At 47.3% G+C, this 71,252-nt stretch overlaps 1 protein-coding gene across 1 annotated transcript; it reads left to right on the top strand.

The window, feature by feature from the left end:
• Positions 1-16,499: 16,499 nt before the first annotated feature.
• GMNC (geminin coiled-coil domain containing) lies at positions 16,500-55,729 on the top strand. Its single transcript, XM_058189171.1, has 6 exons — positions 16,500-16,643; positions 42,921-43,118; positions 43,434-43,596; positions 50,495-50,580; positions 51,428-51,544; positions 55,163-55,729. The coding sequence occupies exons 1-6, from the start codon at positions 16,500-16,502 to the stop codon at positions 55,727-55,729; spliced, it is 1,275 nt and encodes a 424-aa protein (XP_058045154.1).
• Positions 55,730-71,252: the final 15,523 nt, after the last annotated feature.

Below are 71,252 nucleotides of genomic sequence, written 5' to 3'. Positions count from 1 at the left end.
TGGGGTCTAAATTGAAGGAGATAGGGGTCCCTTGTACTTGCCTAAACGGTCCTCGAATACGTCTGCGAATTCCTCCAGTAGGGCGTTTTGCAAGTTGCATCCGCCCGGTGGACGCCAGTCACCCCATTCCCAACGCCTGAACCAGTCTAGCCCCAGCAAGCTTGGCAAGGTTCCCTCGACTAACGTGATGGGCAGGGTCTTTTCGTATGTCCCGTACTTGACCTCGACGGTCGTTGTCCCTCGAACAGGGATGCGGTTGCCCTGGTAATCCTGCACCCGGAGCCGTTGTTTCTGTAGCTTGCGCTTTGCGATGTGCGGCAAGGCTTTCACAAAAGTGTCCCAGGACATGATTGTGATAGCTGATCCTGTGTCTACTTCCAGTCGGCACGGTACGCCTTCAATTGTCGGGTTTGTGAAGATCTTTTCTTCGATGCGGGTAGCTGCGTGGTCTATGGTAACAGTCATTCGGTTTGACTTCGCACTCTTTCTTTCCTGGCCAATCGCGGGTCGCCTCGCCGATCTCGCGCTCTGATTGGCTGGTTTGAAATTTCGGTGGGAATGTGGGGTTTGCATCTCTGACTCAGAGCCGCTCTGATTGGCCGATTTGAATTTTCGGCGGGAAGGTTGGGGTGCTCGGCAGACTTGAGCCAGGTGCCCCTTCCTTTCACACCGCCGGCAAATGGCGTCCCTGAACTTACATCTTTGGCGCTGATGTCGCCCCCCGCAACTTCCGCATTCCTCCGGGTCTTCCTTTGTCGATTTTCCGGTGTAGTGGACTTCTTCCTCCTCTTCGCTGGTTGACTCACGATAGGTTTCTTCGTGGTGGACTGCGCTCGGCTTTGCGCCCGCCATCGGCGTGAGTCGCTTTTGTAAGGTGTCTGCTGCATGGTTGGACATCTCATGGGCTCTGGCTTCGTCCAGAGCGTTTGCCAATGTCAGGTTGCTCTTGGCTAGCAACCGTCTCCTCAAACGGATGTCTCTGACCCCCGTATAAGTTGTTCCAGCAGCTCTTCGTCCAGATCGCGGTACTGCAATGCTTGGAGGCTTGTCTCAGGGCTGCCATGTAGTCGCTGATAGACTCGCCTTCTTGTTGCCTGCGCCCCCAAACTCGCACCGTCGAACGTATTTGGACGGGCTGGTGCGAGTGATTCTTCAGGAGGGTCTGAAGGGTCTGCCACGACACGGAGTGTAGCGGTGTTGGCTCCGCTAGGCTTCTGACGGCGATGACTGCTGACCCACAGTGGCTTATGAAGTAAGCCCGTTTGCGGTTGTCGGAGACTCCCTGTAGCTCGTTTGCCTCCAGGAAACTTTCGAAACGGGTCATATATATTCCCCATGTCTCCTGGGCAGGGTCAAACGGAGTGGGTGGCGTGTAGCCGGTCATCGCTGCAATGGCCGTCACCTTGCTGGGTTTGATTCTCGTAGTGAGTTCAGCTCTGTTCTGGTGCTCTGCCTCAAGATCCCACCCTCGTCGCCAATGTTAAGTTTGGGTATTGATGAGGCAGGAGACCAGGTTAGTGACAACAGCTCTTTAATATAGTGTGACCCAGCAAAACTCTGGAGAAAAACCTCTCCTTATATACACTTCAGCCTGAGGCTGCATCCAATCAGAACCGAGATATTTCCCGCCTAAAACTCCCGCCAAAACTTACAGTAATACATTACAAACCTATTCTCCAGGGCACCTGAAGATGCAGGACAAGGAACAATGGGTGGAAACTGATCAAGGAGAGATTCAACCCGGAAATAAGGAGAAATTTCTGATAGTGAGAGCAATGAACCAATGGAATGGAAGTTTCTTCCAGAAGTTCTGGGTCCTCCAACACTGGAAACTTTTAAGAAGAGATTGGACAACCATTTGTCTGGAATAGATCTTCTGTCTGCAACTGGACCCCAAGCATGGTGCAACCAGGACCCAGGACAATAAAATGCCTCTGGTGGCTCAGCAGACTAAGTAAGTCTGTTATTAACACAGCTGCCTGCAATTACTGCAAGTTCAAGTCCCACCAGGCCCAAAGTTGACTCAGCCTTCCATCCTTTATAAGGTAGGTAAAATGAGAACCCAGATTGTTGGGGGCAATAAAAGTTGACTTTGTATATAATATACAAATGGATGAAGACTATTGCTTAACACAGTGTAAGCTGCCCTGAGTCTTCAGAGAAGGGCGGGATATAAATTCAAATAAAAAAAATCAAAAAAAAATCATAGAATCACAAGACTGGAAGGGACCTTGGAGGTTTTCTAGTCCAACCCCCTGCTCAAAGCAGGACCCTTATACTACCCCCCATCAAATGGGTGTCCAATCCATTTTTTAATATATCCAGCGATGGAACAACCACCATTCCATTGATTCATCATTATCACTGTCCGGAAATTTCTTCTTCTTTCCAGATTGAATCTCCTTCTAATGTGAAAAAAACAGAACTCATTTAGTCCACTAACAAGAGGTACTAACACTTCAGGTGATCTTAATCCTCTCCTTCTGTTGATGCAACCTAGGATTGTATTGGCTGTTCTGCTCATATTTAGGTAATGGTCCACTAGGACTCCAAGATCCATCTCACAGTCACTGCTATTGAGCCAGGTACCACCTATTCTACACCTGGGCATTTGGTTTTTCTTGCCTAAGTGTAGAACCTTACTTTTTTCATCATTGAATTTCATTTTGTTGGATAGCGTCCAATGTTCAAGTCTGTCGAGATCTTTCTGGATCTTGAGTTCTATCCTCTGGGGTGTTAGCAATTCCAGCCAACTTGGTGTCCATCTGCAGGAGAACCCAGTGGATCTAAATCAAGTGACTGAAAAATTCAACACGCCCCTTCATCCAGCTGGCAAGTCCATTTGCACACTGAAGTCTCAGGAACCAAAACCTGGTTTTGTCCAGTATTGGTCAACATTTAGAATTTCACATCTTCAGTTCAGAAGCTGAAATGAGATTGGCTTTGACAACCGTTTAATTAAGCATTAATTAATTAAATATGAGCCAGCAGTGGCAGCCAGAAGAGCCAATGCAATCCTAAACTGCATTAACAGAGGGATTCAGTCAAGATCAAGGGAGATACTAATACCTCTCTATAAAGCCTTAGTAAGACCACACCTAGAGTACTGCATCCAGTTTTGGTCACCACACTATAAAAAAGATGTTGAGACTCTAGAAAAAGTGCAAAGAAGAAAAACCAAGATGATGAGGGGACTGGAGGCTAAAACATACGATGAATGGTTGCAGGAACTGGGCCTGGCTGGTCTAGTGAAGAGAAGGACCGGGGGAGACATGATAGCATCTTCCAATACTTGAGGGGATGCCACAGAGAGGAGGAAGGGGGTCAAGCTGTTCTGCAAGGCACTTGAAGGCCAGACAAGGAATAGAGCTTCATTACTGGAGGCTTTCAAGAAGAGATTGAACTGCTATTTGTCAGAAATGGTGTAGGGTCTCCTGCTTGGGTGGTGGGTTGGACTAGATGACCTACAAGGTCCCTTCCAACTTTGTTAATATATAATCATTGGTATTTTTTTTTCCTCTCTGGATTATCGGCCTGATTCTCTATAGACTTTTTTTTTTTTAAATCGACTACTTTAAGTCAGCGTTTGAATGTGTGCCTTGCCCCCTGGCTACCTCATTGTGTTCAGCCCGGAGTGTTTTTCCACTGTGGTTGCAAAGCAAATTATATTCTTTAAAAAAATTACATCTGGAATTAATTCACACCTTTCTCTCAGTCGATCCTTAAGTGCCACTGCAGGAACGGCACGGCTTGGCCCCCGTTTGGAAGCCACAACCTCTATTAACCGGCAGGACTCCTCCTGTGGTTTCCAAATGACGGGTGGGCACAAACTCAGGAGCCACAATATTTGGATTGGGAACCGCTGCCCCCCCCCCCCGAGCATCGCCCCTGCCCCCCCGATCCACGTGGAGGCAGGAAGGGGGACCCTGTTTCCCCGACCCCGGCTTCGGCTGCAAAAGGGCGGAGAAAGTCATTATGTCTAATAGGCACTTCTTTAGTTTCCTGGTAGATAAATATAGGAGTTCCTTCGCTCTGCTCCCAGCAGAAAAGGAAGGTTAGACACCTTAAGTGCCTGAGGTTGGGCTAGACGGCAGCCCGCGTGGGAGGGGAGGGGGCCAGTCCAAGGGAAAGGTCAGCACCGGGGAGGGGGCCAAGGTGGGGTGGACTTGGCAGGAGAACTGGGAGTCACCAGGTGCAAGGAAGGAAGGAAGGTTCAGGACAGGGAAATCACGCCCTCCCCCCCCAAGAGCGGATCCTCCTCTGCCCCTTTCTGGAGTTGAATTGGGCAGGAATGGAAAATAGGAATTGCTGTGACCGTTGCTTAAAGATTTCTTTTATCCTGCTTTTATTTATTGTATTTATACATAACTTAAGCTGGTGAATGTATCTAATGCTCCTTCCTCCTATTTTCCACAACACAATTTTCCCTGTGAGGTGGGTTTGGCGGAGAGAGAAGGACTGGCCCAAAGTCACGCAGCTGGGTTTCATGGCTAAGGCAGGACTAGAACTCACTGCTCCTGGTGATTGGCTCAAAGTCACCCAGTTGTCTGCAATGGCTAAGGGAAAACAGAATAACAGAGTTGGAAGGGACCTTGGAGGTCTTCTAGTCCAACCCTCTGCTCAGGCAGGAAACCCTACACCACTTCAGACAAATGGTTATGCTAGCTCTTCTTAAAAACCTCCAGTGTTGGAGCAGCCACAACTTCTGGAGGCAAGTAGTTCCCCTGATTAACTGTTCTAACTGTCAGGAAATTTCTCCTTAGTTCTAAGTTGCTTCTCTCCTTGATTAGTTTCCACCCGTTGCTTCTTGTCCTGTCTTCAGATGCTTTGGAGAACAGCTTGACCCCCTCTTCTTTGGGGCAGCCCCTGAGATATTGGAACACTGCTATCATGCTAAGGAAAGACTAGAATTCACCGTCTCCTGGTGATTGGCTCAAAGTCACCCAGCTTTCTCCTTTGGCCTTCCATCTTTCCCGTCTACAGGGTCTTCTCCAGTCTGTCCTCATCTGGTAGCCAAAACATTTGAGCTTCAGCTTCAGGATCTGTCCTTCCAAAGGACGGTCAGGGTTGATTTCTTTCAGGATCGACTGATTGGATCTCCTCGCAGTCTGAGGGACTCTCAAGAATCTTCTCCAGCACCGCAATTTGAAAATATCGATTGTTCAGCTTTCCGTATGGCCCGACTCTCACACAGCCATACCTGATGACTGGGAAAGCCATCGCTTCGAGTATATCTGCAGCCATGACAGCTTCCAAAACTTGGCAAGAGGAGAACTTAGAATAACTTTATGGCCACTTTGAATGTACACTAATCGGCAAACATTAAAATGAAATTTCATTGCAAACAGCTCTCAAAGGGTCACCACTTCCAATACACACCACAGAAACGTGGCACCCCCAAAATTATGCATATACCCACATATATTCTATGACACAGAGAAACAACACAATCTAGTTCAGATGTCTACATGTACATGGTGAGAAAAATGAATCTCGTGAATTTACCAGACGGATGGCCTAGGGAAAAAAGCCCTTGCAGAATCTGGTAGTCCTGCTAGAAATATTTTGAAACCCCCTCCCAGAGGGGAGCAACAGAGACCGTAAAGTGGGGGTGTGGGGTCTCTCACAATGCTTTGCGCTCTAAGCACGTAGCGCTTATAAACAGCATCCTGAATAAGGGGAAGCAAGCTTCCTAGAATCTTCTCCGCTGTCCTCACCACTCTCTGTAGGGACTTTCTATCTCAGGTGCTGCTGTCACTAAACCGAACAGGGATGCAGTTGGTTAAAACACTCTCAGTGGTGCCTCTGTAAAAAGTGGCCAGGACAGAAGGAGAAAGAGGTGCTCTCCTCATCCAACGCAGGAAATGCAGACTAAGGGTGACGTGTGGAGAAACCAGTTCAGATTGTTAGTTATCTGCACCCCCAGATACTTAATACTGTGGACCACCTCTACGGCTGCATCCTTGATACTGAGGGGGTATAGGATCATGCCGGCTCTTTCTAAAATCTACGATGATCTCCTTTATTTTATTAATAAAGGTGACTTTTATTGCACCAGTCTCCCAGAGCCTTCATCTCTTTCCTATCAGCGCCTTCATGTTATTAATGTAACTTCATGTTAGGTTTGTAACTCCAGGAGGAGACAGGATGAAAAGGAAGGAATGGTGAGGATGTAATTTCTCTCGGTGTTTGGCTTTCATGCTGAGTCATAACATAACATAACATAACATAACATAACATAACATAACATAACATAACATAACATAACATAACATAACATAACATAACATAACATAACATAACATAACAACATAACATAACATAACATAACATAACAACATAACATAACATAACATAATATAACAACAGAGTTGGAAGGGACCTAGGAGGCCTTCTAGTCCAACCCCCTGCCCAGGCAGGAAACCCTACACCATCTCAGTCAGATGGTTATCCAACATTTTCTTAAAAATTTCCAGTGTTGGAGCATTCACAACTTCTGCAGGCAAGCTGTTCCACTGATTAATTGTTCTAACTGTCAGGAAATTTCTCCTTAGTTCTAAGTTGAAATCCTACATGGGCAATCATTTCCTCCTACCACATCTGAAGAATTTGGACCTAGGTGAGTGGCTGAGCTTTGCTTGTTTACTTCAATTATGTTTTAAAACCACCCAACCGAAGAAGATGGTAGTTTACAATAAAACACCCTACAAAACCCACATTCTTGCCTAACCCTCTGAACACCAGAGTTCACCAGGAGCACGGAGGGCCCTGGGCACCCACGGAGATACGGGCTCCCCTGAGTTTCCCAGGAACAAAAATGACAAAACAGACCAAATGTACAAACAAGTGCGGCTTCTTTGATGGGACGAGCAAACAGTTTGCATCACACACCCATCTAGGAGCCTGGTTAGGGGAGACAGAATCCTGCATCCAGTTCTGGTCACCACATTACAAAAAAGCTGTTGAGACTCTGGTAAGAAGAGCAACCAAGATGATTAGGGGGCTGGAGGATCTATTTATTTATTTATTTTGTCATAACAATATATGTAGGTATCATACAAAAAGATTATATAGTATATAAACACATATATGAGTAAATATAAGGAGGTATAAGCATATATATATATAGGAAGAAGAAAAGAAAAACAATAGGACAGGAACGGTAGGCACGCTTGTGCTCTTATGCATGCCCCTTATGGTCCTCTTAGGAATGGGGTGAGGTCAATAGTAGAGAGTTTTTGGTTAAAGCTTTTGGGATTATGGGAAGAGACCACAGAGTCAGGTACCTTTTGCCGCAAACTTAAGACTTATCTATTCCGTCTTGCAGGACTGGCTTGAATTTTTAAATCTTTTAGCTGATTTTATGGGTTTTAAATTTTTATTAATTTTATAGGGTTTGATTGTATCTTAAAATGGGGCCAAATTTAATAAGTTTTTTAATGTCTGTTTTTAGTATTGTATGTGTTGTTGCTATATTTTATCTTGGCTGTAAACCACCCTGAGTCCTTCGGGAGAAGGGCGGTATACAAATTAAATTATTATTATTATTATTATTATTATTATTATTATTATTATTATTATTATTATTATTATTATTATTATTATTATTATTATTATTATTATTATTAAAGTGTTCCAAGCACTGATGATTCTGTTACAGAAGTCATATTTTCTGCAATCTAGATTAAAGCGGTTGACATTAAGTTTAAATCTATTGGTTGCTCTTGTATTATTGCAATTAAAGCTGAAATAGTCATTAACAGGAAGGACATTACAATAGATGATTCTGTGAGTTAAACTTAGGTCTTGTCGAAGGCGACGGATCTAAAACATAGGAAGAACGGTTGCTGGAATTGGGCGTGTCTAGTTTAATGAAAAGAAGGACTAGGAGTGAGATGATGGCAATGCTCCAATATTTGAGGGGCTACCACAGCGAGGAGAGGGAAAACCTAATCTACAAAGCACTTGAAGGCATGACAAGAACTGATGGATGGAGACTAACTGAGGAGAGAAGCAATCTGGAATTAAGGAAAACATTCCTGACAGTGAGAACAATTAACCAGTGGAACAGCTTGCCACCAGAAGTTGTGGGAGCTCCATCACTGGGGGATTTTAACAAGAGATTGGACAGCCACTTGTCTGGAATGGTTTAAGGTCTCCTGCTTGAGCAGGGGGTTGGACTAGCAGATCTCTGAGGTCCCTTGCAGTCCTGTGATTCAGGCAGGAAGGCAGGCAGGCAGGCAGGCAGGCAGGCAGGCAGGCAGGAAGGAAGGAAATTAATCAAGGAGACAAGCAACCTAGAACTAAGGAGAATTTTCCTAAAACTGAGAATAATTAATCAGTGGAACAGCTTGCCTTCAGAAGTTGTGGGTGCTTCATCACTGGAGGTTTTCAAGAAGAGACTGGAAACCATTTTACCTAAAATGGTTTCCTGATTGAGCAGGAGGTTGGACTAGAAGACCTCTGAGGTCCCTTCCAACCCTACCATTCTATGATATGGGGCAGGGGACCTCCAAGACCTTTTCCAGCTCTCTTATTCTGCTCTTCCTGTCCGCTTTGAAAGGTTCAGCTTCAGCCCCAAAGGGGACATGCCCACCTCTGTAGTGCAGGGTGAGACTTTCTCCCCTTGCCCCGGGGAACCCTGTCCTGCCCCACGTCAATCACCCTGGACAGACGGTGGGACAGGAAGCGACAGCTGTCCCCTCATGACTCCAGAAGCCTATCAGCCAAGCTGCTTGCAACCTTCAGACTTCAGACCAAGATTCAACCCATATCAATATTCAGTTCAAAATAACTCAGTCCGAAAACCCCTGATTAGCTTTGTGGCAGAGCAACTGGGGGACGGCAGCCAGCAGCCGGCAATTTAATAATAATAATAATAATAATAATAATAATAATAATAATAACAACAACAACAACAACAACAACAACAACAACAACAACAGCAACAACAGCAACAACAACAACAGAGTTGGAAGGGACCTTGGAGGCCTTCTAGTCCAACCCCCTGCCCAGGCAGGAAACCCTACACCATCTCAGACAGATGGTTATCCAACATTTTGGTCCGAATGGATGTGCCAGTTGGATGGACGAAACAGCTCCTGCTTCTCTTTTAGTGGCTAGCAAGGAGGGCCCAGAGGGCTTTCTCTCCCACTTTCTTTCTTTCTTTTTCTTTCTTTCTTTCTTTCTTTCTTTCTTTCTTTCTTTCTTTCTTTCTTTCTTTCTTTCTTTCTCTCTCTCTCTCTCTCTCCTTCCTTCCTTCCTTCCTTCCTTCCTTCCTTCCCTTTATCGCTGCCCATTTTATGTGCCAAAACTTTGCACCGATGACACCAAGACTGCTTAACAGCCTACAAGCAGTTGTAAAAACCCAGCTTTTAAAAAGCTGTTGAAGCCACTTACCTACGCTGTCCTAGTTCCACCCCTAGGTCTCTCCCAGGCCCCCTCCCCAATCCCCCCAGCCCTCCACCTTTCCACTTCGATCCTCATTTGCATAATATCCAGAAGGATATTTCCAAATTGGAAATAAGCGTCTCAGGTTTCAAGAGGGAAGCTATTCTGGGAAACGGAAGGAGAGGGGAAAGTAAATTAAATTAAACTCCATGGAGAAGCTCCAACATTCATCCCAGCGGGAAAGGCCTTCCCTCAAGCCTTGGCAGAGGTTCCTGAATTGCTGCAGAGAAAAAAGAGAGGTGCAGGAAGCCAAGCAGAGGCTGTGGGGGAATTTTTCTCCACCTTTCTTATTTCTTGGTAAGTTAGAAAAACGTGGGACGGATAGCATCACCACCAGATGGATTCCTAACTGGCTGACAAACCACACTTAATGAGTCGCCCTTAATGGGTCTACGTCTACATGGAGGGAAGTAAGCAGTGGGGTAACACAAGGCTCCGTCTCAGGCCCAGGACTCCTCAATATCTCCATCAATGACTTAGATGAGGGAATAGAAGGGGAACCCATCCAAGTTGCAGATGACTGACTCTAAACTGGCAGGAACAGCCAATAGCCCAGAAGACAAGCCCAGGATCCAAAAAGATCCTGACAGACTTGAACAATGGGCCCTATCCAACAACATGGAATTTAATGTGGAGAAAAGCAAAGTTTTACACCTGGGCAGGAAAAGCTGTTAAGGGTAATCTGGGTTCACAACCAAGGTTGTGAACTGTTGAGCAGGGTGCCCTACGCATGAAAACGACTGAGACTGGTTGTATACAATAACAGTCACTTACAGACAAATTGGGCAATATCAATGCTTTTATAGAAACATACATAGTTAGTTTATATATTGCCTGGTCAACTAGTTAGGCAAATAACAATTTCCTGACAAAAGCCAAAGGTACAAGCCGGGATAGCTCAGGCAATAGAGAAGCCTGTTATTAGAACACAAAAGCCTGCAATTACTGCAGGTTCGAGCCCGGCCCAAGGTTGACTCAGCCTTCCACCCTTTATAAGGTAGGTAAAATGAGGACCCAGATTGTTGGGGGGGCAATAAGTTGACTTTGTAAAAAAAATATACAAATAGAATGAGACTATTGCCTTATACATTGTAAGCCGCCCTGAGTCTTCGGAGAAGGGCGGGGTATAAATGTAATTAAAAAAAAAAAAAGTATAGATTAGGCAAAACCTGGCTCAAAAACGGGAACTCTAAGAGGGACCTTGGAGTCCTAGTGGACGATCACTTAAACAGGAGCCAGCCATCTGCGGCAACAGCCAGAAAAAACTAACACAATCCTGGGTTGTATAAACAGAGAGACAGAATCCAGATCATGTGAAGTGTTAATGCTACTTTATAAGGCCTTGGTAAGGTCACGCTTAGGGACGCGGTGGCTCAGGGGCTAAGACAGCTGAGCTTGTCGATCGAAAGGTTGGCAGTTTGGCGGTTCGAATCCCTAGCGCTGCCGTGTAACAGGGTGAGCTCCCGTTACTAGTCCCAGCTTCTGCCAACCTAGCAGTTTCGAAAGCACGTAAAAATGCAAGTAGAAAAAATAGGGACCACCTTTGGTGGGAAGGGAACAGCGTTCCGTGCGCCTTTGGCATTGAGTCATGCCAGCCACATGACCACAGAGACGTCTTTGGACAGCGCTGGCTCTTTGGCTTTGAAATGGAGATGAGCACCGCCCCCTAGAGTCGGCAACGACTAGCACGTAAGTGCGAGGGGAACCTTTACCTTAACCTTAAGGTCACGCTTGGAATGCCACACGCAGTTTTGGTCACCACGATATTAAAAAAGATGTTGAGATGCTAGAAAGATGGCAGAGAAGAGCCACAAAGAGGATTAGGGGGCTGGAAGCTAAAACATAGAAAGAAATTGCATGCCATGCCAATGGTAGACCATCTGCAACTCTTTCAAGCAGCTGCTTCTTAAGAGCTCATGTGAACCTGGGAAGAAGTACAGTTGCGATCAAGCACTCTTTTTGAACCTTGGCCTCTTTCAGATGTGTGGACTTCAACTCCCAGAATTCCCCAGTCTGCATGTGCCGGCATGCTTTCAATTACCAGGATTGAGAAAAATTGCTGTGTAGCATCATTGCAACTGGGATTGCCAGAGGCAGCTGAAGTCCCTGCAGGGCCTTTTCATCCCAGTAACGAAACTTTAAGGGGCAGCAAATCTTTCTCTCTTCCTGGGTTTTCTCACGCCTGCAGGAAAGAAATCAGGCCAGCCTGGAGGAAATCCTCACGATATAAAAAGTTCACACTGCATAGTTAAAAGAAAAAGGGAGAATATTACTGCATTACTCTTATATCTAGAACGATGAAAAACAAATTTAAATATTTTAAAATATCAGATTGATAGCAAAAATCAAAGTTGTTTTGATCTTTGCTTATACTTATAGCAAATCAAACCGCAAAAAAAAAAAAAAAAAGATAAGAAAAGGAAATAACTGAACAGACTGAATTTGCAGAATATGCTACACCCTAAAATCTAATCAAGGTTAACCCGAATCCAGCTTCACTCGTAGTCTGAATCTATCTGCGGGGATTTTAACCTTGTTAAAATGATAGGTGATGATTATGGCGCCTGTGTTTTGAAAATAGCTTGTCTTTTGTTTTTTTCCCCATGAGGTGGCGCTCATGTGCCAATGATGTGTGATGTACGTGTGTGAACACTCAGCACACATGTATTAGAACTGCAGAAAAAATAATTGCTACCAACCTGCCTTCCATTGAGGACCTGTATACTGCACGAATCAAGAAGAGGGCCGTGAAAATATTTACAGACCCCTCGCATCCTGGACACAAACTGTTTCAACTCCTACCCTCAAAACGACGCTATAGAGCACTGCACACCAGAACAACTAGACACAAGAACAGTTTTTTCCCGAAGGCCATCACTCTGCTAAACAAATAAATCCCTCAACACTGTCAAACTAGTTACTAAATCTGCACTACTATTAATCTTCTCATCGTTCCCATCACCCATCTCTTCCCACTTATGACTGTATGACTGTAACTTGTTGCTGGCAATCCTTATGATTTATATTGATATATTGACCATCAATTGTGTTGTAAATGTTGTACCTTGACAAAGGTATCTTGTCTTTTATGTACACTGAGAGCCTATGCACCAAGACAAATTCCTTGTGTGTCCAATCACACTTGGCCAATAAAAAATTCTATTCTATTCTATTCTATTCTATTCTATTCTATTCTATTCTATTCTATTCTATTCTATTTTATTCTATTCTATTCTATTCTATTCTATTTTATTCCTATTTGTTGTACCTTGATGAACCTATCTTTTCTTTTATGTACACTGAGAGCATATGCACCAAGACAAATTCCTTGTGTGTCCAATCACACTTGGCCAATAAAAATTCTATTCTATTCTATGCACCTTGGACTCCCCCTCCCCAGCCCCCCAGCCCCTCCCCGCCCCAAAAGAGAGCGAGGGGCCTTCTCTGCTTTGGCATTGCATGGCAGACAGGATCTATCTTTTTTCTCTCTTTTTCTTTTTCTTTTTCTTCCTTCCTTCCTTCTTTTTCCCCTTTTCTCCTTCCTTCCTTTCTCTTTCTTTTTTTCTTTCTTCTTCTTTCTCTTTATTTCTTCTTCCTTCCTTCCTTCCTTCCTTCCTTCCTTCCTTCCTTCCTTCCTTCCTTCCTTTCTTTCTCTTTCTTTCTTTTTCTTCCCCCCTTCCTCCCTCCCTTCCTCCCTTCCTCCTTCCTCATTTCTTGTCTCCTTTCCTCCTTTCTCTTTCTTTCTTTTTCTTCTTTTTCTTTTCCCCTTTTTCTTTCCTTTTCTTTCTTTCTTCTCTCTCTCTCTCTCTTTTCCTTCTTCTTTCTTTCCTCCTCCACCTTCCAAACCCCAGTCCCTTCTACCACTGATGATGTTCCCTAGCTGGGTCTTTAGACGTCTGAAAGCAAAGCGCCCAGCTCAGAGAGCACCAAGGGCCCCCACAGTTCCATCCTGAGCTACAAATAGTCTCATTTATTTATTTTCAGTTACTTATTTTTAAATGCACAGGCACAAATATTGCATGCTCCGGCTGCTCGTTCCCATCTCACCAGCTCATTCCAGCAACTTGGAGTCTAGAGTTTGAGCTGAAGCCAGTGGGCGCTTCCATTTTCCCCAAAACACACACACACACACACAAACCGGTGAAGGAGACCATTTCTGCAGAAGCAACAGGCAGATGAAGATAGAAGCCACTTCTTGCTTTTGAAAGCTTTCTTGTGGTTTCTGGCCCGGCCTCTGGGTCTCAAAGAAAGCCAGCCTCCACTGGGGAGGGGGCCCTGGAAAGCCCCCCCCCCATATCACCCATCGGTCATCAAGAAAGGAATTCCGTGGACAATCCTACCGATTTCGGGGGTGTGGGGAAGTCCTGCTCCCTCTGGAGAGCAGCAAAGTAGCTAGCCAGCCCCAACCGGCTGGAGAATTACGGCTTTCAAAGTGTGGCAAAGAGAGACAGTCCTGGGATCCTGAACCATCAAATGTACTTTAAAAGGGCCGCTTATGCCCACTCTGGGCAAAGAGGGTCTGTTTGAAGAATGCACCCTGGGCAGCCAGGCCTGGCAGTGGCCTTGGCATAGCCCTGGACAAATATGACTGGGAGGGGGGGGGTTGCTTGCAGCCTTTTAGAGGATGCTAGGAACAGAGTCCTGGCAGCCAGGCGAGACATTTCTCCCTGCCCCCCCCAAGGCCTAACTCAGGGCCAGAATCTCCCCACCCCATCAGATTCCCCCATGTGCTCAGAGCCACCAGCTGCCCCCAAGCAGGGTGCAAGAGAGCCCCCAGACTGATGGGAAACAAGGCCTGCAACTGCGATGGACATTTCCATGACGGTCATACATCAAGGCCTGCCTGTATACCATTGTTTAGCTTTGCAAATGCATGCAATCAATCAGAATTGAGCTGGAAGGGGCCTTGGAGGTCTTCTAGTCCAACCCCCTGGTCAAGCAGGAGACCCTACCATTTCAATCAAGTGACTGTCCAGTCTCTTCTTAACAACCTCCAGTGATGAAGCAGCCAAAACTTCTGGAGGCAACTTCTCTTCTACTGGTTAATTGTCCTGACAGTTAGGAAGTTTCCCTAAATTCCAGGTTGCTTCCCTCCTTGCTCAGTTTCCATCCATTGCTTCTTGACCTTCCTTCAGGGGCTTTGGAGAAAAGGTGGACCCCCTCTTCTTTGGGGTAGCCCCTCAAATGCTGGAAGACTGCTGTCATGTCCCCCCTAGTCCTTTTTTGGTCCAGACTAGCCAAACCCAAATCCTGCAACCGTTCATTGTATGTTTTAGTCTTCAGGCCTTTAATCATCCTAGTTGCTCTTCTCTGCATTTTGTCCAAAGTCTCGATATCTTTTTTGTAATGTGGGGACCAAAACTGGATGCAAGTATTCCAGGTTTAGCCTTGCTATGGCTTTATAAAGCGGTACCAACACTTCACTATCAACTTGGTTTGCACATAAAAAAGTCTAACTGAGTTTGCACTAACATATTGTAGGAGAAGAATTTTATTCCATTCCATATTTTCTATTCTATTCTATTCTATTCTGTTCTGTTCTGTTCTGTTCTGTTCTGTTCTGTTCTGTTCTGTTCTGTTCTGTTCTATTCTAATAGATACTTCATTCATATATGTATTCTATTCTATTCTATTCTGTTCTGTTCTGTTCTGTTCTATTCTAATAGATACTTCATTCATATATGTATTCTATTCTGTTCTGTTCTGTTCTGTTCTGTTTTGTTCTGTTCTGTTCTGTTCTGTTCTGCTCTGCTCTGCTCTGCTCTGTTCTGTTCCATTCCATTCCATTCCAAGATGTGGCAGAACCTGGGGGTGGAATTAAAAGAAGAACCAGCTTAGAATCCCTATATAATCACAAGTGAACTAGGAGTGAACTAGCCGAGGAGATTCCTGTGCATGGGCCTTCAGCAATAAATAGTTTTAATTGGGCTTTCACCTGTGAACTTGGTCTTTTGCACCTGACAAGATGGGAAGGAAGGAAGGGAAGGAAGGAAAGGAAGAAAGAAGGAAGGAAGGAAGGAAGGGAGGAAGGAAGGAAAGAAAGAAAGAAAGAAAGAAAGAAAGAAAGAAAGAAAGAAAGAAAGAAAGAAAGAAAGAAAGAAAGAAAGAACCTGGGGGTGGGGTCAAAAGAGGAATCAGCCTAGAGTCCATACATAGCCACAAGTGAACTAAGTCCAAGTTCCTTGAATTCTGTGCTCCCTTATCTAACTCCTAGTAGGCGATAACCATTAGCTGAGGAGATTCCTGTGCATAGGCATGATTAGCAATAAACCAGTTTAAGCGAACCTTCACATGTGGACCTGGTCTTTCCTGCCTGACATTAAGTCTTCTGGAAGGGTGCAAAAGAAACTTCCTACAGAGAGTCCCAAAATTTAGCCAGATGTTCTAGGCAGAAGGTTTTCAGACAGACCCCGTAGACCCTCAAGAAATAGGTACTGGTAGTAATTGGGCATTGTTATCAGTACTGCTACATCACATGGACTGTTGGCTTTACTAGCTGAGGATGAAGGTATCATTGTCCCCCAGATTGAGAAGGTCTCTCCTGAAGAGCTGGAAGATCTGAGAGGAGCAGCCAATGATGTTCAGGGGTCTCCAAACTTGGCAACTTTAAGACTGGTGGACTTCGACTCCCAGAATTCCCCAGCTAGTCGTGGAAGAGCTCTCCCCACCCCACCCCCTAGAGTTGTAGGTGCTCCGTCACTGGAGGTTTTCAAGAAGAGGTTAGACAACCATCAGACTGGATAGGTCTCCTGCCTTGAGCAAGGGGTTGGACTACAAGACCTCCAAGGTCCCTTCAGCCCTAGGATTCTGTGCCACCTTCTTGTTTCTCTTTGACTTTGGCTGGTTTTGAGTCCACCAGTCTTAAAGTTACCAAGTTTGGAGAACCCTGATCTGATTCCACCACTGGAGACCATCTCAATGACCCTCCTTCATCCTCAGCTAGCAGCCTTCCCCTCCCAATTGGACAATGCCACCCTTACCAAGCTAGCCGTAGGCGCTTCCATGGTCTTCCTCCTTCCCCTGGCACCTCCCAAATGTTGCCGGTGTTCATGAGGGACAACTGCATTGCCACTTCGCTGCTTCTACAAGGAGGACATTTCCAACCCTTTGGGCAGGAACGGGCCTGTTGCTGCATCCCTGTTTCCTCCAACAGGCCTCCTGAGTACTTGGTGGGACCCTCAAAATGTCCCAAAGTGAGTTCTTGGACGGCTGAAGCCCCTCTCTGATGGGGGCAAGGGTGGGGGAGAGGCTGCCCTCCGCCAGGGGTTATTCTGCCCTCACAGGTCCTGGCTGAATAGAGAAGAGGGAAGAGGGGGAGGGAAGCAGACCTCCACGGGGGCCCCTTTTCTCTCCCCCAACTTCATGGGGACTGGAGGTGGGCCAAGCCCTGGGGGCGTCCTGTGCTTGAGAAGGAAGAAAAGCAGAGAAGGAGAAAGAGAGAAAAGAATGATGATTAGGAGCCCCCAATGAAAAGCTCTAAAGAACTTGGATGGGTGAAGATGGCATGCGAGGAAAGAACATGGCGGGCCCTTTGTCCAGCATTCATCTCAGACCGACTTTGCCACGCTGCCAAGCTGAAGGGACAGTCGAGGCGAGCCTCTTGCCGGGAGGCCCACTGCTCTCCTTCCAAGCCTTCTCTGGCCTCCGCTCAGGTGTCCTTGGATCTCTAGGTCCTGGGGGGCTCCTTGGGATGCTGGGGGAGAGGCAGAAGCTCGTCCACTGCCAGGGGCTGAAGTCGGGGGGCAGCTCCCGCTTCAGATTCCTGCCTTCCTTTCTCTCTGGTCACTCTCTCTGGAACATGATGATCAGTCCCACCACGTGACACGGACCGTTGGCTTTGCTAGCTGGGGATGGAGGAGACATTGTCCCACCGCTTGAGAAGGTCTCTTCTGAAAGGCTGGAAGATCTGAGAAGATTAGCTGAGGATCATCAGTCAGAATAGAGCTGGAAGGGACCTTGGAGGTCTTCTAGTCCATCCAGCAGGAGACCTGGCCTGTACCATTTCAGACAAGTGGCTGTCCAATCTCTTCTTAAAAACCTCCGGTGATGGAGCACCCACAACTTCTGGTGGCAGGTTGTTCCACCGGTTAATTGTTCTGCCAGGACATTTCTCCAAGTTGGATCTCCCTCTGATAAGATAGGTTCCTTCCTTCCTTCCTTCCTTCCTTCCTTCCTTCCTTCCTTCCTTCCTTCCTTCCTTCCTTCCTTCCTTCCTTCCCTCTCATTCCCCCCTTCCTTTCTTCCAGAATCATTGAATCCAGGGCTGGAAGGGACCTCAGAGGTCATCTACTCCAACCCCTGTCCAAGATAAGACCTTAGACAATTTTGGTCAAATGGCTGTCCAATCTCTTCTTAAAAAGTTCCAGTGATGGAGTGCCCACGATTTCTAGTGGCAAGCTGTTCCACTGGTTAATTGTCCTCACTGTCAGGAAGTTTCTCTTTAATTCCTGGTTGCTTCTCTCCTTGATGAGTTCCCATCCGTTGCTTCTTGTCCTGCCTTCGGGTGCTTTGGAGAATAGGTGGATTGGACCCCCTCTTCTTTGGGGCAGCCCCTCAAATACTGGAAGACTGGTATTCTTACTCAATCTTCCCTTCCCAATATCATCTTTAGAAAGCTAGCTGTTGACACCCCCAATTGGCCATGCCCTGTTCGTCTTTCCTCATCTCCCGGCAAGAGGAGGAGGAGAAGGAGGAGGAGGAGGAGGGACTGTGAGGTCCTTGATGTCCTCTGAGCTGGGTGGTTGTTTTGCAGACGTTTCATGACCCAACTAGGTAACATCATCCATACACATTTTTCAGAGAAATATAGGCAGAATAATATCTTAACAGTGGATATCAGCTTTGTAAATTAAAAACAACTCCAAAGCTATGACTGTATTATTCATCAATTATTGCTTCTCTTTCTTTCTTTCCTTTCCTTCCTTCTTTCTTTCTTTCTTTTTCTTCCTCTATTTCTTTTCTCTTTTTTTCTTTCTTTTTTCTTTCTTTCTTTTTCTTTCTTTTTTCTTTCTTTCTTTCTTTGGAAGAAGTTATTTTCTGGGAAGCACTTCATAAGTCGTGAGCCCTTTTCCTACCAAACTGCCGTGTGTTTCGTGACTCCTTCTCCCCTTCTAAAACTCTTGTCTCTCTCTTCCGAAAGGGTCCCACCCAGGCCCCCCTTCTCCTCTGTTCTGCTGACTCCTTTTTTTCCTTGCAGGGCAAGGAAAAGCCCGGCTGATCCTTTGGCAGCCGATTCACCACTTTCCCTCCCTGGCTTTTCATTTTCCAGATGTTTTAATCTGAATTTGATGAATGAGATTTGTGGAAAAGCCTCCCCTGAGCCGCATTTTTGGTTCTCAGTTGCCCAGGTGAATGCTTGACTATTTCAAGGCAACACAGACAGCAGTTGAATCACTTCTAGAAGGGGAAAAACCAAGATGTTTAGAAATAAGTACCTACAAAATAATAGTGGGTCCGTCCTTCCACTTTCCTTTCTTTCCTCCCTCCCTCCTTCTCTCCTACCCTTCCTTTTTTTCTTTCTTTTTTTGACTTTTCTTGTTCTTCCTTTTTTTCTTTTCCTTTTTCTCCTTCCTTCCTTCCTTCCCCATCTCTCTCTTTCAGACTGATAGCTTGAAAGGAAACTCATTTGTCAGAATAGAGTTGGAAGGGACCTTGGAGGTCTTATAGTTTAGCCCCCTACTCAAACAAGAGACCTGATACCATTCCAGACAAATGACTGTCCACTCTCTTCTTAAAAATCTCCAGTGTTGAAGCACCCAAAACTTCTGGAGTTAAGCCATCCAACTGCTTAATTGTTGTCTGTCAGGAAATTTCTCCTTATTTCTAGGTTGAATCTCTCCTTAATCAGTTTCCATCCATTTTATTCCTTCTCTTCAGGTGCTTTGGAAAACAGCTTGATCCCCTTCTTCCTCTCTGTGGCAGCCCCTCAAATATTGGAAGATGCTCTCCTGTCTCCTCTGGTCCTTCTCTTCCCTACACCAGCCATGCCCAGTTCCTGCAACCGTTCATTGTATGTTTCAGCCTCCAGTCCCCTCATCATCCTGGTTGCTCTTCCCTGCACTCTTTCTGGAGTCTCAACATCTTTTTTATAGTGTGGTGATCAAAATGAGAACATCAAAGTTGGTGGAGAGATTTTCCCAGGTAAGCAAAGCAAAGCAAACATTAAATGCCTTAATCTTCTTCGTTGCTCTTCTCTGCACTCTTTCCAGAGTCTCAACATCTTTTTTACATCGTGGCGACCAAAACTGGATGCAATATTCCAAGTGTGGCCTTACCAAGGCATTATAAAGTGGCATTAACCCTTCACGTGATCTTGATTCTATCCCTCTGTTTATGCAGCCCAGAACTGTGTTGGCTTTTTTAGCAGCTGCTGCACACTGCTGGCTCATATCTAAATGGTTATCCACTAGGACTCCAAGATCCCTCTCACAGGTACTACTATTGAGCGAGGTACCACATATACGGTACTGGTGCATTTTGTTTTTTTGGCCTAAATGTAGAACCTTACTTTTTTCACTTTTGAATTTCATTTCGTTAGATAGCGCCCAATGTTCAAGTCTGTCAAGATCCTTCTGTAACTTGAGCCTATCTTCTGGAGTGTTGGCTATTCCTGCCAGCTTGGTGTCATCTGCAAATTTGATAAGTTCCCCATCTCCAAGGATAAGTTCCCCTCGTCCAAGTCATTGATGAAGATGTTGAAGAGTACTGGGCCTAAATCAGAGCCTTGGGGTACTCCACTGCATACTTCCCTCCATGTGGATGTAGTTCCGTTGAGGACTACACGTTGAGTGCGGTTGGTCAGCCAATTACGAATCCATCTGGTGATGGATTCCTAACTGGCTGATGAATCCGCCTGTCTGGAACCCACACCTCATTTCGGACATTAAAACAATTGAGCGTGTCCAGAAATATTTTACAAGAAGAGTTCTCCACTCCTCTGATCACAACAAAATACCGTATACCACCAGACTTGAAATCCTGGGTTTAGAAAATTTAGAACTCCATCGCCTTCGACGGGACCTGTGTTTAACTCATAGAAACATCTATTGCAATGTCCTTCCTGTCGAAGACTACTTCAGCTTCAATCGCAACAATACATGAGCACACAATAGATTTAAACTTAATGTTAACCGCTCCAATCTTGATTTCAGAAAATATGACTTCCGTAACTGAGTTGTTAATGCCTGGAATGCATTACCTGACTCTGTGGTCTCTTCCCAAAATCCCCAAAGCTTTAACCAAAAATATCTACTATTGACCTCACCCCATTCCTAAGAGGTCTGTAAGGGGCGTGCATAAGAGCACCAGCGTGCCTACTGTCCCTGTCCTATTGTTTCCTTTCATCATATCCAATTCGTATGGTTATTTCATGCTTATACTTATATATACTGTTGTGTTTGAAAAATAAATAAATAATAAATAAATAAATAAATGATGCTGTCACAAATGCAATGATTCAGTTAAGAACGGTGGCAAGAAAAGTCATAAAATGGGGCAAAGCTCACTTAACATTTTTTTCACTTAGCAACATAAATTTTGGGCTCAATTGTGGTCGTAACTCGAGGACTTCCTGTACACGCTCATGCTTGCACCGTCTTCAGTCTGCAGCTGAGATTTACTCCCTGTGCAGAAGAAAAAGGCTGATTAGCCGAGAGAGAAAAATCCGCTTAGGAGGTGTATAATTTAGCTAGAACAATCCCCAGCCGTTGCGCCCGCCTATCCGAGCACCAAGGATTACCCAGGCAGCCTGCTATTATGCTCCAGACTGGCGGCTTCCCCTTCCCCTTCTCCTCCTCCTCCTCCTCCGCAGCCATAATTCCTGGCCACCACATTCCTCCCACCCCATCACCGGCTTGCTCTCCTTCCCTGCTGCTCCCTGTCTGCCCCGGGTTACAAACGGCCCCAGCAGACGGTCAGTTCCTGCCCCTGCTGTTCCAATGCCCAGTTAGCTCCCCTTACCGGCCATCTGGGCTACCAGGCGGGCACATTCCTGCCCCCTTCAGATGCAGGGGGAATTTTCTGGGTCAAAAGAAAAATGCCCCAGCCGTGTCCAGCTTGGATCATAATCCCCTGCTTGGATGCAGATGCCTTTCCATCTGCCTTGGATGCATTGCTTACCTGGGAAAATCTCTCCACTAACTTTGACGGCTCTCGTTTTGGTCACCACACTATAAAAAAAGGTGTTGAGACTCTAGAAAGAGTGCAGAGAAGAGCAGCCAGGATGATGAGGGGACTGGAGGCTGAAACACACAATGAACAGTTGAAGGAACTGGGCCTGGCTGGTCTAGTCAAGAGAAGGACCAGGGGAGACATGACAGCATCTTGCAATATTTGAGGGGCTGCCATAGAGAGGAGAAAGGGGGTCAAGCTATTTTCCAAGGCAACTGAAGGCCAGACAAGGAATAATGGATGGAAACTGAACAAGGAGAGATTCAACCTGGAAATAAAGAGAAATTTCCTGACAGGGAGAACCATCAACTGATGGAACAAAAGTTGCCTTTGGAAGTTGTGGGAGCTTCATCACTGGAGGCTTTCAAGAAGAGACTGGACTGCCATCTGTCAGGCATGATATAGGGTCTCCTGGCTGGGTGGGGGGTTGGACTAAATGACCTATGAGGTCCCTTCCAGTTCTGTTAATCTGTATCTGTACCAGTTGCTTCTGGGGACGGTGGTACCTGTGAGAGGGATCTTGGAGTCCTAGTGGGCAACCATTTAGATATGAGCCAGCCATGTTCAGCAGCTGCCAAAAAAGCCAACACAGTTCTGGGCTGCATAAACAGAGGGATAAAACCAAGATCACGTGAAGTGTTAATACCACTTTATAAAGCCTTGGTAAGGCCACACTTGGAATATTGCATTCAGTTTTGGTCACCATGATGTAAAAAAAGATGTGGAGACTCTAGAAACCCTGCAGAGAAGAGCAACCAAGAGGATTAGGGAACTGGAGGCTAAAACATACAAAGAACGGTTGCAGGAATTGGGTTAGTTACTAAATCTAGTTTAATTTAAAAAAATGGGGGATTAGAAGGACATGTGACATGATAGCAGTGTTCCAATATTTGAGGGGCGGCTACAAAGAAGCGCCAAAGAATTGAGGCCCTTGAACTCTGGTGCTGGAGAAGACTCCTGTGAGTCCCTTGGACTGTAAGGTGATCCAACCAGTCAGTCCTAGAGGAGATCAAGCCTGACTGACTGCTCTTTAGAAGGCCAGATCCTGAAGAGGAAACTGAAACTGAAACTCTGTTGGAGCTCCTCCGCTTTGGAATGAACTTCCCCCTGGTTTACGTCAAGTGCCTGATCTTCGGACTTTTCGCCGTGAGCTGAAAACGCACCTATTTATTCAAGCGGGACTGGATTAAAAATTTTTATTGGGGTTATTTATATTTTAAGGTTTTTAAATTGTTTTAAATTTTCGGCCACATTATAATATGTTCTTTTTAATCTCTTTTAATGTGTATATAGTGAATTTTTACTTGGCTGTACACCGCCCTGAGTCCTTCGGGAGAAGGGCGGTATAAAAATGGAATAAATAAATAAATAAATAAATAAATAAATAAATAAATAAATAAATAAATCCTTTGGCCACCTAATGAGAAAGAAGGACTCACTGGAGAAGAGCCTAATGCTGGGAACGATTGAGGGCAAAAGAAGAAGAGGACGACAGAGAACGAGGTGGCTGGATGGAGTCACCGAAGCACTAGGCATGAGTTTAAATGGACTCCAGAGGATGGTATAGGGCAGGAAGGGGTCACGATGGGAGGACACAACTCCGCAAATAACAACAACAACAGAAAGAAGAGGGGGTCAACCTATATTCTAAAGCACCTGAAGGCAGGACAAGAAGCAACCTAGAACTAAGGAGGAATTTCCTGATAGTGAGAACAATTAACCAGTGGAACAGCTTGCCACCAGAAGTTGTGAATGCTTCAACACTGGAGGCTTCCAAAAAGAGAGCGGACAACCATTTGTCTAAATTGTTATAGCACAGTGATGGAGAACCTTTTTGGCACCGAGGGCCCAAACCAGAACATGCATGTGTGTGCGTGCGTGTGAGTGCGCCGGAGCGCCAGAAACCTGAAGATGAGCTGGCTGGTGCACACATGCCTGCTTTTTGGCCGTTTGTGGCCATTTTCAGGCTGTTTCGGGCTCCACAAATGGCCTGAAAATGGCCTGAAAAATGGCCATTTTCTGGTGCTCCAACACCTATGAAGAGCAGAAGAGCAGCTGTCAATAGTGCCAGTGCCCACAGAGAGGGCTCTGCCTGCCACCTCTGGCCCACATGCCATAGGTTCACCATCACGGGAAGCAGGTGGTTAGACTAGGAGACCTTTGATGTGCCTTCCAACTCTGCTCTCCTGTATTCTATTCTGGATGGAAGATCATGAGAAACCCAACCTGGAACTCAGGAGAAACTTCCTACCGGTGAGGACAATGAACCAGTGGAAGGGAAGTTGCCTCCAGAAGTTGTGAATGCGCCATCACTGGAGGCTTTTAAGAAGAGTTTGGAGAACCATTTGTCTGGAATGGCGTAGGACCATGATGGCGAACCTATGACATGCATGCCACAGGTGGCACACAGAGCCCTCCCTGCGGGCACACTGGCCGTTGCCCTGGCCCAGCTCCACCATCCATGCATGTGCCTCCCGCCGGCCAGCTAGTCTTCAGGTCTCTGCCGTGCATGTGCGGGGGGTGGGGCCTTCCCCGATCTCTGGAGGTTCCCCCTATCTTTCTACTCCATTTCTAATGCCCGCACCCACCTGGAAGCCAAAATGGGGCGCAGGGACTCTGTGTTATGTCCTCCTCGCCTTCGTCCAAACAATGGCTTAATTAGCCGGCTCTTATCAGCTCTGGCAGCAAAAGAGCCAGCGTCTGCCAAGGGCCCTCATTGGCTGCCAAGATGCTGGTGAGTCACAACCTTCAGCTCTAATCAATCCGTGAATTTGCCTGATACAAAGAGACACACCAGCTCTTGCTGCCTTTTATATCCTGTGGGGTGTGGCTCCATGACTCAGCACTTCCTAGGCCTGCCCCTCCCCTGCTTCTGTTGTTCTCTTCTCTCCTGCCTACGAAACCTGGGATTGAGCCAAGCCTGATTGCTGTCAGCTGGGTCTGCAGGCGTGGCCTGGGGTGGGGGGAAGAGTCAGGAGAAGGAGGCCTCGTTATCCCTTTCGCTTGGCCTGCTTCTGGCTCCTGGAGCTGATCCATGGAGGTGGGTGCTTCCGAGGTAAGTTCTGACGGCCCTTCCCGCTCACTGCCCAAGTCACTGTCTGGCAGCAGGCCCAGCTCCAAGGCACTTTCAGGCAGGGGGCCAGGTTTCGGGGGCGGGAGCCACAACACTCCACATGAGGCTTCTCCATGCCTTTTGTTGGGCCTGGAAAGCCACCTGCACCAACCTGGAAGCCAAACCGGGGTGGGGGGGCAGGGCACATGCACTGGGATGTGCGTGCATGCCCGGGGGTGCTTGCATTGCATTTTGGGGGTTTGGGCACACACACATGGATTCACATGCGCTTTGGGCACTCAACACCAAAAAGCATCACTGGCATAGGATCTCCTGCTTTGGATTGGGCTAGAACAGGGGTCTTCAACCTTGGTCCCTTTAAGACTTGTGGACTTCAACTCCCAGAGTTCCTCAGCCAGCTTTGCTGGCTGAGGGACTCTTGGAGTTGAAGTCCACAAGTCTTAAAGGGACCAAGGTTGGAGACCCCTGGGCTAGAAGACCTCCAAAATCTCTTCCAATTTTGTTACGTTGTTCTGTTTATTCTGCTTTGCTTAGCCACATAAATTCTGGGCCCCATTGAGGTCATAGGGTGAGGACTAGTGGTATATTTCCAGAGCTCTGGATTTGCCTGGAATCACAGTGCATTGCAAACAGGCAAGCATTCGACCAGACATCCCTCCATCCACCCAGGAGTTCCAGTTTGCAGGCAAAGCAAAGGTTCACTTCCAACCGTCTCGCCGTCCGGCTAATCCAGCTTCAGTCGGCTTCGTCTGCCTGCGAAGCAAATATAATGAAATTTTCTCAGCAGGCTGGTGGCCTCGGATGGAGACCACAAGGATGGAGAAGTCCAGCCTCAGCAAATACCTCATCAAAGACAGAGAGACTTGGGGAATTGCCGCCACTTACGGAGACTGAGGAACTCACTCTTAATGAAAACCCTCGACGGATTCGGCTCGGTCCTCAGCACCTACAGCAAAGATGTGGGCAAGGGCCTGCTGGTCTAATCCTCTTAGGAAGACGCTTGGAGAAGCATTTCGGTGACCCACTGCCCCGTCCTGGGCTATTTTTTATCCCTGCTGACTCCATGGTTCCCTTGTTCTGAGCCGGCGGTTTCCAGAGTGGGTCGAGGAAAGAGAGCAGGATGGCCATGCGCCTCTCCTACAGGATTTGTTATTTATTTATTTTATTTATTTATTTGTCAAACACAACAGTATATATAAGCATAAGCATGAAAATAACTATACAATATATAAGCATATATATAACTATATTAATTGGATATAACGAAAGGAAACAATAGGACAGGAACGGTAGGCACCCTGGTGCTCTTATGCACGCCCCTTACAGACCTCTTAGGAATGGGGTGAGGTCAGTGGTGGGATTCAGCCAGTTCGCACGACTTCGGGAGAACCGGTTGTTAACTTTCTGAGCAATTTGGCAAACTGGTTGTTGAAAGAAATCATTAGGGCAGAGAACCGGTTGTTAAATTACTTGAATCCCACCACTGGGTGAGGTCAATAGTAGATAGTCTTTGGTTGAAGCTTTGGGGATTTTGGGAAGAGACCACAGAGTCAGGTAGTGTATTCCAAGCATTAACAACTCTGTTACTGAAGTCATATTTTCTGCAATCAAGATTGGAGCGGTTCACATTAAGCTTAAATCTATTGTTTGCTCTTGTATTGTTGCGATTGAAGCTGAAGTAGTCTTCGACAGGAAGGACATTGTAACTGATGATTTTATGAGTTATACTCAGGTCATGCCAAAGGTCATGCTGATGGTGGGCATGAAGGGGGACCAGGCTGGGAGGGGATTGACTGACTCCCTGAGTGGACAATGGCATTGCTAGTGGAGCACATTTGTTGGGTGCGATTAAGTCAGTCGGTCTGACGAGGGAGACAGACCAGGAAATCTGTTCCGCAGAAGGATAAAAATCCTTTTATTGCAAGGGGTCCCAACCTGAGCAAGTTTAAGATGCATGGACTTCTACTCCCAGAATTTCCCAGCCAGAATTCCCCAATTGAAGTCCACGTGTCTTAAACATGCCAAGGTTAGGAAATCCTGTTTGATTGAGATGGGCTGTAAGACCACAATCTTACCAGTTTAAATTGTTCTATCCCACTCTTATGAACTTTTTTGCAGCTTTTGTTAAGTGAATATGAATATGAATATTTTAATTTGTATACCGCCCTTCTCCCGAAGGACTCAGGGCGGTGAACAGGCAGATAAAAAACAGATATACATAATAATTAAAACAACCCTTAAAAAACTGATTTAAATTAGCCCAAATATTAAAATAACTTAAACCCCCATAAAATTACAAAAATTTAAAAGCCCATCGAATTCAATTAAAATTTAAGGATAAAAATCAAGCTAGTCCAGCCATACGAAATAAATAGGTTTTAAGTTCGCGGCGAAAGGTCCTAAGGTCAGGTAGTAATCGGAGTCCGAGGGGAAGTTCGTTCCACAGGGTCGGAGCCCCACAGAAGGCCCTCCCCTGGGCCCGCCAGTCGACACTGTTTGGCTGACGGCACCCTGAGGAGTCCCTCTCTGTGGGAACGCACCGGACGATGGGAGATAGAAGCCGGCAGTAGACGGTCCCGTAGATAGCCCGGTCCTAAGCCATGGAGCGCTTTAAAGATGGTAATCAATACCTTGAAGCGCACCCGGAAAACAACAGGTAGCCAGTGCAGTCTGCGCAGGATAGGTGTTACGTGGGAGCTCCGAACCGCTCCCTCAATAACCCGCGCAGTCGCATTCTGAACTAGCTGAAGTCTCCGGGTGCTCTTCAAGGGGATCCCCATGTAGAGAGCATTGCAGTAGTCCAGGCGAGAGGTCACGAGAGCGTGAGTGACCGTGCATAAGGCATCCCGGTCCAGGAAGGGACGCAACTGGCGGATCAGGCGAACCTGATAAAAAGCTCTCCTGGAGACGGTCGCCAAAGGATCTTCAAAGGACAACCGATCATCCAGGAGCACGCCCAAGTTGCGTACCTTCTCCATCGGGGCCAATGACTCACCCCTGAGCTGCCGAGGATGCTACGCCGGCTGATGGCAAAGTGAACCTTTGTTGTCATTAAGCAAACGGCCTGGTTATTAAGCAAACCAACCATTCACAATGGGTATGGTTTGGCTGAAAACCGGAAGTTAATGCTGGTTTTCAGCAAAACCGACCTAAATTGTGGCCATGTGGCCATGAGATGCTACAAACAGTCAAGAATATGGCCCACCACCAAGTTTTCCAAGTGCAATCCCATGATTGCAGGAAGAAGAGGTGAAATGCTTCCGGTTCAGTCCGGTTCACCTGAACTGGTAGTAAAAATGTAAAAAAAAAGTTTCGTCAATCAGGTGAGCGATGCAAGATCTTCAGAACTTTTTTTTTTTTACTTTTTTAGCATTTTTTTTACTACCGGTTCTCTGTAAAAAAGTAAAAAAAAACTTCAGACGATCACAGCTGTGGTGCGCAATCATCAGAGCCTTTTTTTTACTTTTAAAAGCATTTTTTACCTATTTTTACCTATTCCTATTTACCTATTACCTATTCCTATTTACCTATTCCTATTTACCTATTTACCTATTTTACCTATTCGCCCAAATAGGTTGTAAAAAAATATTTTAAAAGATTAAAAAAGGCTCCGAAGAACCCGCACCACAGCTGATCTCACACCCACCCACCGTGTGCTGTTCTACTTACCCCATGCCTCCTTTTGGCATGCACTGTGTGCGCACGCATGCACTTCGCATTTGGTGCGTGGTGCGCACTATGCAAGTACATGCACCGCACGCATCTGGCATGCAAGCACAGCCAGCAAATCGGTAGTAAACCGGTTCAGATTTCACCACTGGCAGAAAGAGTAGGTTGGTCAGAACTTCAAATCTGGATTGTACTCTTAGAGTTTGCAACAATCCAACCAGCAGACAAGTAAATGATTCAGCAGGATTCTTCTATAGAAGAAACTTGTTTATATACAACAATACAAAGCATGATGCATGTATATGATACCCAGGCGTCAGAACTCAGAGTCCAGAAGTACAGAATCTATATAACCACAGAAGCAAGCTGATAGATAGATAGATAGAGAGAGAGAGAGAGAGAGAGAGAGAGAGAGAGATTTGTTTTCTGAGGTTTTTGCGGGTGTTTGTATGTAGGTCTTTGGTTATTCGGGTTTTCTCCCACGTAAAATTGGAAATGTCTTGGCAACATTTCGACGAAGTCTCATTCATCATCTTCAGGCTGGTGTTTACAGCTTCTTGCTTCTATGAGCAAATTTGTCATGAACTCTTATACCCCGACACATACATGCCCTCATAGGTCAAGGGCTGCCTGTATGGGGCCCTTCAGTCATTACGTTGAAAAGACAGGCATATTTGGGGGTCTTCCGCAAACGTGGCTGCACTCCTGTTCTGCTGTTCCTGACTACATCAGTTGGGGAGCGTTTTTAACCATGGTTTCCAGATTTCCATTGAAGTCCCCATCCGTGGAGGGAAGACTCCCCTGCTCAGGCAGGAGAGCCTGGTTGGTTCTTGGTCAACTGTATTTGGAAGCCATTATGTGGGTCAGGGCTCTGCCAATCTGATCTTTGTGTTTGCATCATTCCAAAAACCTCCCCTTCGTGAGACCCTTCCCCATCCATAAAGGTTCCATGGATGCACCCACGCCTGTTCTTACTAATTTGTACGATCGTGGAATCATAGAATCAGCCATAGAACCATAGAATAATCATAAAACCATAGAATCAATTATAAAATCATAGAATAATTAAAATCATAGAAGTCACAAATTCAGAGAATCAAGAGAATCAATCATAAAACCATACAATCAATCATAAAACCATAGAATCAATCATAGAATCAATTATAAAACCATAGAATCAATCATAGAATCAATTATAAAATCATAGAATCAATCATAGAATCATAAAAAATTAAAAAAATCATAATCATAGAACAAATCATAGAATGATAGCATCAATGATAGAATTAATTATAAAATCATAGATTCAATCATAGAATCAAAGGCTCCTAGGATTATAGAATCCCTAAGGCTGGGAGGGACCTTGAAGGTCTTCTAGCCTACCCTGTAGCTCAAGCAGTAGACCCTTGACCAGGGGTCTCCAACCTTGGCCACTTTAAGCCTGGAGGACTTCAACTCCCAGAATTCCCCTAGCCAGCAATTCTGGGAGTTGAAGTCCTCCAGGCTTAAAGTAGCCAAGGTTGGGGACCCCTGCCCTAGACCATTGTGGACAAATGGCTGTCCAGCCTTTTCGTAAAGGCCTCCAGTGACGGATCCAAGGTTTTGCAAGAGCTCTTCTACCCAACGCAAGAAACCACCTCCTGCCCTTTCTGATCCGCGCTTATTTATTTATTTATTTATTTATTTATTTATTTATTTATTTATTTATTTATTTATTTATTTATTTATTTATTTATTTATTTATTTATTTGATTTCTATACCGCCCTTCTCCTGGAGGACTCAGGGCGGTTTACAGCCAGAATAAAACAACATAGACAAAAATTAAAACATTTTAAAAATCTGATTCTAATATGGCTAATAATACCCTAATAAAACTCCCACATTTAAAATTATGTTAGACCAGGCCCGCATGGCGAAATAAAAAGGTCTTTAGCTCGCGTTTGTGGGTCCGGAGGTCAGGGAGTTGCCGCAACCCCGGAGGCAGCTCATTCCAAAGGGCAGGAGCCCGCACAGAGAAGGCCCTCCCCCTGGGGGCCGCCAGTCGACATTGTTTGACTGACGGCACCCTGAGGAGGCCCTCCCTATGGGAGCGCACAGGTCAATGGGAGGCTATAGGCGGCAGTAGACGGTCCCATAAATAACCTGGTCCTATGCCATGGAATGCTTTAAAGGTGATGACCAACACCTTGAACTGCACCCAGAAGACCACTGGCAACCAGTGCAGCTTGCGCAGGAGAGGTGTTTAGAGTGCTTAGTTTTCCAGAGTCTTGCAAACAGACAAGTATTCAACCCGAAATCCGTGCATCCACGCAGGTGCTCCAGTTTGCAGGCAAAGCAGCAACGGGGGCCGTGTTCAAATTCCCGGCAGCCTGGCAGCCTTCGCTCGCCGGCCTGTGTCAGGAGCCGTTCTCGGCTTCTTCTCCCAAAAGACTCATTAGGCCAGGCTCTCCATGGGGAGCTCACATTCAATTAACTAGCTGACTTCTGCTCGCGACCCCCTGCAAGCCAACCAGGGTCTGTTTACAAACACAGCCTGCCAGCCCATACGGAAGGCCAGGTGAGGTCAGGCTCCTGCTGGGTGAGTTTGTTCAAAGCTAAACAGAGCTTTGTCAAGGGAAGATCAACATATTGCTTCTGGAGGGAGGGGGGCCGACTTTAATGATGGGCTTGCAATCAGTGGAAAAGGGGGGGGGAAACAGACCCCTCTGTATATTCAGGCTGAACAAAATCAGGAAGGCAGCCCCAGCTCGCCTGGCCCTTTGCTAGCTCGAGACCAGAGGTTTGCCTGGGCAGCCAAGAAGGAATTTGCAAAGCATTTCTTTGACACAAGATGCAATTCACCTTCCTTCCTTCAAACCGGGATTCCCACCCCCCGTTTTTAATTGATGCATTTATATTCCATCTTTATTAGTTTTATAAATCACTCAAGGCAGAGAACATCCCTAATATGGCTTCCTCCACCTATTTTCCACATAACAACAATCCTGTGAGGTGGGCTGGGCTGAGAGAAGGACTGTCCCAAAGTCACCTAGCCAAGCTTTCATGCTTAAGGCAGGACTAGAACTCACCATCTCCTGATGATTGGCCCAAAGTCACCCAATCAGCTTTCATGCCTAAGGCGGGACTAGAACACACCGTCTCCTGGTGATTGGCCCAAAGTCACCCAAATGGCTTTCATGGTGAAGGTGGGACTAGAACTTATTGTCTCCTGGTGATTTTCCCAAAGTCATCCAGCCAGTTTTCATGCCTAAAGCAGGACTAGAACTCACCGTCCTCTGGTGATTGGCTCAAAGTCACCCAACCAACTTAAAGTTGCCAGTTGGTGAGGAATTCTGGGAGTCCTTACATCTTAAAAGTTGCCCAGATTGAGAAACACTGCATTAAATCAGAAAGCGTTTTGCTTATTTAGGAGTAAGATCTCCTGTGAACCCAGAAACTCTGCTTTATTACTCCAGATTCGGGGTTAAATAATTAAGTGCATCCAATTTATGGGCTGGCAGAAATTCCATCAGTGGCTGGGATGACAACTTCTCTGCTTTGAACAGTTTTTGTACAAATCGCTTTGGACAGTGAGTGGGGTGGCATATAAATAGAAATAAAATAAATAAACCCCACCCCCAAAAGGCACTTAGAAGGGACCAGCTAAGTGTTTATACTAAATCACCCAATTTGCACTTCCTGACCTTGGTCCAAATTTGCATTGTTTAAAATCCTGAACGAAACAGAGAGAACACAGAGAAAGTCACCCACAACACACATAGTCCTCCACTTACGACCACAATTGAGCCCCAAATTTCTGTTGCTAAGTGAGAGGTTTGTGAACTGAGTCTTGCCCCATTTTACGGCCTTTCTTGCCATGGTTTTAAGTGAATCCCTGCGGTTGCTAAGTTAGTATTACGGTTGTTGAATGAATCTGGCTTCCCCCTTGACTTCCGCTGGTCAGGAGGTCACCAAAGGGATCATCACGTGACACACATACACACACACCCCGTCATAAATATGAGTCACTTGCCCAAGTGTCTGAAATTTGATCGCCTGATCATGGGGGATGCTGCAACGGTCAGAAGAGTGAAAAACGGTCATTAAGTTGTAGGTTTTTCAGTGCTGCTGTAACTTTGAATGGTCACTAAATGAACTGTTGTGTAAGTGGAGGATTACCTGCAAGGGATCCTACAGCTGAAACGGTTTTTTTTTTGCAAAACAGCAAAACACACGAGGAAAAGTGGCTGGGGAGATTGTGCCTGCAAAGTCAGCGTGTGAAGGTTTGTAGGCACTGAAGTGAAGAATCAAAGTTGTGGTCAAACTGAATGACACCGAAATAGGCCAGATTCTTTGTCTCTTTGGAGGTGAGCGAGGGCAGAATTTGCGGGCAAAGGTGGCAGGTCAGCACCAAGGACAGCTCCCCAAAAGGCCTTGAAGCTGCTGGAGACTGAGATTGTGTGGCAGGAAGGTCAACAATCCATTCCTTCCTTCCTTCCTTCCTTCCTTCCTTCCTTCCTTCCTTCCTTCCTTCCTTCCTTTCTTTCTCTTTCTTTCTCTTTCTTTCTCTTTCATTCTTTCCTCTTTTTTCTTCTTCTTTTTCTTTATTTTTCTTTTCCTTCCTTCCGTTTTTCCTTCCCCATCTCTCTCTTTCAGACATCGTTTGAAAGGAAACTCATTTATCAGAATAGAGCTGGAAAGGATCTTGGGGGTCTTCTAGTCCAGCCCCCTCCTCAGGAAGGAGACCCCAGATCACTCTGGACAAATGGCTGCCAGCCTCTTCTTCAAAATCTCCAGGGATGGAGCCTCCACCACTTCTGACAGTATCTAGACATTGGCTAAGTGAGGCTTGTCCATTTTAGGACCTTTCTTGCCACAGTTGTTAAGCGAATCCGGTTTCCCCATTGACTTTGCTTGTCAGATAGTCAAAAAAGGGGATCATGTGACCCCAGGAAACTACAGCCGTCGTAGGTCTGAGTCAGTTGCCAAGTGTCCGAATTTTGATCAGGTGACCCTGGGGATGCTGCAACGGTCGTTAAGTATGAAAAGTGGCCACAAGTCGCTTTTTTCAGCGCTGTCATGACTTCGCACAGTCACTAAACAAATGGTTGCAATTTGAGGACAGCCTGTAAACAAATAAATGTAAATTAATTTTTCCATCTCCGGTTGGCTCATCTTCCTCAAATCAGGACCCTGCTGGCACAATGCAAAGCCAGCCCCTTCCCATCAGTCTAACCATATAGTCCTCCCCCGCCCTCAAAGACCCCTTCCATCTCCCCTTTTCTCCCCCCCCCCGCCCAATTCCTCTCGGTGAGCCTGGGGACATCTGCGCTGCAGCTGGGGGTGCAAGCGCAGGTGAGCCATGTGTTCCTCCCGGTGCCGCCCTCCGCCCCCCCAATCCCCCGCCTCAATCCGGTGCCCACCGGGGGCGAGGCCAATTAAAGGAGGGTCGCGTGCGAGGAAGCCACGCCGCGCGCCGCCCTTAACCACAGAGTCTTAACCGCCTCCGATCTCTGTTATTACCAAGCTGTTCCTGCCGGCGAGCGCACCGGCCCCAGACAAAAAGAATAGATTAGGATCTAGCCAAGGCTGCCTCCCGCCCGCCCCAAACTTTCCTCCCCAGCACCTCGCTGGCTGGCGGGCTGGCTGGCTGGCGGCTGCAGCCCCGCCACCATATGCTCGCAATTAAGTTCCTCTTCTCACGCTGGCACCAGCGCACAAACTCACCAGCACACCGGAGCAGCCACAGCCCCCGAGGGGATTTGGACAGGGGGGGTGGGCTGATCCAATTGACGCCACCAGCCGGCCCGGAGGAGGGCGTCCGCCGCCCTCTCCCCCGCCTCCCAGGCCCAGCCGGCCCCCTTCCAGCTGTGGCCCCGTCCGCCCCGCTCGCTTTATCCCCAATTTAAAAAGCCAGCGTGAAATCAGAAGAGGCCGAAGGAACGGGAGTGGTGGTGGGGTGAGGGGGGAGGACTGTGGGATCCTTGGTGCTCTCTGAGCTGGGCTATTTTCTTACAAACGTTTCACGACCCAACTAGCAGCATCAGTGCTAGAAGGGAGGGGGAGGAGGAGGAGGAGGAGGAGATGAGGAAAAAAGGAGGAAGAAGAAGAGGAGGAAGAGGTAGAAGAGGAACAGGAAGAGGAAGAAGAGGGAAAAAAGGGGGAAGAAGAGAAAAAAGAGGAAGAAGAAGAAGAGAAAGAGGAGGAAGAGGAAAAGGAAGAAGAAAAGAAGAGAAGAGGAAGAAGAAAAGAGAAGAAGAGGAGGAAGAGGAAGAGGAGGAAGAGGAAGAGAGGAAGAGGAAGAAGAGGAGGAGGAAGAGGAAGAGGAGGAGGGGGAGGAAGAAGATTGAACTGAAGGATCCTTGGTGCTCTCAGAACTTGGCAGTTTTGTTGCAGACGTTTCATGACCCAACTAGCAGCATCAGTGCTAGAAGGGAGGGGGAGGAGGAGGAGGAGGAGATGAGGAAGAAAAGAAGAGGAGGAAGAAGAGGAGGAAGAGGTAGAAGAGGAACAGGAAGAGGAAGAAGAGGGAAAAAAGGGGGAAGAAGAGAAAAAAGAGGAAGAAGAAGAAGAGAAAGAGGAGGAAGAGGAAGAAGAAGAGAAGAGGAAGAAGAAAAGAGAAGAAGAGGAGGAAGAGGAAGGAAGAAGAGGAAGAGGAAGAGAGGAAGAGGAAGAAGAGGAGGAGGAAGAGGAAGAGGAGGAAGAGGAAGAAGAGGAGGAAGAAGAAGAGGAAGAAGAGGAGGAAGAAGAAGAGGAAGAGGAAGAGGAAGAAGAGGAGGGGGAAGAAGAGAAAAAGGAGGAAGAAGAAGAGAAAGAGGAGGAAGAGGAAAAGGAAGAAGAAAAGAGGAGGAGGAAGAGGGAGAAGAGGGAGAAGATGAACAAGAAGAGGAAGAAGAAAAGAAGAGGAAGAAGAAAAGAAGAAGAGGAGGAAGAGGAGGAAGAGGAAGAGGAAGAGGAAGAAGAGGAGGAGGAAGAGGAAGAAGAGGAGGGGGAGGAAGAAGATTGAACTGAAGGATCCGTGGTGCTCTCAGAACTTGGCTGTTTTCTTGCAGACAGTTCATGACCCAACTAGTCAACATCATCAGTGTTGGAAGGAAGTGGGGTTTGGGAGGAGGAGGAGGAGGAGGTGTGGGAGGCCGAGGAAGAGGGTGGGGAGGAGCTGGCTGTCAGAATAAAGACTGAGTCTGGGGTGGGCAGCTTCATGGGCTGAACCCTGCAAAACGGGGCCATCTCAGCCCTTCATGAATTAGGGTTAGTTAGAGCTCAAGGTGGCCTCTTACCTGTCAAGGTGAGCACAAGAGGGATGTTCTGCCGGCCTCCCAGACAGGCATTCCGGGGACCCTCTGGCCGTTGAGATCAATGCTCCAGGCAGGAAGGGCAAAGTGGCAGATTCCCCCCCCCCCATTTATTCCCCCTCTTAGATGGCATCAGCAAGTGGGGTTTTTTCTTTTTCTTTTCTTTTCTTTTTTGAACCATAATTAAACATTTGCACATTGTCACAAAACTGAGTGACTGTAATACAGATAGACCACAACTGAGCCCAAAATTTATGTTGCTAAGTGAGACATTAGTTGAGTCTTGCTCCGTTTTACGACCTTTCTTGCCACAGTTGTTAAGCAATTCACTGCAGTTGTAAAGTTAGTCACGTGGTCGTTAAGCGAATCCAGCTCCCCCAATGACTTTGCTTGTCAGAAGGTCGTCAAAGGGGATCACGTGACCCTGGGACACTGCAGCCGTCACAACTTTGAGTCAATAACCATGGGGATGTTGCAATGGTTTTTCATATAACGGTCATAAATCATTCTAAACCCGGTGTTTGGAGGCCGTACGGGTCTGGATGGGGAGAAACAGGCTCAAGCTTAATCCCTCCAAGACGGAGTGGCTGTGGATGCCGGCACCCCGATTCAGTCAGCTGCAGCCGCGGCTGACTGTTGGGGGCGAGTTATTGGCCCCAAGGGAAAGGGTGCGCAACTTGGGTGTTCTCCTGGATGCACGGCTGTCGTTTGAAGATCATTTGACGGCCGTCTCCAGGAGAGCCTTTCACCAGGTTCGCCTGGTTCGGCAGTTGCGCCCCTTCCTTGATCGGGATGCCTTATGCACGGTCACTCATGCGCTCGTTACCTCTCGCTTGGATTATTGTAACGCTCTCTACATGGGGCTCCCCTTGAAGTGCGTCCGGAGGCTTCAGTTAGTCCAGAATGCAGCTGCGCGGGTGATAGAGGGAGCTCCGTGTAGCTCCCACGTAACACCGATCCTGCGCAGACTGTACTGGCTGCCTGTGGCCTTCCGAGTGCGCTTTAAGGTGCTGGTTACGACCTTTAAAGCGCTCCATGGCTTAGGGCCTGGGTACTTACGGGACCGCCTACTGTTACCACATGCCTCCCACCGACCCGTACGCTCTCACAGAGAGGGACTTCTCAGGGTGCCGTCCGCCAAACAATGTCGGCTGGCGGCCCCCAGGGGAAGGGCCTTCTCTGTGGGGGCGCCCACACTCTGGAACGAGCTTCCCCCGGGTTTACGCCAAATACCTGACCTTCGGACATTCCGTCGCGAACTGAAGACACATCTCTTTATCCGCGCGGGGCTGGCTTAAATTAGATTTAATGTGGAATTTTATCAATTTTTTAAACGGGGTTTTTAGTATGGAAATTTTTAATTTCAGGCTAATTTAAATAAGTTTTTTAAATGGTATTTTAATCTGTATATTGTATTGTTTTATCTTGCCTGTACACCGCCCTGAGTCCTTCGGGAGAAGGGCGGTATAAAAATCAAATAAATAATAATAATAAATAATAATAATTATTATTATTTTTCAGTGGCCTTGTAACTTTGAATGGTCACTAAATGAGCTGTTGTAATTTGAGGACTACCTGTATATAACATTTAAAAAATGATCTGTTGAACAGAAATTACAGAGTAACAAAGATGGAAAAGGGACCTTGGAGGTCTTCTAGTCCAACCCCCTGCTCAGACAGGAGACCCTATACCCGTGATGGCGAACCTATGGCGTGTTGCCTGGCACACGTGGCCTTGCCTGTTTGTCTTCTGGGTTTCTGGCACACATGTGCACATGACGATCAGCTGCATGCATGGCAATGCATGGCAGACCAACTGATTGTTGGGTGCACATGCGTGCCAGAACCTTTAAGTTTGGCTTTTCCGAGAAGTGTGATCCTCTCGCGTGCACAGCGGTGCCGAAAACTGAGCTGTGCATGAGTGCTGGCCAGCTGATCATCAGGCGCGCATGCACACTTGAACCCGGAAGTTTGGCTTTTTAGGAGCATGGCCCCAATGAATGTGCACGACGCAACATTTCTGCACAACCTTTCCGGCACTCGGTGCTGAAAAGGTTCGCCATTACTGCCTTATATCGTTTCAGACAAATAAAGATGGTTTATTATACAATATATATGGAAAGATGTTCATATTTACCGTATATCTAAAATATAGCTAATATTAAATCTGCTGTCTGAAATACCAATGATGGTGGTTGGTGAATGTATTTTCCTTCCTTCCTTCCTTCCTTCCTTCCTTCCTTCCTTCCTTCCTTCCTTCCTTCCTTCCTTCCTTCCTTCCTTCCTTCCTTCTTCCTTTCATTCCCATCTTCCTCCCTCCCTCCCACCTTTCTTTTCTTCCTTCCTTCTTTCATTCCCATTTACTCACTCATTCCCTCCCTCCCTCCCTCCCTCCCTCCCTTCGTTTTAAACTGTTAAATTGTCTCCTCTAATTCTCCATCTTCTATTCTGCTTGGTATAATCCAATTATCCACACTTTCTTCTTTTCAATCACAGTTAAATCTGCCATGTGCCAAGAGTTTATCTGCTTGTATGTAGAAATCCCACAATGTTTTCAACCTGCTCATTTCCAAATTCATTCACAAACTTCACTACCAATTTTCCATTACTGGCCAACAGTACCTTTTATAAATATTCCCGTGGATCATTTTGGCCATTGCGTTATTTATTTATTTATTTATTTATTTTTATACCGCACCATCTCCCGTAGGACTCAGGGCGGTTCACAGGCATATTAAAATACAACAATAATAAATAAGCAATTTAAAACCCAATTAAAACAAAATATTTCAATCGCCAAATGACTAAAACGGTAAAAACCAGTTAAAACCCATTAAAATTAACTAAAATATTTTATTCTTAGGCTAGTCCAGCTCGTTGAAATAATAAAGTCTTCAGTTCACGCCTGAAGGTCCGGAGGTCTGGGAGTTGCCGTAACCCTGGAGGAAGCTCGTTCCACAGGGCCGGTGCTGCCACAGAGAAGGCCCTCCCCCTGGGGGTCGCCAACCTGCATTGCTTGGTCGACAGCACCCGGAGCATGCTCACTCTGTGGGAGCGCACCAGTCGTTGGGAGGCTATCGGCGGCAGGAGGCGGTCTCGTAGATACCCCGGTCCTAAGCCATGGAGCGCTTTAAAGATGATGACCAAAACCTTGAATTGCACCCGGAAGGCTACCGGCAGCCAGTGTAGGCCGCGCAGGATAGGTGTTATATGGGAGCAACGCGGTGCTCCCTCTATCACCCGCGCGGCCGCATTCTGGACTAACTGGAGCCTCCTGGTGCTCTTCAAGGGGAGCCCCATGTAGAGAGCATTGCAATAGTCCAGGCGGGAAGTGACGAGGGCATGAGTGACCGTGCGTAAGGCATCCCGGTCAAGGAAGGGGCGCAACTGGCGAATCAGGTAAACCTGATAAAATGCTCCCCTGGCGACAGCTATCAAATGATCCTCTAAGGACAGCCGATCGTCCAGGAGAACGCCTAAGTTGCGCACTCCTCCCCTGGGGGTCAGTACTTCCCCCCCCACAGTCAGCAATGGTGTAAGCTGACTGTACCGGGACGCCGGAACCCACAGCCACTCTGTCTTGGAAGGGTTTGGAGCCTGTTCCTCCCCATCCAGACCTGCACGGCCTCAAGACACCGGCCCATCACCTCAACGGCTTCGTTGGGGTGGTTCGGGGTGGAAATGTACAGCTGTGTATCATCAGCGTACAGATGATAATCCACCCCGAACCCATGGATAACCTCACCCAGCGGCTTCATATAGATGTTGAACAGGAGAGGCGAGAGAACAGACCCCTGAGGCACCCCACAAGTGAGGTGCCTCGGGGTCGATCTCTGCCCCCCTGCCAACACCGTCTGCGAACGGTCAGAGAGATAGGAGGAGAACCACCAATAAACGGTGCCTCCCACCCCCAATCCCCCCAACCGCTGCAGCAGGATACCATGGTTGATGGTATCAAAAGCCGCCGAGAGATCTAATAGGACCAGGGCAGAGGAACAACCCTTGTCTCTGGCCCTCCAGAGATCATCCACCAATGCGACCAAAGCTGTCTCCGTACTATATCCGGGCCGGAAGCCGGACTGGAACGGGTCTAGATAGACAGTTTCCTCCAGGTATTGAGGAAGCTGATATGCCACCACGTTCTCAACAACCTTCGCCAGAAAGCGAAGGTTGGAGACTGGACGATAGTTCGCTAATACAGCCGGGTCCAGGGAGGGCTTCTTAAGAAGGGGCCTCACCACCGCCTCTTTCAAGGCGGAGGGGAAAACACCCTCCAACAAAGAAGCGTTGGTAATTCCCAGGAGCCAGCCTCGTGTGACCTCCCGTGTGGCCAGTACCATCCAGGAGGGACACGGGTCCAATAAACGTGGTGGGATTCAGCCTACCCAACAACAATGTTAGTTGTTTATCATTAGTTTGTGCAATCTTCTTGCATAAGCTGAGCATATGATTTACTGTTTCTTCTGCTTCTTTGTACAACCTGCACTTTGAATTATTGGTTGACCAAAATCAAGCCTTCCATTTCTTTCTTTCTTTCTTTCTTTTTCAATGTTCTACTTGGAAGGCATGGCCAATTTTATCTTTATCCACTCTCCCCTCAATTTTTTGTAAAATTAATCATGTAATGCTTTTCTTTGCCAGCATTCGGGTGTTTTTTTTAGAAAAATAATTGTTATTGCATATTATTGCATTATTATATATTGCATTTGAGGATAACTTCAAAGCCAAGGTCAACATGTGGGCAAAAAAAAAAAAAAAGAAATGAAGAGAAAAATTGGGATTGCAAGGCTACGGAAAGGATCCTCTCCTAAAATATGTCATTGATCTGTTCACCATTTGACATACCTCCTGCCTGTTTAGACTCAAGGAAGTTTGCAGCATGTCATTCCTATGATACATGTCATAATGTGAAAAAGCAAACATGTGCAGCTTGTAACTCCCTATTACCTTGGTTGCTCCCTTGCAGACATTTCATGACCCAACTCGGTAACATCATCAGGGCTAGAAGGGAGGGGGGTTTGCTCTCTGGTTATATGCAGTATAATATCATTCTGTTCTAGTACGGATGATGTTCACTAGCTGGGTCATGAAACATCTTAAGAAAACCACCAAGCTCAGGCAGCACCAAGGACCCGATAGTCGTCCTCCTCCTCCTCCTCCTTCTCTCCACAAACGCCACTCCCTTCTAGCATGGATGAAGTTCCCTAGCTGGGTCATGAAACATCTGCAAGAAAACCACTAAGCTCGGACAGCATCAAGGATCCCACAGTCTCCGTCTCCTCCTCCTCCCTCCCTCCCTTCCTTTTTTTTTTTAATTTGAATTTATATCCCGCCCTTCTCCAAAGACTCAGGGCAGCTTACAAAGTGTTAAGCAATAGTCTTCATCCATTTGTATATTATATAATATACAAATATCCATTTGTATATTATATACAAAGTCAACTTTTATTGCCCCAAGAATCTGGGTCCTCATTTTACCTACCTTGTAAAGGATGGAAGGCTGAGTCAACCTTGGGCCTGGTGGGACTAGAACCTGCAGTAATTGCAAGCAGCTGTGTTAATAACAGACAGACTTAGTCTGCTGAGCCACCAGAGGCCCTTCCTTCCTTCCTTCCCTCTTTCAGAGACAACAAGGTCACGCAAGGACATTCTCCAAATTTTACAGAGCTAAGGCCTCATGCAAGCCATTTTTTTCCTGAGACGTTCCCGGTTCTGTGGCAGAACGTTCCTTTGACAAAATATTGCACCATTTCAAATAATAATGAATACTCAGAATATAAGTTGGGTAAATTTTAGTGCACTATTTTAAGCCTAATCATCGGTGTGCATATTTTTTCTCCTGTTATATGTTCACTCCCGAAGCAATTACATTTCTGCATGTTTGATTAATGGGCTGCATGAAACCATTTTTAATAACCAAAACAGTTTAATAATGAACCTGTTTTTTTCCATTAGTGCTATTTTACACAGGCTGGAGGTCGTTTGCTTTGTCTTTCGTTTTTGACCATATGTGTCATTTCTTTGTGGAACACATAACACCACATATGATTGGAGTGTATTTTTTTTAATGAATGAATTTGAAAAGAAATGTTTTTCAAGGATGTGTGTATGTGTATGTCACACACACGCATACACCCCAGGAGTCAAATTAAAGCATTTTCTAAATTTTTGACATGCTGAGCCCAAAAGATTTCCCCATCACTGCTGTAATAGGTGAAGCCAGCTTTCTGTATGCAGGCTGTTCTGACAACCGCTTTGGCAAAACTGACCCACAATCGCAATACGGCTGGGACTCCAGTTGGTTTTCTGCATCTCAGCTTGGACTGGCTAGCCTGCAAGTTGGCAGCTGGTGTGGTTGCTACTTCCGACCCACAATGGACAACAATGGCCCCCTTCCAACCTGTGAACTTCAACTCCCAGAATTCTTGAACCAGGAGAAATTCCTTCCTTCCTTCCTTCCTTCCTTCCTTCCTTCCTTCCTTCCTTCCTTCCTTCCTTCTTCCTCACTCACTTTCACTCCCTTCTCATTCCTATCTCCTTCCTTCCCTCCGTTCCCCTTTCCCTCCCTCTCTTCCTCCCTTCCTTCTTTTAAATTTTTTAAATTGTCTTCTCCATGTCTGGCTCAGGACTTCTGGGAGTTGAAGTCAACAGGTCACAAAGAGACCCTCATTGCCCAGCCCTGCACTACGGAAACCTCTCCCCCACCCCCTGAAGAGGCTGGGGGCTTCGTTCCAAAGCCAATGGCAGTAATGCCAGAACATCCTTCCCTGGAGATGGGAGGTGGGGGGCTCTGGTCTCCCTTGGCAGATCTTCAGCGACAAACCAGCCCTGCCAAGGAGGCCTCTTAACAGCGCCAATATTATTATTATTATTATTATTATAAAGAAACGGGTGGTAAGGAAGACCCTCCCCCCTCAACACCAGCACTATACAGAACCCATGCAAAGGGTTTGGCTTCCCCTCCGCAGAAGAAAAGCTGGAACGCCCCCCCCCCCAAGACACACACAGAGTACCCGGCTGGCTCATCCGAGGGCTGGCAAGATAGGTGTGTCCCCACGCTCCACCTGTCTTGAGTGGGGGAGGCTTTCTTGCAGCCCAAAGCCCGGTGTGCCTTCTCCGCGGGGGTGGGCCGGGGGTGTCTCTCCCTCTGAAGTGGGGTGGGCCGGGTTGGCACCAGCGGAGCTAGAGACGGCTCCTCCGCCCCCGCCTCCCCTTGCCTGGCTTGCCCCCTTCCCCCCACCCCTCCCGGTCAGCGCTCGGCTGCTCCGCGTCACCGCTTTGACAGGCTGGCACCGAGACGGGCGGGCGGGCGGGCGGCGGCGACGGGCGCAGCAACCTGGGCGCCTCCTCTCGCCCGCCTTCCTCCTCGCCTCCCGCCCGCCCCGTCGAGGGGCCGCCGCCGCCGCCGCTTGCACGAAGCCTCGAAGAAGCCCAGGCAGGGGAGGGGGCTGGATCCGATCCCTCCGCCCCGGCCGCTCAGATGGTAAGTGGGGAGGCCGCCCGAAAGGGAAGGGGGCTCGGGGGGTCTTTTTTCCTCAGTTGGCGCTGCCTCGGTTGCGGGTCCCAGCGGCAGGCGAGGGAGCCGCATTTGCAACCAGGCGCCCGCGCTCTCCTGGCGGGACGGGGGAAGCGGAGGACCCCTGTCCCAAACCTTCCCTCTTGCCCTGGCTCCGCCAGGCGAGGAGGTTGCAGGGAGGTCGCCTAGCGGCTGCAGCAGCCCCCGATGCCCGCACCTGCCCTTCCCGGCTCCTCCTCCTCCTCCCTTGTTCACGCTGCCTCCTGCCTCTCTCCTGGCCAGAGCAGCGCCGCGCCCTGCCAAGAGCCACCGCCGGCCCTGGCGGGGGGCCCGGCCCACCTCCTCCCCTGGACCCCCTCGACGGCGGAGGTTGCCTCGGAGACGTGGCTCGACGCGATCTGGGCCGCCGCCGCTCTCCCCGACGACCCGGCCGCGGCCGGCGCAGGTAAGTCTCGGCTGCAGTCCAGGCGAGGGAGAGGAGCGGCACCCGGAGGGAGGCAGCCGTCGCGGATGCCGCTGCTGGCCGCGCAGGGGCGCCTCTGCCCCGCGGTCCCTCCGCGGCTTCTGCCCGAGCACGAAACAAACGGGAGGCCCAGGGATGGGATGGGGGCGGGAAGAGGGAGCCCCTCCGGCCTTGCGGAGTCCTCCACTCCAGAGAGAGAGAGGGAGAGAGGAGGGAAGAGAGGAGAAAGAGAGAGAGGAGGAAGGGAGAGAAAAAGGAGGGAGGAAAGAGAGGAAAAGAGAGAGAAAAGGAGAGAGACAGAGGGAGAAGAGAGAGAGGGAAGGAAAGAGAAAGAAAGGATGGGAGAGGGAGGGAGAGGGAGAAAGGGAGAGAAGATAAAGAGGAGAGAGAGCCCCTTTGGCCTTGTGGAGTCCCCCACTCCAGAGAGAGAGACAGAGGGAGGAGAGAGAGAGGAGGAAGAGAGAAGGAGAGAGGAGGAAGAAGGAGAGAGAGAGAGAAGGAGAGAGGAGAGAGAAAGGAGAGAAAGGAGAGAGAGAGGAGGGAAGAGAGAGAGAGAGAGAGAGAGGAGAAAGGAGGAGGAGAGAGAAAGGAGAGAAAGGGAGAGAGAGGAGGGAAGAGAGAAGGAGAGAGAGGAGAGAGAGAGGGAGAAAGGAGGGAGGAGAGAGAGAAAAGGAGAGAAACAGAGAGGAGGGGATAGAGAAGGAGAAAGAGGGGGGGAGGAGAGAGAGAAAGGAGGGGGAAGGGAGGGAGGGGGAGGGGGGAAGATAAAGGGGGAGAGAGAGCAGGAGCCGGCAGCCACCCCGTGCCCACCTGCACCCCATCCCATCTGGGCATTGAATCTTCAGGAGATCCAATGGGAGGGAGGGGGAGGGGAGGGGCTGGAGCAGTCCCTCCCCGAGGAATACCTGGCAGGTTCAGGTAAGGGATCATAGACCCTCCAGATACCAAGGCAGTTTTCCTCTTAAGTGCTGAAGGGTGGCGATGGGAGGGGCTCTGTCTTGGGCTCTCCAAGAACCCCTTCCCCTACTCACCACAGTTCCACCTTCTCAAGGCTGGGGAATTCTGGGAGTTATTATTATTATTTTATTATTATTATTTATTAGATTTTTATACTGCCCTTCTCCCGAAGGACTCAGGGCGGTGTACAGCCAAAAATAAAAACAGTAACAAATACAATTTAAAATAAACAATTAAAAAACTTATTATAAAATTGGCCAAAATTTAAAACATATTAACATTTAAAACCCAATTAAAATACATCCAAAAAATTTAAAATTTAAAATTTAAGCCAACCCCGCGCGAGTAAATAAATACGTCTTCAGCTTGCGGCGAAAGGTCCGAAGGTCAGGCAATTGGCGCAAGCCAGGGGGAAGTTCGTTCCAGAGAGTAGGAGCCCCCACAGAGAAGGCTCTTCCCCTGGGTGCCGCCAGCCGACATTGCTTGGCGGACGGCACCCTGAGAAGTGCCTCTCTGTGTGAGCGTACGGGTCGGTGGGAGGCATGAGGTAACAGCAGGCGGTCCCGTAAGTACCCAGGCCCTAAGCCATGGAGCGCTTTAAAGGTAGTGACCAACACCTTAAAGTGCACCCGAAAGGCCACAGGCAGCCAGTGCAGTCTGCGCAGGAGTGGTGTTACACGGGCGCCACGGGCGGCTCCCTCTATAACCCGCGCAGCTGCATTCTGGACTAACTGAAGCCTCTGAGTGCACTTCAAGGGGAGCCCCATGTAGAGAGCATTGCAATAATCCAAGCGAGAGGTAACAAGAGCATGAGTGACCATGCATAAGGCATCCCGGTCCAGGAAAGGGCGCAACTGGCGCACCAGCCGAACCTGGTGAAAAGCTCTCCTGGAGACGGCCGTCAAATGATCTTCAAACGACAGCCGTCCATCCAGGAGAACACCCAAGTTGTGCACCCTTTCCACTGGGGCCAATGACTCGGCTGCAGCTGACTGTACCGGGGTGCCGGCATCCACAGCCACTCCGTCTTGGAGGGATTAAGTTTGAGCCTGTTCCTCCCCATCCAGACCCATATGGCTTCCAAGCACCGGGACAGCACTTCGATAGCTTCGTTGGGGTGGCCCGGGGTGGAAAAGTACAGCTGCGTATCATCAGCGTACAATTGGTATCTCACCCCAAAGCCACTGATGATCTCACCCAGCGGCTTCATATAGATGTTGAACAGGAGGGGCGAGAGAATCGACCCCTGCGGCACCCCACAAGTGAGGCGCCTCGCAGTCGATCTCTGCCCCCCTGTCAACACCGTCTGCGACCGGTCAGAGAGATAGGAGGAGAACCACCGATAAACGGTGCCTCCCACTCCCAATCCCTCCAACCGGCGCAGCAGGATACCATGGTCGATGGTATCAAAAGCCATTGAGAGATCTAATAGGACCAGGGCAGAGGAATAACCCTTGTCTCTGGCCCTCCAGAGATCATCCACCAATGTGACCAAAGCTGTCTCCGTACTATATCCGGGCCGGAAGCCGGACTGGAACGGGTCTAGATAGACAGCTTCATCCAGGTATCGAGGAAGCTGCCATGCCACCACACTCTCTACAACCTTTGCAACAAAGCGAAGGTTGGAGACTGGACGATAATTTCCCAAAATAGCTGGGTCCAGGGAAGGCTTCTTGAGGAGGGGTCTCACCACCGCCTCTTTCAAGGCGGCAGGAAAGACCCCTTCCTGCAAAGAAGCATTAATGATCCCCCGGAGCCAGCCTCGTGTCACCTCCTGTGTGGCCAGCACCAACCAGGAAGGGCACGGGTCCAATAAACACGTGGTGGCGTGCAGCCTCCCCAACAACCTGTCCAGTTGAAGTCCAGACACGGAAGCACCTGCTGCTGTAGGATAACACATCATGGTGAGGCCATACCAACCTGGGATTCTGGTCTTAGAGGTGAGCAGGTGCCACGAAGGCCCTCCTGCTACACCTGAAGCTGCAGATTAAGAGGCCAACAGTTCCTGGAAGCTAATAATTACAGGCGGTCCTCAACTTACGTCCGCAATTGAGCCCAAAATTTCCACTGCTAAGCAAGACAGTTGTTAAGTGAGCCTTGCCCTATCTTACCACCTTCCTTGCCACCATTGTTAAGTGAAACCCTGCCATTGTTAAGTTAGTGACACGGTCGTTAAGCAAACCCAGCTTCCCCCATTGAGTTTGCTTGTTCAGGAGGTGGCAGAAGGGGATCACGTGACCCCAGGGGACACTGCAACTGTCATAAGTACATGCCAGTTGCCAAGCCTCTGAATTTTGATCACGTGGCCATGGGGAGGCTGCAGTGGTCGTAACTGTGAAAAACAGTCATAAGTCACTTTTTTCAGTGGCTTTGCAACTTTGAATCATCACTAAGTACACAGTTTTATGTACACTGAGAGCATCTGCACCAAGACAAATTCCTTGTGTGTCCAATCACACTTGGCCAATAAAAATTCTATTCTATTCTATTCTATTCTATTCTATTCTATTCTATTCTATTCTATTCTATTCTATTCTATTCTATTCTAAGTGAGTAGTTATAGGTCGAGAACTGCCTCTAGATCGTACTCTTTGCTGCTCAAACCCCCCCACCCCCACCCCTCAGAGTCCTGTTTCCTTTGCTGGCCATTTGAGGAGAGATGCTGGAGGGGGTTCCAAGGAGCGGTCCCAAGAGGATCAGGATGTAGAAGTCAAGCCTCAAGGAAATGGGCCCATTTAACTGACAAGAGAGGAGACTAAGAGGAGGAGAGGAGGGGGTTGTGTGTGTGTGTGCAAATACCCCAAAGGCAGCGCCCTGCAGGAAAAAGGGGGCCCGGGGTGTGGAGGCAGATGGTGCACCCATGAAGATTCTTGCAAGAGCTTGCAATTAAAAAGAGAGAAGGATTTAGGGAGATGTGATGGGAAATGAATGGGTGGCCATATAAATTCTAGGAAGGAAGGAAGGAAGGAAGGAAGGAAGGAAGGAAGGAAGAAAGAAAAAGAAAGAAAGAAAGAAAGAAAGAAAGAAAGAAAGAAAGAAAGAAAGAAAGAAAATAGACAAAAGAAAGGAAGAAAGGAAGGAAGAAAGAAAAAAGAAAGGAAGGAAGGAAGGAAAAAAGAAAGGAGGGAGGGAAGGACAGGGAGAGGAAGGAAGAGATGGAAGGAAGGAAAAAGAGGAGGGAAACAGAAGGAGGGAGGGAAGGAAGGAAGGAAAGAAAGGGAAGAATGAAAGAGAGAGGGAGGAAGGAAGGAAAGGAGGGAGGGGGAGGGAGGGAAGAGATGGAAAGAAGGAAAAGGAGAGGAAAGAAGCAAAGAGAGGGAAGGAAGGAAGGAAGGAGCTATGGGTGGAAGTTGCTGTGAAGCAGGGGAAGAGCGCCCCCAGAGAGGTGGAACAGGGCCCGGTGCCCCCATCTGAGCAGGGGTGGGTGGGTTGGCCCCTTCCGCCTCCTACATCTTAGGGAACCAGGGTAGGATTATCAGAAAGAGAAGCTGCTGGCATTGCAAGGCAAGCGCTCTAATTACGGGGTTGTTTTTTCTGCCCCATTGTTCGGCTGGCCCCCCTCTTGAATGGTTGGAGAGCAAGGAACCGGGTGACTCATGGTCTTGGCCAATGCAGGCCTTCGGTAAGACGATCCAGCCTGTGGGCAGAGAAGCCAGAAGCTCACACGAAGGTTCAAAAGCCGAGCTCTGCCAGGGCTTCCCAACTCCTGCAGGGCTCAGGAGTTGAAAGGGGGCAGGAGAGCTCTTGGCAGGGAGGTTAAAAAAAAAAAGGGTGGGGGGGGGAAGGTGATTTGAAGTGTGGGATTGAAAATCCGTGCCTATTGTTGTGCCTGCCATGCATGTCCTTCCTTGGGACGGCCTCCTGGGGTTTTATCTTCCCCAAAGCTTTTTATTAAAGTTTATTTTAAGTAAAAAAATATTTAAAAAAAAAAGAAACAAAAGTTAGAAAACTAAGAAGGAGAATAAGAGAGAAAGTCACCTGACTGGTCTCCTGCTTGGGCAGGGGGTTGGACTAGATGGCCTACAAGGTCCCTTCCAACTCTGTCAATCTAATCTAATCTAATCTAATCTAATCTAATCTAAAACCTTCAGCAACAGGTGATCTACCTGGTTTTTATTCTTCTCTTTGTTTTAGGGCCCACAAAACACCCCCCTCCCAGATCACCCCCCCCTTCTCCCTTCATGAGCTTAATCCTCCATTTGGAAATCAAGTGAGGAATCAAGGAAAGAGATCCCAAATCTCTCTCTCTCTCTCTTTTTCTCTCTGACTATGGAGATTCTTGTTGATCCAGGTCATGTTTGTCCCGAAGGTGTTTTTGAAAAAGCAACTGGACTTTCTTGGGGTTTTTTCCTTGAAAACCAGAACTGAAGAAGCTTCTTGGATGAGAAGTAAAAACATTTTCAACGATAAAAGCAAGAAAATCCAGTTGCCTTTTGGAAAAGCGCCTTTGGTACTCACTCTCTCTCTTTCTTTCTCTCTCCCTCCCTCCCTCCCTCCCTCCCTCTCTCTCTCTCTCTCTCATTCCAAGCACTCTCTGGCCTTGCCAGAGTCAGCAGAACGTAGCCAGTCTCACTCACTGATCTCTCTCCACCATCCCTCGCATCCACTTCAGTCTCTGCCAGATGGGTGGGAGGCGGAAGGTCAGCCCGGATTTGGCTTGTCTCCTCTGGCTTGGTCCTCTTCCCTGGTCACCAGTCCAGAGGGCAGAAGGAGCAGAGAGGAACCCTTAGAATATCTGAGGCTCAAGTTGAACTGTGGAGTCCTGGCTGCCCTCTGAGCTGAGTGGTTTTCTTGTAGACCTTTCATGAGCCAGCAAGGGAATACCATCAGTGCTAGTAGGGAGGGGTGTTTGCAGAGAGGAGGAGGAAGAGGACTGAGGGATCCTTAGTGCTCTCTGAAAAGTAGACGGGTTCATAAACAGGTTTATGAAGAGGAGGAGGAGGAGAGGAGGGAGGGGGACAAGAAGGAGGACTGAGTGGTCCTTGGTGCTGTTTGAGAACTAGAAGGGATGGTGGGTTTGGGAGGGGGAGGGGGAGGGGGAGGGGAGGGGAGGGAGGGGGGAGAAGGAGGCCTGAGAGGTGCTTGGGTGCTCTCTGGGCTTGTGTTTTCCTTGCAGATGTTTCATGACTCAACTAGGGAACATCATCAGTGCTAGAAGGAGTGGAGTTTGCAGAGGAGGAGGAGGAGGAGGAGAGGAGGAGGGGACAAGGAGGAGGACTGAGGGGTCCTTGGTGCTCTTTGAGAACTAGGAGGGGAGGGGTTGTGAGGAGAAGGAGGGGAGGGAGGAGGAGGGAGGAGGAGGGGAGAAGGAGGCCTGAGAGGTGCTTGGGTGCTCTCTGGGCTTGTGTTTTTCTTGCAGATGTTTCATGACTCAACTAGGGAACATCATCAGTGCTAGAAGGGAGTGGAGTTTGCAGAGAGGAGGAGGAGGAGGAGGAGAGGAGGGAGGGGGACAAGGAGGAGGACTGAGGGGTCCTTGGTGCTCTTTGAGAACTAGGAGGGGGAGGGGGTTGTGAGGAGAAGGAGGGGGAGGGGGAGGGGGAGGATAGCTCAATGATGCTGGTAAAATTCTGCCCTTCAAGCTCAATAAAAGAGGCTTTCCCAACCTTGGCAACTTTTAAGACGCGTGAACTTCACCTCCCACAATTCCTCTCTTGGTGTCATACAGTGTGTGTTTTTTCAACTTCAGCCACTTTGAGAAGTTGGGCTTTAACTCCCAGAATCCCCCAGCCAGAAATGGGAAGGTGTTGGCTTAGGAGGGGAGGGGACCAGAGACGGTGCCTCCTATTTCACCTGGCTCACCCACTCATGATGAGATGGAGATGGCAATGTGGAAGCGGGGTGGGGGGGAGTTGTAGGGGGGGTGGGAGATGGGGATGTGCAGAGGGTGGGGTCTGACTTCTTCAGTTTCTTGCTTCGTCAGATCAGTTCTACTTCCCGGGCGACGTCCTTCAAGATGGTGCCCCCTCTGGAGACCAGCTGTCAACCCAACTCTTCAGAAACCAACAGGTAATGAGCAACGTCCCCTTCTGGACTACTGCAGTGCGCTCTATGTGGGGCTGCCCTTGAAGGGTATCTGGAAGCTTCAGTTGGTTCAAAAGATGGCAGCGCGTGGGTTCTGTGCAAGCCTAGATTTGCACACACGTCTCCTCTCTCCCAGGAGCTGCGTGGGCTGCCCATTGGTTTCTCATTCAGCAACTTTAAGATGGGTGGGGACTTCAATTCCCAGAATTCCCCAGACAGCCATGAACGATAGAGTTGGAAGAGTGCAGAAGGATCACTTCATCTAGCATTTCTCAACCTGGACAACTAACTAATTAAGACTATGAGTAGTCCTTGACTTACAATCACTGTTGGTTACTACCAGTTTTTGTTGCTAACCAAGGCGGTTGTTAAGGGAATTGGACTCAATTTTATAAACCTTTTTTTTTTTTGCCATGGTTGCTAATGGCTGAGTTGGGGAATCCTGGGAATTGAAGTCCACCCTTCTTGAAGTCACTGAGGTTGGGAGACGCTGCTCTGCACCACTGGAGGGAGAAGAAGTTCTTGCAGATCAAATACCAAGCCCTTCACAAGTCACAGGCAGGATGTCAGCTGAGAAGTTAACCAGGTAGAATCCTAGGGCTGGAAGGTACCTTGGAGATCTTCTAGTCCAACCCCCAGGCCAAGGCAGGAGTCCTCACACTATCCTGGAAAAAGAGTTGTCTAATCTTATCTTGAAAGCCTCCAGTGATGAAGCACCGCAACTCCAGGAGGCAATTTCTTTTTCCACCGATACATTGTTCTCACTGTCAGGAAGGTTCTCCTTAGTTCCAGGTTGAGTCCAACCCCCTTCCCCGTGTCTCTTCCTTTGCAGCTGCGGGACATCTTGGTCCAGAAGGAGGTGGAGCTGGCTCAGCTGCAGGAGGAGAACCAACATCTTAGACACTTCCTCAATTCCGCCATGGTCAAGCGGCTGGAGGAGAAGACCAAGGTATCTGTCCTCTGTGTATCTGCAGCAGACCAACTCTGGACTTCTTGGTGGAAAGAAACCTCCCCCCAGCTCCGTTTAACTGATGTCTGGGGGTAGGGTGGGAGGTCCTGTGGGGCTGGGGGTGGGTTTTCCCCAAAAATCAAAATGGTAATTGAAGAATGAGTTTTTCACTATTCATCAAAAGTCGGCCTATTTTAATCTGTTGATTCTATGCCATCAAGCTAGAATAACTCTTAGTAAGGTCAGTGAAAAGACTTTCTCCAGGAGAATTGTCCCCAGTCTGGTCCTTCAATGGTGCCTCCATCACCTTTATCTGTCACTGTCAGCATTTCTTTCCTTCCGCTTCTCAAAGGAGCTGGGCCTTTGCACTGATCGATGGTTTAATGCTATCAGATCAGTGTTGACTCTTAGCAGCCAAAAGGATTGAGGTTCTCCATGGCTGATCTGTCTCCAGCCTGGTCCTTCAAGTCTTCCAATGGTGGTCCCGTAACTGCTGTAATCTTCCATCTAATTTAATTAATTCCATTTAATCGTCCATCTTCTTTGCTTCTGGTTGTCCTCTTCTTCTCTTTCCTTCCCTCTTTCCCATGATGGATTTGTCAAAGGAGCTGATCTTTGGATTGATTGATTGATTGATTGATGCATCATGAGCCATCAAGTCAGGATCAACTTTTAGTGACTGCATGGATAGGCCTTTTCCATGGTGGATCTGTCCCTAAACAGGTCCTTCAGGTCTTCCAACAGTGTCCCCATCACCACCATAACTGAGTTGATCTTTTTTCTTGATGGTTGTCCTCTTACCACCTTTCCCTGCATGGTGGACTTCTCAAAAGAGCTGGACCTTTTCACTGATTGATGGTTTAATGCTATCAGGTCAGTGTTGACTCTTAGCAGCCAAAAGGATAGATGTTCTCCATGGCTGATCTGTGTCCAACCTTTTCCTTCAGTTCTTCCTATCACTGCTGTAACTGAGTCCATCTTTCTTGCTGGCAGTTGTCCTCTTCTTCTCTTTCCTTCCACCGTTCCCAGCATGATGGACTTTTCAAGGAAGCTGGTTTTTGCATTGATTGTTGGATTGATTGAAGACTATCAGATGACTGTTGACTCTTAGTAGCAAACAGGATGGATGTTCTCCGTGATAATCTGACCTCAGCTTGGTCCTTCAAGTCTTCCAACAGTGCTCCCATCACAACTGAGTCCATCTTCTTTGTTGCTGGCAGTTCTCTTCCTCTCTTGACTTCCACCTTTCCCAGCATGATGGGCCTCTCAAAGGAGTTGGGTCCTTCAATAGATTGATTGTTTGATCAGTTGATGTCTGTCAGCCACCACATGGACAGAATTTCTCCAGAAATATCTGCCCTTCATCCTGGTCCTTTAGGTCTTCTAATGGTGCCCCATCACCTCTAACTGAGTACATTCCTCTGTCTGCTGGTGGCCCTCTTCTTCTCCTTCCTTCCACCTTTCCCACCATGATGGACCTTTCAAAGGAGATGAGTCTTTGCACTGCTTGGTTGATTAATTGATCAGTTGAGTAGATGCCATCAAGTTGGGGTCAACTGCTAGTGACCTCATACCATAGATAGACTTTCTCCAGGTACTTGTCCCTAAGGTAGCTCTTCAGATCTTCCAATGGTGGACTTAGGGTTATTCCCATTATAACTAAGTCCTTCCACCTTTCTGCTGGCCATCTTCTTATTCTTTTATTTATTTATTAATCACATTAATCACCTTCCATCTTCCCCAGAATTACAGAGAGTTTGATCTGGAGTTTGGTCTGTGCATCTTTTGTACATCTTAATCATGTGATCATTTGAACCTGGTTGGTTGTGCCTCAGTTCTTCCTATCACTGCTGTAACTGAGTCCATCTTTCTTGCTGGCAGTTGTCCTCTTCTTCTCTTTCCTTCCACCGTTCCCAGCATGATGGACTTTTCAAAGAAGCTGGTTTTTGCATTGATTGATGGATTGATTGAAGACTATCAGATGACTGTTGACTCTTAGTAGCAAACAGGATGGATGTTCTCCGTGATAATCTGACCTCAGCTTGGTCCTTCAAGTCTTCCAACAGTGCTCCCATCACAACTGAGTCCATCTTCTTTGTTGTTGGCAGTTCTCTTCCTCTCTTGACTTCCACCTTTCCCAGCATGATGGGCCTCTCAAAGGAGTTGGGTCCTTCAATAGATTGATTGTTTGATCAGTTGATGTCTGTCAGCCACATGGACAGAATTTCTCCAGAAATATCTGCCCTTCATCCTGGTCCTTTAGGTCTTCTAATGGTGCCCCATCACCTCTAACTGAGTACATTCCTCTGTCTGCTGGTGGCCCTCTTCTTCTCCTTCCTTCCACCTTTCCCACCATGATGGACCTTTCAAAGGAGATGAGTCTTTGCACTGCTTGGTTGATTAATTGATCAGTTGAGTAGATGCCATCAAGTTGGGGTCAACTGCTAGTGACCTCATACCATAGATAGACTTTCTCCAGGTACTTGTCCCTAAGGTAGCTCTTCAGATCTTCCAATGGTGGACTTAGGGTTATTCCCATTATAACTAAGTCCTTCCACCTTTCTGCTGGCCATCTTCTTATTCTTTTATTTATTTATTAATCACATTAATCACCTTCCATCTTCCCCAGAATTACAGAGAGTTTGATCTGGAGTTTGGTCTGTGCATCTTTTGTACATCTTAATCATGTGATCATTTGAACCTGGTTGGTTGTGCCTCAGTTGAGGACTCTGGGTTGGTTAATGCACAATATCCCTTTTTATTTCCAATTTTAGGGCTCTAAATTGTGCCGCAACTGGCAAATACCGTATATACTCGAATATAAGCCGATCCGAGTATAAGCCGAGGTCCCCAATTTTACCCCAAAAACTGGGGTAAACTGGGGACTCGAGTATAAGCCGAGGGTGGGAAATGAGGCACCTACCGGTTGGGGAAACCCTCCCTCAGCTGAGAAGGCTGGCGGCTCCCCCGCCCCGCCCTCCCACTGCACCGGCAGGGCTTCCGTCCGGTAAAATGTGAAAAAAAGAAAAAAAACTCAGTATAAGCCGTATATACTCGAGTATGCCGAGGGCTTAAAAAAAACCTCGAGTATAAGCCGTATAGACCCGAGTATAAGCCGAGGGGACGTTTTTCAGCACAAAAAACGTGCTGAAAAACTCGGCTTATACTCGAGTATATACGGTAAGTCAAATATGTTGATCCAGGAAGAACAAATGATGTTTCCTTCTTAATTCAATCTGAACACACAGCTCCTCATGTGGGAGGCCAGACAGACAACAAATATATTTAATTAGGGTTCATAGTTCAAGAGACTGGGAGAGGGGGAGTTCTAGTCCTGTCTTAGCCATGTAAGCCAGCTGGTTGACTTTCGGCTAATCACTAGGAGACTGTGAGTTCTAGTCCCACCTTAGGTGTGAAAGGCATCTGGGTGACTTTGGGCCGATCACCAGGAGACGGGGAGTTCTAGTCCCACCTTAGGCACAAAACCCAGCTGGCTTATTTGTAAAAATAATAAAGCCAGGATATAAATAAATAAATCCACCACTTAAATTTTTTATCTGAATACGATACCCTGCCTGGCTCATCCATCTTCTCCTTTTTTTTCCTCCTCCCGAACAGAAGCTGTTTCTCCTTCAGGATGGCCAGGATGTCGATGGGACCTCCAAGATCGGCAAAAGGCACCGGAAGACCGAAAGCCGCGTGGCCCACGAGGGGCGCCACCCGCCAAAGGCCAGGCGGAACCTCTTGGGCGCTTTCTCTGCCTGCGAAGAGCAGCCGGCGCCTCCTGTGGACTCCTGGGTCCTGCAGACCCTTGGGCTCAAGGATGTGGACACCGTGGACGAGTCAGCTAACTACAGTGCCTTGACCCTGGACCCTCCCCCTTTGGGGCCTTCTCTTTGGGGTCCCTTTGGGGCCTCCGACCCGGGTGTCAGTGAGGGTCAACCTGGTGGAAGTGTCTCCTTGATCTCCCCAGCAGATGGCACTGCCAGACCCTTCCCCTTCCCCTGCTCACTGCCTTGCCTCTCCGACTGCCCCTCGCCAGCCAAGATGGACGTGGCCTTCACCACGTCTCTGAGCCCCCATTGCAATGTGAAGACCCACACCTTCCGCCAAGGACAGGCCTTCGTGCGCCGGGATGAAGACGGAGGGTGGAAGCTCACCTGGGTACCCACCCAGTCAGAATGAGGCCTTTCCCCACCAGCCCAGACAGCCACCGGACAGGCATTTGTCCACTCTGCTGTAGGGTCTTCTGCTTGGGCAGGGGGTTGGACTAGAAGACCCGCAAGGTCCCTTCCAACCCTGTTCTCCTGCCAGTGAAGGATGTGTTTACAGAGGAGAGTCATTTCCTTCTAATATCTCAACAAGCCCATGTTGCACTGCATCAAGAATGGAAGGGTTGTAACCCTAATTATTGTCATGATTCTGTTGGCAACATTCATACACAGCCATAGGAAGGTTGGCCTTCGGGGCCATACAATGTGTTAGAGACGACCAGTGGGCCAAGAGCAGAAACTGCCTCTAGAGGTGAGGAAGAGAAGCCGCTGAGATGATGCCTCCTAAATTCCTTGGATCTTCTGCTCTGCAGAGATTGTCTTGACCACTTGGGTTCTAGGAAAAGGTTCTTGCTTGGAGGACTTGTCAACTGACCTAGATGGCATGGCCTTGATGGAGTCCACCAGTGAGAGAAGAAGACTATCCATCTTGCATGGAACTCAGAGACATCTTTACTTACTCAGCAGTAGCCTTCCAAAACTCCACTTTTCGGACCAAGAAACCCCACGAGATGCCTGCTTTCTGGTACGGCTGCTATTGTTGTGTTAGTACCAGAACATGGGAGAGGCACCACCCACAAATGCCTGAGGAAGACCTCTGCAAGGTTCAAAAACCTGCCAGATAACTCTTATGAAGGAGACTTTCTTGTGAAGGACTTCATGGTGGACACAAAAGGCCAGCTGGGCTGCTTCTGCCTGTTTTTTGCTGTGCCCTAAGTGAAGTGCATTCTCTGAGTCCCATCTGCCAAATATTTTGGAAAGTTAGCTGATAGGCTAAGATCAGGAAGATCTAGAACTTTGGAAACATTAGGAGAGATCATGTAGCTGAGTAGCTAAGATCAAGAGGGGGGGAATTCAGAAGATCTAGAACCTTAGAAGTTAGAGACATAGCTGATGAGTTAAGATTAAGAAGGAAAACTCAGAAGATCTAGAACTTGAAAGCTCTCTACAGAGAGTTTTTGGAGAAGATTTTCCCCAGTGTGACCTATTGGTGCTTTTTTTTTAATACTCCGTGGAGTTTATGATTTCTCTTTCTAGATATTTTCTAGGTTTCGCGGCTTCAAATGATTTTATTCAACAGAAACTTGGAACTGACAGTTGCTATTATTATAATTATTACACTCAAAATAATTAGCCCTTTGGATCTCCGCCTGATATTTTCCCCAAATTAAGATCACATAGAGAGAAAAATAGAGAGATGTTTCCAGTATCTCTTCTTCAAGCAATAAAGCGAAATTTTAACTTCCCGGGTTTGAGAATCGTTTTCTGCACTTATTCCAAAATCCGTTGAGTGCAAAAGCATCCATAAATGGGAATAAGAGGGTTTGGGAGGTGCGTGAACAGATGTATGCCCTGCTCTCTTTGCAGTCTCTTGGGGATTTCTTGATTTTCTCATTCACCTTGGTTCAATCTTTGCTTTTCTGGGCTAATTGCCTCAAAGGAATGAGGGCCGGGGTAGGGGGAACGCTGGCTAATTCTGAGGTGGATAAACAAGCTTCTGGATGGGTGCCTTTCGACTTTAGAATTGGAAGACTGCCTGGCCCCTGGGGTGCATATTAATTAATGTCTATTAAATTAGTGCAGTCTGAGCCCAGCTAAAGAACTGGTGGAATGATCAAAGTGGGTGACAGAAAGATTCCTTTGCTGGCAGAACCCAAAGTTCTCCAAATATAAGACTTTCAGGATTTGGGTTGTACACAAACACACAGACACATACACAGACAGACAGACAGACACGTATCAAATACAAACTGAAAATTCCCAATAGTTGAGAACAATTAACCAGCAGAGAAAGGCTTGCCTTCAGAAGTTGTGGGGGCTCCAACACTGGAGGTTTTTTTTAAGAAGAGACTGGACAATCGTCTGGAATGGCATGGCGTCTCCTGCTTGAGAAGAATAGAATAGAATAGAATAGAATTTTATTGGCCAAGTGTGATTGGACCCACAAGGAATTTGTCTTGGTGCAGATGCTCTCAGTGTACATAAAAGAAAAGATACGTTCATCAAGGTACAACATTTACAACACAATTGATGGTCAATATATCAATATAAATCATAAGGATTGCCAGCAACAAGTTATAGTCATACAGTCATAAATGGAAAGAGATTGGTGATGGGAACGATGAGAAGATTAATAGTAGTGCAGATTCAGTAAACAGTTTGACAGTGTTGAGGGAATTATTTGTTTAGCAGAGTGATGGCCTTCGGGGAAAAACTCTTCTTGTGTCTAGTTGTTCTGGTGTGCAGTGCTCTATAGCGTCGTTTTGAGGGTAGGAGTTGAAACAGTTTATGTCCAGGATGCGAGGGGTCTGCAAATATTTTCACGGCCCTCTTCTTGATTCGTGCAGTGGGCAGGTCCTCAATGGAAGGCAGGTGGGTGGACTAGAAGACCTCCAAAGTCCCTTTCAACTCTGTTATTCTATTATTCAAGCCAAATGAATTCAGGAGCAAGTAACCAATGGAATGGCTTCCCTCCTGAAGTTGTGGGTTGCTCCATCACTGGAGGTTTCAAAAAAGCAACTGGACAGCCATTTGTCTGAAATGGTCTCAGGTCTCCTGCTGGAGTAGGGTGTTGGACTAGAAGTCCTCCAAGGTCCCTTCCAAGTCTTTGATTTTGTATTTTTGATTATGTACTATCAAGTCAATGTTGACTTTTAGCAGCCACAAGGATAGATCTTCTCCCGAGTGAAAAGTTCTAGGTTCTTAACCTGGTTCTCCTCTCAGTTCCTGAGAGAAAGACATTGAAAGGAGCTGGGTCTTTGCACTGACTGATGGATCGATTCATTATGTGCCATCAAATCGAAGTCAACTTTTGGGGACCGCTTAGACAGATGCACTCCTTGACAATCTGTCCCCAACTGGGCCCTTCGGCCTTTGGGACTTTCAATGGTGCCTCCATCACTTCTATAACTGAGTTCATCCCTCTTGCTGTTGCTGGTCCTCTTCTCTTTGTCTCCACCTTTCCCAACGTTATGGGCATCTCAAAAGAGCTGGGCCTTTGCATTGGCTGATGGATTGATTAAATGCTCCCAAGTCAGGCTTGACTCTTAGCAGCCTTGATGTCTGATCTGTCCCCAATCTGGTCCTTCGAGTCTTCTACCTGTGTCCTCATCACCACTATAACCATCCATCTTCCTTGGTATCGGTTGTCCTCTTCTTCTCTTGCCCTTCAACCTTTCTCTGCATGATGGACCTTTGAGAAGCTGGTCTTTGCATTGATTAACTGATTGATTGATCCACTCATCATGTGCCATCAAGTCAGGGTCAACCTTTAGTGACTTCATGATCGGTCCTTAAGCAGGTCCTTCAGGTCTTCCAACGGTGTCCCCATCACCACCATAATTGAGTTGATCTTTGCTTCTGCTTGTCCTCTTCTTCTCTTTCCTTCCACCTTACCCATCATGATGGACTTCTCAAAGGAGCTGGGTCTCTGCCTTGATTGATGGTTTAACACTATCAGATCAGTTTTGACTCTTAGCAGCCAAAAGGATCGAGGTTCTCCATGGCTGATCTATCTCCAACCTTCAGGCTTTCCAACGGTTGTCCCATCACTGCTGTAACTGAGTCCATCTTCTTTGCTTCTGGCTGTCGTCTTCTTCTCTTTCCTTCCATCTTTCCCAGCATGATGGACTTCTCAAAGGAGCTGGATTTCTGCGTTGATTAATTGATGAACTGATTATGTGCCATCAAGTCTGTGTTGATTCTTAGTAAACCACATAGACCTTCTCCATGGCTGATCTGGTCCTTCAGGTTTTTCATCGGTGCCTCCTTCACCATCCTGAGATCATCCACCTCATCACGGGTTGTCCACTTCTCTTTCCTTGAAGCCTGATGGACCGTATTGATTGATTGATTGATCAACTCATCATGTGCCATCAAATCAGGGTCAATGTTTAGGGACTACATGGATAGACCTTTTCCATGGTGGATCTGTCCCTAAGCAGGTCCTTCAGATCTTCCAACAGTGCACCGATCAACACTGTAGCCAATTCCTTCCATCTTGTTGCTGATGTTCTCCTCTTGCCTTCCACCCTTCTTAGCATGACAGTCTTCTCCAAAAGAGGAGGGGGATTGAAATGAGAATGTTCCGTTAGACCAGTGGTTCTCAACCTTTATAGTACTGCGACCCCTTTAATACAATTCTCCACGATGTGGCGACCCCTTTAATACAATTCCCCACGATGTGGTGACCCCAATTATTTTCGTTTTGAATTTATCGCGCCTGAAGCCGTATTGGCCAGCGATCTGAACTGCTTGCGATTGCCTTGAGGACGGAGGCATTAAAGCGGAGACTCCTCTCCTATTATGTTTATTGCGCCTGAAGCCAGATTAGGCTAGCGATTGGGAGTGATTGCAGCTGGCTTGAGAGGGAGACATCAGAGCAAAGATTTCTCTCTTTTTTAATTCATCACGCCTGAAGCCAAATTCGGCTAGCGATTTGAAGAGCCTGCAGCTGGCTTGTGGAGTCAACCATTGGAGCACGATTCTTCGACTCGCAAGTATACTTCCCATATTTCCGATGATCTTAGGTGACCCCTGGCAAATCGTCATTCGACCCCCAACGGGGTCCCGACCCACAGGTTGAGAACCGCTGTTTTAGAACAATTATTCCAGATTTTAGCAGGGTGGGTCCTGTTCCCCTGAAACCTGCCCTCTCCTTCTCACCACCCACTGCCCTTATTAACCTACATATTCCTGGCCATTCTAATAACTCTCATCTGTATCCTTAGAACAATGCAGAATCGCGAGTAGTTTAATTTCATAAACAGCAATTTAATGTCATAGCTAGTACAATATTAATTATTTAACATGACGCAAACCCTGATTATGATCTCGGTGCATATGTTTTCATGTTCAAAGCTCCATTCGGTAAAGATGCTGGACTCTTGGTATACTTAAAGGAGAATTTGGTAGCTCTGCTACAAATTCGTACATCTATACATTTTCGTATTTATATTATACAAATATTTAATAAATAATATTTAATAATAATAACAAGAACAAAACAACAGGAAAAAGAACAATGACAACAACAGCAGCAGCAGCAACAATTTTGCAAATGTGCATTTTTCAAGAGGCTACTGACTTTCTGGGGAACATAAACCCTTCCCTTCCCACCATCCAGTCAGAGCTGAAGAAGCTTCTTGGATGAGAAGTGAAATGTCTTCATAGAAAAACCAGGAAGTCCAGTTGCCTCTTGAAAAAAAAGCACCTTTAGAACAGTCATGACCCTGATGATGGAGACTTTCTATAGACATTAATATTATGTATTATATATTTAATATTATTATTAAATATTTATATTTGTATTATGCAGATCTAGAATATTTGTAGCTCCGCTGCCTGGGAATTCTGGGCGCTGAAGTCTACAGGTCTTGAAGTGGCCAAAAGTTGGACACTTTGATTCAAGGCTACCTAGCCACCTTGCCTCCGACCTTTTCATTTTCAACCCCTGCAAATGGGGTCCCACCAAGATCCCCTTTGAATTGGATGGCTCTTAATGAAGTTGTGGTTTTGCTTGGAGGAGAGGAGAGGAGAGGAGAGGAGAGGAGAGGAGAGGAGAGGAGAGGAGAGGAGAGGAGAAGAGAAAAGAGAAGAGAAGAGAAGAGAAGAGAAGAGAAGAGAAGAGAAGAGAAGAGAAGAGAAGAGAAGAGAAGAGAAGAGAAGAGAAGAGAATTCTTTATTGGCCAAGTGTGATTGGACACACAAGGAATTTGTATTGGTGAATACGCTCTCAGTGGACATAAAAGAAAAGATACCTTTGTCAAGAGTCATAAGGTACAACACTCAATGATAGTCATAGGGTACAAATAGGCAATCAGGAAACCATCAATATCCGTATAAATCGTAAGGATAGAGGCAACAAAGAAGAGAATGAAAGCGGGCAGATGAAAGCCCCCTGGAAAGCTCTGTTGTGCTTGACTTCTCTGAGGGCCAGTTGTGTTATTGATTAACTCCCGATGGGGTTGATGAATAATTGTGGGCCAGGTGGCATCAGAGGGAGACGTTCCTTCCAGAGGAATGCAGATGGACGTACGGCCCATCAAGGACACCAGGTGCCTCCAGGTTGCTTGACCTCTGCAGGTCAGGTTTGATCTTCCATCCAAGCTTCTCCAGCAAAGTGGAATATTTCCGTCTCTTCCTGGACAATCAGGGACTGAAGAATCATTGACAGAATGGAAGCAAATACCCTCCGACCCGAGAGTCTTCCACTGAGGACCAGAATTGAGCCCAACGTGTCTGTCGCTAAGTTGTCTAGTGAGTCGTGCCCCGTTTTACGACCTTTCTCGCCATAGTTGTTCACTGAACCACTGCAGTTTAGGAACATGGCTGTTAAGCAAACCTGGCTTCCCCCTTGACTTGGATGGTCAAAAGGTCGCAAAAGGGGATCACGTGACCCACCCCGATCGTAAATGTGAGACAGTCACCAAGTGTTGTGTCCTCCTCGCCTCCGTCCGAGCGATGGCTTAATTAGCCGGCTCTTATCAGCTCTGGCAGCAAAAGAATCAGCGTCTGCCAAGAGCCCTCGATAGCTGCCAAGACGCTGGTGAGTCACAACCTTCAGCTCTAGTCAATCCGTGGATTTGCCTGATACAAAGAAACACACCAGCTCTTGCTGTCTTTTACATCCTGTAGGGTGATGAGTTTCATGACTCAGCACTTCCTAGGCCTGCCCCTCCCCTGCTTCTGTTGTTCTCTTCTCTCCTGCCTATGAAACCTGGGATTGAGCCAAGCCTGATTGCTGTCAGCTGGGTCTGCAGGCGTGGCCTGGGGGGAGGAGAAAGAGTCAGGAGAAGGAGGCCTCGTTATCCCTTTCGCTTGGCCTGCTTCTGGCTCCTGGAGCTGATCCATGGAGGCGGGTGCTTCCGAGGTAAGTCCTGATGGCCCTTCCCCCTCACTGTCCAAATCACTTTCTGGCAGCAGGCCCGGCTCCGAGTCACTTTCTGGCAGGGGGCCAGGTTCGGGGGCGGGAGCCACAACACCAAGTCTGAATTTTGATCATGTGACCATGGTGATGGTGCAACGGTCGTAAGTGTGAAAAATGGTCAAGAGTCACTAGAATTTAGGAGAAATGTCCTGACAGTGAGAATAATTAACCAGTGGAACAGCTTGCCACCAGAACTTGTGAATGCTCCATCACTGGAGGTTTTAAGGAAGAGACTGGACAACTATTTGTCCAGGGTGTAATAAATAAGGTCTCTTGCCTTGGCCAGGGGGTTGGTCTAGAAGACCTCCAAGGTCCCTTCCAGCCTTAAGATTCTTTGTTGGGCAGCTTGGTGGCCAAGCAGCTTCAGAGGGCGATTCTCTTCTCCAACTCTCCAAGTTTGCCTCTGGCCAAGGTGCTGACACCAAAAACTCTCACTAAAGGAGAGGATTTGTTGCTCAGGGTTGAAATGAGGGGTCCTTGGCACTCCCTGAGCTTGGTGGTTTCTTGGAGATGTTTCATGACCCAACTAGGTAACATCATCAGTGCTAGAAGGGAGGGGGGGTTTGTGGAGAGGAGGAGGAAGATTGTGGGATCCTTGCTGCTATCTGGATGGTTTTCTTGCAGACATTTCACGATCCGGGAAGAAAGGGAAGGAGGGAGGGAGGGAGGGAGGGAGAAGGAGAAGGAATGTGGAGTCTTTGCTGCTCTCTGAGTTGGGTGGTTTTCTTGGAGACGTTTCATGACCCAACTAGGGAACATCATCTGATGTAGTCACCAAGTTTGGACAATCCTACAAGGAAACAGCCAGGTGGAATCTCTACCCAGCTAAAAGCCATCCCAGACCTTCTAAGGTTTAAAACAGGCCCTGTCCAGCTTTGCGAACTTTGTCCTAATGGACTTCAAGCCCTAGAATTTGCCCAGCAAGCCATGCTGGAGAATTCTGGGACTTGAAGTCCCCAGATTGAAATCGGACGAAGCTCAGCGATGGCATCTTGCACGTGCCAGGAACCAGGGAGGGAGGCCTGGCTGCCAACCACCTTTTGTCTTCTGGAGTGGATTTCTTGAGCTCCGTCACAATGGTGGTGCGTGCGTGTGTGTGTTTGTGTGTGGAGTGTGGCTTCTCTTAGCAACTGGCAAGGCAGTGTGTGTGGAATGCGGGAAGGGGAGTCAACCCAGGTTAACCTGGCCGGATTAAAAATTCCCCCGGCTTCGGCGATCTTAATGGGGTGTGACAGACATTTCTCTCCCCTTTATGGATATTTAGGATCTTTCAGCTCAGCTCTTCTCCCAAACCATCCAGCTCAGACAGCAGCAAGATCGCCCACTCCCATCATCCCCCTCCTCTTTCAAGACTCAGAGTTCTGTGAACAGCAAGCTGGCAGCAGCTCCCTGACCTGGGATGTGGGCTTGGAAACTGAGAAGCCTGGTAGACCCTTCGTGCCTTCTAGAGGGAAGTTGGGTCATTGCTTGGAGTCCCTTCCCCATTCGGAGATCTAAAATGGGAGGTCCCTCGTTTGGCCCCTTCAAGGAATTGGTGGTCTTCTTCCTTCACCTGCCACATAATGATGTGGAGGACTGTGGGGTCCTTGGTGGTCTCTGAGCTTGGAGACTTGCTTGCAGATGCTTTATTACCAAACTAGGTAACTGCCTCTAACCAAGATGGCTTGTCACAAATAAATTTGAATTTCTTTCTCTCTCTCTCTCTCTCTCGTTCCTGGTTTGTTAGGTATTCCGCAGATGTTTCAAGGTAAAAAATTAACTATCCCGAGAGAGAGAGAGAGAGAGAGAGAGAGAGAGAGAGAGAGAGAGAGAGAGAGAGCCAACCTGAAATAGATGGAGTTGCATTACTCTGGAGGAGTCACTCAACAGCTGTCCAGATGTTTAGCCAATTCTTCAGCTCTTCAATCTCAGTTGCGGCCTACACTTTCTTCTTCTTCTTCTTCTTCTTCTTCTTCTTCTTCTTCTTCTTCTTCTTCTTCTTCTTCTTCTTCTTCTTCTTCTTCTTCTTCTTCTTCTTCCTCCTCCTCCTCATCTATTATGTTCATGGAGATTCTCCATCATCCAGGTCATGGTTGTCCCGAAGGTGATTTTTCTGAAAGGCAACTGGACTTTGAAGATGTTTCACTTCTCATCTAAGGAGCTTCTTTGGCTCTTCAGCTCACAAGAAGCTTCTTGGATGAGAAGTGAAATGTTTTCAAAGAAAAACCAGAAAGTCCAGTTGCCTCTTGAAAAAGCAGCTTTTGAGACAACCATGACCTGGATGATGGAGAATCTCCACAGACATCTTGGATGAGAAACAAAACATTTTCAGAGACTAAACCAAATAAGTCTACTTGTCTTTGGAAAAAGCACTTTAGGGACAATCTTTTTATTATGTTATTGCCTGTGGGTATGTATGTACACAGCATTATTTCCTTGAAATGCATAAATATGAGGACATCTCTTGGTCTGCAGGGGTGTCCAGTAGCTACCATCTAATAAATCACTGCAGGAAGCTTTGGTGATTCGCTTTTGGGACCTGCGTGTCCATTCCCCAAATGTCTCCCAGTTTCCTTACAGAATGTGGGTTGAACTGGCAAAGGAGAGGCAGGAAGGAGACTGGAAGGAATGCAAATCTTGCAGTCAGTGTGGAAAATGTTTTCCTTCGATATGGTTCTCTCACCTGTTCACTAGGCGGCAGGTAGTCCTCGGTTTATGACCACAATTGAGCCCCAAATTTCTGTAGCTGAATGAGATATTGTTTAAGTGAGTTTTCCCCATTTCCCAACCTTTCTTGTTAAGAAAATCACAGAAAGGAATGGAATGGAATGGAGTAGAATAGAATAGAATAGAATAGAATAGAATAGAATAGAGTAGAATAGAATAGAGTAGAATAGAATAGAATAGAATAGAATAGAATAGAATAGAATAGAATAGAATTCTTTATTGGCCAAGTGTGATTGGACACACAAGGAATTTGTCTTTGGTTCAGATGCTCTCAGTGTACATAAAAAGACAAGAGTGCAGAGAAGAGCAACAAAGATGATTAAAGGCCTGGAGACAAAAAAGTATTGCAGGATTTGGGTTTGGTCAGTCTAGAGAAAGAATTATTAGGGGTGACATGATAGCAGCATTCCAGTATTTGAGGGGCTGCCCCAAAGAAGAGGGGGACAATCTATTCTCCAAAGCACCTGAAGGCAAGACAAGAAACAACGGTTAGAAATTCATCAAGGAGAGAAGCAATCTGGAATTAAGGACAAATTTAGAACAAATAAGGGCCTCTGGTGGCTCAACAGGCTAATGCAGTCTGTTATTAACACAGTTGCCTGCAATTACTGCAGGTTCTAGTCCCACCAGGCCCAAGGTTGACTCAGCCTTCCATCCTTTATAAGGTAGGTAAAATGAGGACCCAGATTGTTGGGGGCAATAAGTTGACTTTGTATAAATATACAAATAGGATGAAGACTATTGCTAACATAGTGTAAGCTGCCCTGAGTCTTCGGAGAAGGGCAGGATATAAATGCAAATTAAAAAAAAAATTCCTGACAGTGAGAACAATTAACCAGAGGAACAGCTTGCCATCAGAGGTTGTGGGTGATCCATCACTGGAGGTTTTTAAGAAGAGATTGGACAGCCACTGTATATGAGCTGTGATGGGGGTTCAAAGAAGTCAAGTTGCTGGCTACAATTTGACAATTCACCCCTCCTGTTTTGGGGGGGTGTTGCACAGGTAAAGGGGGGGCAGGGGTCTGATCATACGGCGATGGCTGCCATCTTGACTTTTCTGACCTCCCCAGTCTCACCCACAGATGCCTTGGAAGCGGTCTGTTCCCTTGTTTGCTCCCCCTTCCGAATCTGATCACCGTTAACCACGTCCCAAGACCCCATTGGCATGTGAGGCTGGACCCAATGGGGGGTAGTGGGGGGGAGGATTTTGGGAGTTGTAGTACGACACCACCCAAGAGCCCAATTTCAGGAGGTATATTATATTTGAGAAACTGGAGGTCTTCAAGAAAAAATTGGACAACCATTTGTCTGGCTTGGAATAAGGACTCCTGCCTTGGGCAGAGGGGTGGACTAGAAGACCTCCAAGGTCCCTTCCAGCCCTAGGATGCTCTAATTTTATGATCTGGGGTAGGGGGTTGGTCTAGAAGACCTCTTAAGGTCCCTTACAGCTCTATTCTGATTGATCGATTGAATTTGTCTTCCCCATTGGCTGTGCTGGTCAGAAGGTCTCAAAAGGGGATCCCATCACATGACAACTGTCATAAATATGAGTTGCCAAGGGTCTGAATTTTGATCCCATGATCATGGGGACGCTGCAATGGTCGTAAGTGTGAAAAATGATCATAAGTCACCTTTTTTCAGTGTCGTAACTTCAAACATTCACTAAATGAATTGTTGTAAGCTGAGGACGACTTGCATATAAAAAGGGCCTGCTTATCAGGAAGCAAATTCTAAAAGTGCAAAATCCCCAACAGAGGTCGAATGTCTGCCCCAAAACTTCCATCTTCAGAAATTAAAAAAAACCACCTGAATTTGATAAATAATAATAAAGGGTGTTTATCCAGGTTTAGACATACCAATCCTTCCTGGGTAAATTTAAAGAGAGCTTAACTCATCCACAAACACACAAGAGAAACACACAAGGCGTGGAAGGCATTGTTAGTGGAGAGATGGAAAACTTAAATGACTAGACTCAAATAATACCAAAAGTAAATCAAAGTGAAGGATTAGGTTTTAAGAAGGCTATGAAAAGGATTTTCTTTTTTTTAAAAAAAGGCCACTTGCGAAAGGGAAAGCTTATGTTTGTTTCCAGAAGTCTGAAAAACTTCAATAAATCATGACAATTGTTTAAATATTTTCTAAGGAACTGAACTAGCAAACTGTATTGAACAGGCTGAAGGAGCTTAGATTTATTATGGCAAGCTACCTCTCTCTCTCTCTCTCTCTCCCTGCCTCTCTATACAAAATGGCAAAGATTGGGTACTTCCCGGTGATTAAGGATCCTAGCTGTCAGTCAACCAGACTGGTTGGGGAAGGGGCCTGCAGATACATTAGATGGGTCTCACTGCACCATCTCTGACAGATCTGGCCTTCGTTTGAAGTCACAACAGAATACCAGAGATGGAAGGGACCTTGAAGGTCTTCTAGTCCAACCCCCCCCCCCCCCCGTTTAAGCAGGAGACCTTATACCATTCCAGATCAATGGCTGTCTAATTCTCAAAAACCTCCAGTGATGGAGAATCCAAAAATTCTGGAGGCAAGTTGTTCCATTAATTGTCTTCACTGTTACGAAGTTTCCCCTCAGTGCCAGGTTGCTTCTCTCTTTGATTCGTTGCTTCTTGTCCTGCCTTCTGGGACTTTGGAGAATAATTTGACCCTCTCCTCTTTGGAGCAGCTCCTGGAAGGCTGTTATCATGCTACCCCTTTCATTAAGCAAGAAGGAAGGACATTTCATGAGGCAGACTGTTCCAGCGACTAGCAGCTGATATAGTTGGGAAGTTGTCCTATATTGAGCCTGAATCTCCCTATATATATGTATGTATGTATGTATATATATATATATATATATATATATATATATATATATATATATATATATATATATATATATATATATATATATATATATATATATATATATATATATATATATATATGAATATGAATATGTATAAATATATCTACATATCCCCACAAACCACCCCCATAGGAACATGTGAGGAACACTCTGAGTGTTGTGTCTGCGCCTCCCCACCCCCGAGCCGGGCCCCCTGCAGAAAGTGACTTGGAAAGTGAGGGGGAAGGGCCATCAGGACTTACCTCGGGAGCACCGGCTTCCCTGGCTCAGCTCCAGGAACCAGAAACAGGCCAGGTGGAAGAGATAATGAGGCCTCCGTCCCCTGACTCTTTCCCCCCCCAGGCCACGCCTCCAGACCCGGCTGATGGCAATCAGGTCTGGCTGGACCCTAGGTTTCATAGGCAGGAGAGGAGGGAAAAACAGAAGCAGGGGTGGAGCAGGCCTAGGAAGTGCTGAGTCATGGAGCCACACCCCACAGGATATAAAACCCGCGAGGGCTGCTATGCCTCTTCGTAGCAGGCAAATCAACTGCTTAAATAAGAGCTGAAGTATTGTTTGTTCCTGGGTGACTCATCAGCGTCGAGGGAGATAACAGAGACACTTGGCAGACGCTCGCTTGTTTGCTGCCAGAGCTGATAGTGCCGGCTTATTAAACTATCGCTTGGATGGAGGCGAGGGGGGACAGAACACTGAGTGTCTATGTGGGAGTATCTATATGTATACATGAACCCCATCCACCCTTTCCCCAGGAATAAACACTGTGTGTTTCTTTCTCTCTCTCTTTCACACACACACACACACACACACACCTCTTTCAGTGACCACAAGCCCAATCTTGACTGGACTGGGTTTCCCAAGCATGAAAATTAGCCCCACTGGGTTACTTTTTCAGCCAACAGCAGCCCTCGTGCCCCACGACAGGAGTGGGGACCGAGAGAGACGGGCGGGGGGGGGGGGCTTCGTGCAAGACTTCCTCCGTGGAGCCCTTCCTGGAGGGCCATTAGCTCCATTCATCAGAGAGAGGCAGTGGACACCGGGGAGGGGGGAGCACGGGGCTTACGGAGAGAGCTAACCGGCAATGGCCACTCGCATTAAACATTAAACATCCCAGCATCGCCAATTAAAACAACTTCGACCAGGCAGGAGGAATTCCTTGTGGCTGGATTGGGGTGAAGAGTCAATTTTTAAGCAACATGTTAATCAGGAGGAGGAGGACTGTGGGGGGGTCCTTGGTGCTCTCTGAGGTTGGTGGTTTTCTTGCAGATGTTTCATGAACCAACTAGGGAACATCATCAGGGTTGGAAGGGAGAGGGGTTTGCGGAGAGGAGGAGGAGGACTTTGGGGTCCTTGGTGCTCTCTGAGTTTGGTGGTTTTCTGGCAGATGTTTCATGACCCAACTAGGTAATACCATCAGTAGTAGAAGGGAGACGAGGTATATGTGGAGGAGGAAAAGAAGGAGGGAGGAAGAGGAGGAGGAAGAGGAGGAGCAGGCCTGAGGGGTCCTTGGTGTTCTCTGAGCTTGGTGGTTTTCTGGCAGACGTTTAATGACCCAACTAGGGAACATCATCAGTGCTAGGAGAGAGGAGGAGGAGGAGGAGGAGGAGGAGGAGGAGGAGGAGGAGGAGGAGGAGGAGGAGGGTCAGTTGATGCAATTCTGTGGGTTGCAAGTTATAGTTATGTATTGCGTGTAGTTTAACCTTCTATGGTTGCCACACATATTATTTGAGCTGGGCAGCCTCACATGATGCTCTGCTACAAGACGAAACCGAAGCAATTGCATACAAACCCCAAAATATGGTGTAAGATTTTTAAAATGTTTTTGTAGCTTTTATAGCCTTAGAGGAAAAGGAATTGGAAAACCTGGTTTAGTAGATGCTGAAGGTGCTGGCCTTGAAACCAGGAGACAGGGAGTTCTAGTCCCTAGGCATAAAAGCCAGCTGCGTGACTTTGGGCTGGTTCCCCTCTCTCAGCCTAGCCCACCTCACAGGGCTGTCGTTGTGGGGAAAACAGGAGGAGAAAAGAGGATTAAGTATGTTTGCCAGCTTGAGTTATTTATAAGCAATAATAAAGGTAGTAGAAAAATAAAATCATAAAATGATAGAGAAGAGAAGAGAAGATGAGATGAGATGAGATGATGAGAAGGGAAGAGAAGAGAAGAGAAGAGAAGAGAAGAGAAGAGAAGAGAAGAGAAGAGAAGAGAAGAGAAAAAAATAAAAATAAGACAAGATACATGCAATTCAGCACTATTATTATTTTTATTATCAAATTTATATGCGGCCCATTTCATGATTCACGTGACCCTGGGACACTGTAACCGTGATAAATATGAACCAGTTGCCAAGCGTCCAAATTTTAATCACATGACCCTGGGGATGCTGCAACGGTCATAACCGTGAAACACGGTGCTAAGTCACTTTTTCCCAATTACATTGTAACTTCGAACGGTCACTAAATGAACTGTTGTAAGCGGAGGACCTACTGAAGAGTTTCTTCAAATGTAAATCTTTCCCTCCCGGTTGTATTCTGCGGCTTTGAAGGGAAGAGTTGTAAGCTGGACAATTGGCCGGAAGAGACCAGCGAGTTGGTTTGTCGGTCAACGAGTCTATGGGGTGTGTGTGTGTGTGTGTGTGGCCCTTGCCCTGGGCAGCACTTGCTGCATTCACTCTGGCCCTGCCCCAAACATTTCAACAACAATGCCGGACACACGCCCGGTTGGAGCAAGGCCAGCCCCAGGGGCAGCTGACCGAGGAGGGAAAAGATGGAGGAGGAGGAAGCTGGCCTTCTTGCAAAACTTCATATGGTGATTTATCGCCATTAGACAAACCAAACCAGAGACGAAAAACGACCCAGGAGACCAAAGCAAAGGAGGAACAGCTTCTAGAATAGAATAGAATAACTGAGTTGGAAGGGACCTTGGAGGTCTTCTAGTCCAACCCCCTGCTTAGG

The sequence above is a fragment of the Ahaetulla prasina genome, chromosome 6 (genome assembly GCF_028640845.1).
Source record: "Ahaetulla prasina isolate Xishuangbanna chromosome 6, ASM2864084v1, whole genome shotgun sequence".
NCBI classification, from domain to species: domain Eukaryota; kingdom Metazoa; phylum Chordata; class Lepidosauria; order Squamata; family Colubridae; genus Ahaetulla; species Ahaetulla prasina.
This window is presented reverse-complemented; position numbering and strand designations above follow the sequence as displayed.

What these genes read in the sequence shown, in the direction of transcription:
- GMNC (XM_058189171.1), top strand. Translation starts at nt 16,500, where the DNA reads ATGAGGGACAACTGCATTGCCACTTCGCTGCTTCTACAAGGAGGACAT. An exon ending in GACCCTCAAAATGTCCCAAA is followed by an intron (nt 16,644 to 42,920) that starts GTGAGTTCTTGG and finishes CCGCTTTGACAG; the next exon opens with GCTGGCACCGAGACGGGCGG. An exon ending in AACTCTTCAGAAACCAACAG is followed by an intron (nt 50,581 to 51,427) that starts GTAATGAGCAAC and finishes CTTCCTTTGCAG; the next exon opens with CTGCGGGACATCTTGGTCCA.